At 50.6% G+C, this 70,108-nt stretch overlaps 2 protein-coding genes across 7 annotated transcripts in view; both read left to right on the top strand.

Moving 5' to 3' along the window:
- Positions 1-13,095: 13,095 nt before the first annotated feature.
- Positions 13,096-33,518, top strand: PURA (purine rich element binding protein A). Of its 5 annotated transcripts, none has more exons than XM_053990784.1 (5): positions 13,096-14,261; positions 30,307-30,372; positions 30,460-30,516; positions 31,505-31,795; positions 32,956-33,518. In XM_053990784.1, the coding sequence occupies exon 1, from the start codon at positions 13,096-13,098 to the stop codon at positions 14,044-14,046; it is 951 nt and encodes a 316-aa protein (XP_053846759.1). In that variant the 3' UTR covers positions 14,047-14,261; positions 30,307-30,372; positions 30,460-30,516; positions 31,505-31,795; positions 32,956-33,518. The 5 variants fall into 5 exon arrangements, with proteins under 5 accessions (XP_053846759.1, XP_053846757.1, XP_053846760.1 ...); XM_053990782.1 differs by having other exon boundaries at positions 30,812-31,795; XM_053990785.1 differs by lacking the exon at positions 30,460-30,516.
- Positions 33,519-57,016: 23,498 nt separating this feature from the next.
- Positions 57,017-70,108, top strand: part of CYSTM1 (cysteine rich transmembrane module containing 1) — a 23,834-nt gene continuing 10,742 nt past the window's right edge. Inside the window, exons 1-2 of one of the 2 annotated variants that reach the window (XM_053990842.1) lie at positions 57,017-57,126; positions 68,480-68,721. In XM_053990842.1, the coding sequence (XP_053846817.1) occupies positions 57,023-57,126; positions 68,480-68,721 (346 nt within the window). In that variant the 5' untranslated portion in view covers positions 57,017-57,022. The remainder of the gene's footprint in view (positions 57,127-68,479; positions 68,722-70,108) is intronic. The other variant, XM_053990843.1, reaches the window with a different exon arrangement.

Below are 70,108 nucleotides of genomic sequence, written 5' to 3'. Positions count from 1 at the left end.
GAATGAGAAACAAACCATAAACAATTCAGCCTTCCCTTTTTCCTCCCAGCCTTCCAATCAGATGTTCCAGCCCGTGCCTCAGCACCCAGATTTTGCCCGTTGATCATTCCGATCGCGTGCCTTGGCTCGCCGTGCCGCTCACACGCTCCGTTCCTTGGATACAGGCAGCTGCATCCAACACATTTGTCAGCAGCTCCAGCTCCAGGAGGGCTTCACTCAGGGTGGAGGAGACAGGGGAGCCTCTGCAGGGCACCACTGCCCGGAGCCAGAGGATTCCTCTGGTGGGACTGGCAGAGGGGGACACTGGCAGGGGGCTGATGATCAGCCAGGCAGCTCTTTGTGTCCCCCAGACGGACAGCGGTGCCCAGGCGCTGAGATGTGTCACCAGAAAGATGACAGGCTGCAAAACGGCACCAGTGGGAGCAATGCTCCCCACAGGATGGTGTGTCCCAGCCCCCAGCCCTCCAGTGGGAGACCCCTCCATCCCAGAGGTTCTCCCTGGACTGGATTTCACTGCCAGCCACTCTGATGTTTCTCTCTCTCTCTCCCTTCTCTGCACACAACCTCCTTACACCCCCCTGTGTATCAAATAACAATTGCAGCCATACCAGGGCATCAGGTATGTCTGTGCACCTCTGAATTCCCTTCATAGGCAAAGTCCCCACCCATTTTTGCCTGTTTTTGTGTATTTTTATGTAAAAATATGCTGAGTGGGTGTATGCCTTATTACATGTGTAGGAAACATGGGGATTGAGGAGTTGAGGTACCACCACAATAAAAGAGAGGCACAAGGCTCTTTGGCTGGCTTTGCCCTTGATCCCCTGTTTAAATATAATTTGCTGTTGTTGGACAAGAGACCCTCTCCAAATTACTTCTGAGATCCAGGAGACCATTTCTGCAGCAACAAGTTACTGCTTGTAGGCAGCCTGTGGCTGGAAAATGCCCTTGATATTACAGAAATGGTAACTTGCTTAATAGATCCAAATAAATAGGAAAGCCCAGGAGCTCGGGTGGCAGCATCTGAGCCCTGTACTGAGAGGTGCACAGACCTTACAGCAAGGCTAAATATAGGTCCCACAGACCAGAACAACAGAGCTTTTACTGAGAAGATAATCAAGCCCTGGAGGAAACTACACGATATAAAGCTTAGATTTAAAATAAATGTGAAATGAGTTGGTGGATTCGGGACTCGTTCCTTCTGGAAAAGTTTTCATATCAGAAAAAAAATCGTTTGGTGAAATGGGCTCTTTAATTAGCAGTTTCAGCAAGAAGCTGGAGGATTGGAGGGGTTCTGGAGCTCATCCCTCACCTTTCCATCTTGCCCTTTGCAAGGAGAGCTGGGATCAGGGGAGGGGTGGGCTGTTCCAGGCTGCTGCATGTAAGGGGCTGAAGAGGAGCCCTGTTTGCTCTCCTTGTGCTCCCCTGTTACCATGCACTTTCCCAAGAACATCCTGCACTCTCCAAAAGCAGCACCCAGGGCAGCAGGTGCTGAATCCAGGCAGGAAATCCAGAGCCCAGGCCTGGGCACAGGACACATGTCCATGGCTCCCTGCACACCAGGCTCTCATCCTGCACCCACCAGTGGCCAGGCTGCAGCCACTGGCACTGTCCACACCAGCCTTCAGGCAGCCAGATCCTGAATGCAACATCCCAGCTGTGATGCCCAGGGAGGGAGGCTGGATCCCACCCAGCAGGGCACACCATGGCACTGCCATGTCCTCACCCAGCTCTCCTTCAGCCAGCTAAAGGGATGCAAATTAAAAAATGAGACCAAGTTTTTTTGTTTTTTTTTTTCCTTTTTCTCCCTCATTCTTTCCTCGCTTCATCTCACACTGTAATCTTGTGGTTTGCAATTAAATTGTGTCTTTATGTCTCCTTTCCTCAACAAGTTAATGAAAATGACTTTTGCTCCAAGGTGGAGCATGAATGTCTCACTCTGTGCTGAGCAGGAGAGCAAGACACTGGGCCCAGGAGGAACAGAAACTCCTGCTTCCCTGGGGAGTGATGGGTTCAGTTGGGTTCCTGAGCCCCTCCAAGCATCTGAGCCTCAAGTTTCAATTTTCAGCTCCATTTTCAGCTCCTTCTCCTCCTTGCAAAGCCTGTGCAACAGCAGTGGGAGGTTACAAATAGAGCAAGGCAGCTCATCTGCTGCATCTCACTCGTGTGATCCGTGGGCACACACGTGCACGTGTCGGATCCTCCCTCCTCGGGCACTTCAAGGCTCTCCCAACACATCCAAGGCCACGCTGCTTTCCCGGTCTGCAGCTCCCTCCTCAGCCCTTTGCTGTGCACGTCCTGGCTGGAGCTGAGGACACAGGCAGCACCACATGCATCTGCACTGAGATTAACCCTGCAGAGCCAGGGAGAGCAATTTGTATTTCCTCACCCAAAATTCATCCCCTGGGAAGGATGCCAGGCTAGCTCTGACAAGACAGAGGCGTCAGTGGGAGTCTCTGCTTGCTGCAGGAGTGATGGGGCACCGACATCACCTGCCCTACCTGCCCCAGGGGGCCCCAGGGGTGCTGCTCCTGCCTCTCTCTCCTCTCCTGAAGGCTGGATCACACTCACAGACTCATTGGGGCAGGCACTAAAAGGAGGGATGATAGGAGGTGGTCTCATTTAGTCTGTCTGAGAGGAAGTTTAGGGCTTAGTTAATGGCTAAAAACTACCTGGAGGGCAGATACAAAGGCAACAGATCCAAAGTCCCCTGGGTAGGGCACGTCACACAGGGCAGTGGCTCTATAGTGCAGCTTGGGAGGCTTGAGGGTGAATATTCAGGTGATCTTTCTTTCCAGGAAGTGGTGTGTCCCTAGGAGAGCACACAGCATGGGGACAGGGGTCCTTCATTGTTTGGGGCTGATGAGGCTGAGCCCAGTGAGGCCGTGGTCACCCTGACCTAGTGCTGAGAGCAGTCATGGTGCAAGCAGGCAGCAGCCAGGAGCACCCCAGGGCTCCCATCCCACTGCCCCTTCCAGGACCCTGAGGCTCTGGGATATGTGAGCTCTAACCAGTCTGGCATGGCTGTTTCTGAACCCCCAGCTAGTGGGATAATGCTGGCTATCCATGGCACAACACACAGCACTGTTCCCTTCCAGGAGTCACTGCTTCTTCATGCAGGGAAGCAATGGGGACCTGAGTGAGCAGGGGTCTGGCACAACCTTCCTGTTTCCTCAGGCTGGGGATGGCCAGGGAGGCAGCAGGAGCCTTGGCTCTGATCTGAGGGGAGCAGTCTGTCCCTAATCCCCCAGCCACCCCTGTGCACACCCATTTCCTTGGGGACACCCCCTGGACTGAGTGGGGGAGGAGGTGGTGTGGGGTGCTCTCCAGTCTCAGTGAGAAATGCCCAACAGCAAAAGGCTTCATAAAATATCTGTTTTAACGAGGCAGAATAAAAAGAGAAATATCAAGGGCAAGTAAGCCTCATGCCCCTTCAGATGCAGAGCACCCTGCATTCGTGCAGAGTGGGATGGACCCAGGATGGATTTTCCCCAGTGCTGCACATATCCCTTCCCTGGAGAGAAGTTCTTCCTTTTTGGTTCCTCAAGCTATTATAGATCCTTCTTTTTATTCAGTCTTATCAAGGCAGCTGTTTTATGATGCCATTTGCTGTCAGGCCTTTCATACTGAGATGCAGAATTAACCCCCTCTCAGAGGTGCCAGAGCCCCTTTCCTTCCCAGCCCCCTGCACTGCTTTCCCCAGAACAAGGGTCTGTGGCTGCTGTGCTGGCTGCAGACTGTCCCACAAGTCTCCAGCAAAGCCAGTTTGCTAATGCTTCTGGGTTATAAATAGTTTTCCTCTCCAACACAAACCAGGTGCTCCACACACCACAGTCCATTACCTGCTCCATCCAGACCTTGTGGAATCCCAGCAGTGCATCTCCCCTCCTGAACCTCATGGTATTTGCTGAGCAGCTGTAAAACAATTAATTGAATTTAATTATTGAGAGGATTTTCATGTTTCCTGCACACTTACATACCATGTTATCTCAATCGCACCAGGGCTGGTCTCTAATTCTCTTTTTAATGAGTTCCCAAAATACTCCCATAAGCAATATCCTCAAACCAGCTCCTCTATCCAGACACTGTGAGAGGCTGAAACCCCCCTAATGGTCCCTGGGGAGAGAGAAGGACTTCTTGCTGTGCTGGGTGCATTGTGCAGTGGTGCCAGGTAATTCTTGCTCTCCACAGCAGCAGGATTTAGGGGAGCCAAGGCTTTCTCCTCCTCCTGGTGTGATTGCTGTGCTCCTTCAGCCTCCTGCAGGGTTATTGCACAGCCCCAGCTGGGACCTGTGGGTCTAAAAGCAGACCAAGGAATTACCTGATAAAAGTGAAGCTTTTACCCCTCTGACACCAAGCCAGAGTGGACTCTGCAGCCAATTTGCTCTGTGAGAAACCAGAGCATGGAAAAATTCAGTTATTTTACTTCATTATTTTACTCGCAGCATCTTTGAGGGAAAAGTAAAAAGATGTTGCCTCTGTGGTAAGGGTCTGGTTTATGGACTAAGAGGTTTTCAATTAAACATTTCTTCAGCAAAATTCAAAACACTGGGATGCGTTATAGGACAACTTTTTTTGAGCTGGCAGTCTCTGGATAAGCCACAGAGAGCAGGAATCCCAGGTTTTCAAATCCCACACAGGTCTTAACAGGAAAGAAAGGAATCCCACCAGAGCTACAATGATGGTCCAAAAAATGCCCCCAGAGCAGGTCTGAAAGAGATATAGGTAAATGTTAAATTGTTAAAAATAATTACTAAATAAACTTTGAGACATTCCCCAGCTACAGTACAACATTTCTTTTTGCTGCCCATGGGAAGTCACTCACAGAAAAGGAAGAGTGCCTGACTCTTCCTTGTCACAGCACCCAGGTCAGGCTCACAGGACTCTGCAGTTGTGAGCTGCACCTCTCATCACCTCAGGGCTGGTAGGAATCAACCCCATCACCTTGTGAATGACAAGTGACTCTGCTGCCTTAGATAATCCCTCAACACTGCCCTTTTCTACTTGGTAAAGCTTAAAATAAGAAGTCAAGTTGGCTTTTCTCTTCCTCGAGGTCCACAAAGCTATGGACCTTTAGAGGGAGGCATCACACCTACCTCCCCCTCACCTCTCACAGGAGAACTGCAAAGCTGGCCATACCTCCATGTATCAGCACAGCTGAGACCTTCGTCCTCCTTGAAGGACAGCTGTGACTTCCCACCAGGGAAGGCACTGGAGTGTGGTTTAAAGAACAGCTTTATCCTCCTGGATAAAGCCTCTGGGCTCTGGCAGATGCCCCTTCCCAAGTGTGGGGCAGGACACCTGGCTGGGCCACAGAAGGACAGGGCAGTGCTGCAATACTTGAAGAATGGCTTCAAACACTCATCCTTTTATCCCTCACTCCATGAAATCATACTCAGAGGTCATCTTGTATCTCCTCTAAACAGGCTTTGCCACCACAGCCAGTTGCTGTGATGAGATGAGATGCCTTGGTTGTTCCCATGTTTGCACAATGAGGAATTTAGAAGTTACAAGCTATAAATTCTTCTGGACCAAAGCTCCCACATTCTCCAGGCCAGGCTGAGAAGTATCTGTGTAAATAGCTTTGTTTACAGTCAACCAAGTGTTTTCATCCCAAGGACCCAATCAGATTCCTGTCCTGATGATGTGACTGCCAAACAGCACCAGCACCAGCTGCACCAGCATTGGGCAGAGCAGCAGGTGCCCTGCTTGGGTCTGTGCCCTGCTTGGGTCTGTGCCCACCCCACAGGGCTGTGGGATCCATGCCCCACCCAAGGGCCCAGCCTGCTGGAGAAAGATCAGCCTCATGGGACACATCACCTGTCCCAGACAGAGCAAGACCAAGCACAGGGCCACTGTGAAACTCAGAGCCACCTCCAGAACAGCTTTGAAGGGGGCAGTTCCTGTCTCCTGGATTTGCACAGCAGCTCTCACCCTCCCTAGGGAGCATGGACTTGCTCCCAGGGCAAACCCCTGCTCAGCCTCAGCACCAAGGCAGCTCTGCAAAGCACGGGGGATGAAACACTTCAAAACAAGCCTGGAGCAGGGCCATGCCTGGCCATGAGCCAGAGAGGGGCCAAGAGCACTGTGAGCAGAAAAGGTGTTTATAAACACCTCTCCAAGCCTCCTGCACAGCAAGACAAGCTGTGGAAATGCCTTTGGCTCCTTCCTGCTCTTCTCTGGCTGCGCTGCACAAGAGCTTCCAGGGCATGTTTTTGTCCATTTATCTTAGAATTGGGAGGGAGGGGAGTTGGAAGAGTTTAAATTAAGTTCCAGTGCCTCTGCTCTCCTCCAGGTAGGTATTACTCTATTCCTGGGTTTATGCAGTATCCTTGAAATTACTGCTTTAGGTATCAGCTGTGCCTGCAGGGCTGCATTCACTCACACACACACATTTGCCCCCAGGAGCCAAAAGGCAGCTCCTGAGCTTCTGCAATGAGCTTAACACTGCTAGAACAAGTCTTGAATACACCCATTAGCCTTGTGGCTGCTGCTTACCACCACAGGAAAAGGGGATTCAGAACCAAGGGGCACTAAAATCACTGGGTGGGTGCAGGGTGCAGGGGGACAATTATCTGGAAGCAGCAAGAGGTTCCACCATAGGAACATCAGCTACTTGCAATCCAGCAGTGGATCTGAGCCCTTGTCTGTACTGCACAGCTCGAGTTTGCTCTTCCTTGTGTGAGTTTTGGGAGAGTTTTCCTTTCAGAGTTCAAACCCCACAGAGGATGAGGAGCTGGAATTCCGTGTGTTGGTTATGGCTGGGGTAGAGTTAATTTTCTTCCCAGTAGCTGCTATGGGGCTGTGCTTTGAATTTGTGCTGAAAACATGGCTGATAACATAGAGATGTTTTTGTTATTGCTGAGCATGGCTTACACAGAGCCAAGGCCTTTTCTGCTTCTCATATCAGCCCACCAGTGAGCAGCTGGGGATGCACAAGGAGCTGGGAAGGGACACAGTCAGGACAGCTGACCCCCACAGACCCAAGAGACATCCCAGACCATACAGCTCTGCTGTCCTGGGGGTGCCTGAACACCTGCCTGCGATGGCAGGTGGGGAACAGATTCTTTGCTTTGCTTTGCTGGTGCATGTAGTTTTGCTTTCCCTAACTGTCTTTATCTCAGCTGCCAGTTTTTCTCACTTTCCTCCTTCTCATTCCCTCTCCCACCCCATCAGAGGGGAGTGAGTGAGTGGATTATGGTGCTGAGCTGCCATTTGGGGTCAAACTACAGCTCTGTGTCATGCTGGCAGCAGCCAGCTCGCCTGAGAGCGGAGGATTCGATGCATCCTGTCCCAGTGGCAACAGTCAGGTCAGCATCTTCAGAGAAAAACTTCTGGGGAAAAGAAAAAGTCAAAGCATCCTTTTCTTGTGTGCAACACTGGTAAACTGTGATTTGTTCTGTATCTTCCTTCTCATCCTCACAGATGTTTGGGGTTTCTTTGGCCCCACATGGAAGTAGTCAGCCCATTTCACCCCAGCTCTATGAGCAACCTTGCTCCCTGGGAACAGACTGCAAAAGATCTATTCCAACATCCTCACATACTTTTTAAGGAAAGGGGTTTTAAAGTAATCTGAGAAAGAATCACAGCCTGCAAAAAACTGCATTGGGGAGGGGCTGGAGAATTAACCTCAAAACCAGAAGTTACAAATGGCCAGAAAGCTCCCCTGGCTGGAGGAGGAGGTGTGGAGATCCGAGTCGCACTCATACCTGGGAGACTCTGGAACCAAGACTTCTCTCTGCCTTCTCCCACCCTTTTCTCCTCTGGGACCCTGCACCAGTTGGACTGCTCATGGACACATTAGGGACTCCACCTGGTGTGATCCAAGAGCTTTAGAGGCTGCAAATTAGTGGCAGGATAAAGCAGGCATTGAGGCATGGGAGGGGGATGCACCTCTATCAGGCAAAGCTGGGAACTCCAGAACGCTGCAGACAATGCCAGCCAGTGCTTTCCAAAGCACACTTCCAAAAACGTGCCTTGAGGGCATGGATTCACAGCCCACAACCCCCAGCATGTCCATAAGCCCAGAAGGAAAAGCAAGACCAGAGAGGGTGTCAGCTGCATGGCTGTGCACGTCCAGAACCAGCAGTCATGGCTGGAGGAACAACAGGACCATCTGGGCACAGCTCTGGAGACAGCAGCAAGGCAGCAGGAAAACAAGAGGAATCAAACAGCAAAAACACAGGAGGTGCTGACATCTTAATAAAAGGATGAACCAGCTGGTCACAGGAGCCAGAGCAGCTGCGCCTGTGAGCCAGCTATGCCCACCTTCCTGGACGTCCCTGTGGACACAGCACCTTCCCAGCCAATGCCACGGGCATGGGAAGAGGGAAGGGAAGGAGGAGGCCCACGCAGGCATCACACCAGTTCAACTGGAGGCAAAGAAGCCACCTGGATACTGGGAAACAGGCAGTCACATACACGGGTGACACAGCCTTTGCTAACTGCTGCACATAATGCTGGGCTCTAGTCCTTACTCCTCCTTAGGAGACAAGGAGCAGAGAGCCATGGGTTTATAAATTATTCTCACTGAAAACAGCAAGATTGGAATTTGGTGGCCATTTGTTGCTAGCTTTCAACAGAAGAGCAGCCAGCACTTCCTGGATTATGTGGGGAGCTGGAGAACCATGCTTCCCTCTTAATGTCTCTGAGAACCAAGAACTGGGGAGGCTCCTCGCCCTCTGCAGGTGACGACACCTCCATGGTCAGAAAGAACAAATGAGGGGGAAGCCAGCTGAGAAAAGGGCAGTGGGGGACTTGCAGGCCAGTCAAAGGAGAAGAGAAAGCACACTGGAGTTGGGACAAGCCATCATGAAAACAATCCCAAACTTAATTCACTTGGATAGGACATCACACAGTGCTTAGAAGAATTAGCCCTTTATCTTTGCAGACACAAAAAGCAAGAACTTGTTCTGCCATTGTGCAGTCACTGATTCCTTATTTCTTTCTTTCTTTTTTGTTTGTTTTTTGTTTCTGAAGAGTGAGCAGAAGAGGCGTCGCTACAGCTCGCCATGGAAACTGCCACTCTGGACAAGGAATGGCTGGTACGTCCTCGGGATGTCACCCTCTAGCAGGTGGCCAAAAAGACACCAACCCTGTAGCCAGGGCCAGTCTGGATCCAGCTGTGCCCCACTCTGGAACAGCTGGAAGCCATGCTCCCTGGCAGGGTTACCCCTCAGGCAGTGACCCTCCAGTACCCCCATGGAGGAATCCTTGCCTCAGTGCTCCCCCAGAACAGATCATCAAAGGAAGTGGAGCTGCTTTCTTGGAGAGAAGCGGTTCCAACTGGAGGGCTGCAGTTGTCTGTGGCCAAGCTTTCCCATTGTTATTTTACAGTCGCTTGATGTTCTGAAAGATATTTAGAAAAATGACTTTAACTGTCCTGTGCCAAACTTGGTGAGGGTGAAAAAAAAAAATGAAATTTGGCAGGGATGTTATTCATTCAGCATGTAGCTTGGATGATGTCCAGTGACTAACACAGGAGTTTTAACTGATCTGGGAGACTAAAAACCATTCACAAATAATTTGATTTAGGGTCACTGTGATTTCTTTTTATAAATAATTTTCATTGAGGAGTATTTTTTTAATTAGGATCGACAGATCCTAATAGCAACGCTATTGTGTGTGCCGCTCATCGTTCCCATCTTCCTAAATGACTTTCATATGTTGTGTGCTGGTTTCTTGTTTGCTGCACACGATGGGGCTTGTTCACAGGGTAACCAACGCCTCACGGCAGTGGACGAGCCACGCTGAACTCCTCTCTCCAAAGGCACGCTCCAAGGAGGACCCAGATGGAGATCAAAGGGAGCTTTCACCATCCTGTTACACCTTCCTGTTCAGGGGCTGGTCTGAGCCTCCACCCAGCCTCAGACATCCCCCCGTGGCTGTAAAAGCCTTCTGAGTGCTCTGCATCTGAGAGATGGCAACAGCAACCTGGTTTTGGTTGCTTCAGTGCTCCAACTCCCATCAGAGCACAGGAAGTTCTCTGAAATTGCCTTTTACCCTTTTCCATGGTGGGGGTGCTGGACAAGAACGGGACCAAGGGAAATATCTGACACAACCTGGAAAAAAGTCTAAACTCAGTCACCTCCTAACCCAGCAGATCACCCGACTCAGCCTGAGTAGGTCTGGGAAGACTGCAGGAGAATTCAGACAGCAGATGAGAGAAGAATGACTCGGCGACTCAAATGAATCTTGCTTGGCAATATCCTCCGTGTGTGACAGCCTTTTCTTTGACTTGCACAATAACAATTGCAGCCCAGCCACTTCAGCTACTAATCTTATCTCTTGTTTGAATGGCTCTTAGCTTGCCTCCCGTTGATTATAAATGTTTGAACAAGTTCTTGGAAGTCAGCGGAGTTGTTGTTTCGTAGCTGAATTACAGGCTGGGGCTCCAAACTTTGAGATGCTCACAGTAATGATCAGATACGTTCTTAAAAGCCCACTGAATTGGATTTCAAAACAAAAGGCCCATTGATCTTAAGCCTGAAATCCCAGCCACAACTCTTAAACCTTTTCCCTTGTCTTTCCAAGGAACTGAAACTGGTGTGAAAAATGACTACAACAGTCAAAGAAAGGAGGATTATCTTATGAGAGGAAGCTACCAAAATTTGGTCTCATTTAGGCTATCAGAACAGGGCTGAAGGGGGTATAATTGCTACTGAGAGACACATGGAAGGAGAGAAACTGTTAGAAAATCTTGTGAAATCTCTAAACTGAGAGCTGTGGAGCTGGAGATGAAAAGATTTCTGATTTTCAGAGCAAAGAGGTCTGGGATGGGTTTCAGCAGAAGCCACAGAGGCAGTGCAGTGTGCAGCCTGATAACCATATGGGAGCCACTGATAGGACTGCAGCAGCCAGGACGGGCAGCATGTGACCAGGAGTTCCCTGCAAGATCCCAGTCCAGGCTTTGGCCTGGACAAGACCAAAACTGGACAAAGTATGGAGAGACTCCCCTGGCTCCTGCACTTATCTATCACCCTGGTCCATCCTATTTTGCACCTTGCCTCATTCAGCAGCCATCCCAAGCTTGCCTTGGCCACATGATCTTGTTTTAGCATCGGGCAGACCAATTTAAGTTCTTGTCCCCAGGATGGGCTGCTGTGGTAAAGCTCCCATTTGAAAATATTATCTTTTGGGAAGAAAAACACTTTTTTCCCTTTGTTTCGTTTACTTCAATAAGCAAATGCCCTATTCAAGCCAAATTCAGGCACAAAATCAGAGCATTAGCTAGTGGCTGTGACTTCCAACACTGAATGGGGCTGGGCAAGCAGGATCCCACAAAACATCATCCCACCAAAGCACCGACACTGGCAGGTTGTTCCCAGCATTGTTGTGTCCACTTGGAGTGCATCCACTCCTGAAAAGGTACCTGGCCTGTGCTGGGGAGGAAAAAAAACCTCTGCTTCTGGCCAGCATCCTCAGCACCAGCAATTTTCACTGCACCCCAGTCAGAGGCAGACGGGCCACGCGCCTCCAGGGCACAAACACAACTCCTCATGCACTTCCCAGTTCTACCACATGGATAAAGCGTGGTTCATCCATAAGGACACCTGCTGGTGATAGCAACAGGCCGCAGGTTAGGTTGTTTAATGTCATTTGACTTGAGCATAAAAAGAGAAATCAAGAGAGAGGGGTTGCCAAAGCACCAGCCTGCCATGGGGGCAGCGTGGCGATGCCAACCCGGACACGCAGCTCCCACACCAGGAAACACCCAGGACAGTTCAGATAGGCTGAAAATCAAACCCAGCATCCACGGAGAGCACTGCACATCCCCAGCACTCAGGGCTTTCTGACAGCTGGCAGGCTGCAGCTCAGCCAGTGCTGAAATATTGTTTCTGTGGTAAAATGAAATGGTTTCTCTGTGTATTTTTTTTATTACCCATGGAGTTGCCATCACCACGGCTTTAACCACAGCCATGGGGCAGGCTGGCGGCTCCTCCTGGGATATCTGAGCATCCTCTAACGCAACAAGATGTCTCAGCAGTTCCCTCCCTGTCTCCTCGAGAAAGCCATTTGTGTGCCAAGCACATTCCACAGGCCACCCCAAAATTCACCTCATAGCACCACTCTTTGTGCAACACTTGCAGGGTTTTTGGGATGCTAGAGGTACATCCATGCCTTCCACAGAAGTCAGCAGTCCTGGAAGCAGCAGGCAGGGAAGCGACTTCTACCCAGAGCAATCCTACCAGTTTGCTTCCTGACCTGCAGCATCAGGAGAAAACGTCCTTACTTGGGCTGGAGCTGGCTTAAAATTGAGGGTTTGGAAACATGGACTAGAAGCTAAAGCATCTCCTCCAAAACCCACCCCCAAACCTCCAAGACCCACCCCCAAACCTCCAAAATCCACCTCCAAGCCTCCAAAATCCACCTCCAAGCCCCACCTCCAAACCCCCGCTGCGGGGGGACGCCCGATCCCCCCGGTCCCCACTGCTGCTGCGCTCCCGAGCCTCCAGGCCCGGCGCCACGCCACGGGCCCATTCATTAACTTCATCATCAACCCCGAATAAACACACATCCCACCCGGGCATCCCGGGCATCCCACCCGGGAGGAGGGCCCGCTGCTGAGCGTTCTCCCGTACGGTTCGCTGCGGGGAGCACGAACCCGGCGGCTCTCCCGGGCCCCGCCAGCTGCCCCCGGGGTGCGGAAGCGCGGGTGCGGCGGGGCCGGCGGCGGGGCCGGGCGGCCGCCGGTGCCGCCGGTGCCGCCGGAGCGGGGCTCGGACGCGGCGCCGGTGCGCGGGGGGAGCGCGCAGCTGCAGTACCCGCGGCGGCCGCTCGGCGGCGCGGCACTGCCGCCGTGCTCGCCGGGGCGGCCGGCGGCGGGGGCCGCTCTCTGCCGCCTTCCCGCGCCCTCTCCTCGCTCCGGCAGATCTCGCGAGAGCGCGGCCGGCTGGTGGCCGCGGGGGCTGTTGCAGCAGCGGCGGCGGCGGCGGCGGCGGGAGGAGGAGGCGGCGGCGGCGGCGGCGGCGGCCGGGGGCGGCCGAGGAGGCGGCGGCGGCGGCGGAGGAGGCGGCGGCGGCGCGGGGGCGGCCGCGCCGGGGCGAGCAGCGGCGGGCGAGGCCCGAGCGGCGGCGGCGGCGGAGCGGCGGCGGCATCATGGCGGACAGAGACAGCGGCAGCGAGCAGGGCGGCGGCGGCGGGGGCGCGGCGGGCGCCGGGGGGCCGGGCGCGGGCGGCGGCGGCCCGGGCGGCGGCGGCGGCGGCGGCGGGGGCCCGGGCGGCGGGCTGCAGCACGAGACGCAGGAGCTGGCCTCCAAGCGGGTGGACATCCAGAACAAGCGCTTCTACCTGGACGTGAAGCAGAACGCCAAGGGCCGCTTCCTCAAGATCGCCGAGGTGGGCGCGGGCGGCAACAAGAGCCGCCTGACCCTCTCCATGTCGGTGGCCGTCGAGTTCCGCGACTACCTGGGCGACTTCATCGAGCACTACGCGCAGCTGGGGCCCAGCCAGCCCCCCGAGCTGGCGCAGGCGGCCGACGAGCCCCGGCGGGCGCTGAAGAGCGAGTTCCTGGTGCGGGAGAACCGCAAGTACTACATGGATCTGAAGGAGAACCAGCGCGGGCGTTTCCTGCGCGTCCGCCAGACCGTGAACCGCGGCCCGGGGCTGGGCTCCACGCAGGGCCAGACCATCGCGCTGCCCGCACAGGGCCTCATCGAGTTCCGCGACGCCCTGGCCAAGCTCATCGACGACTACGGCGTGGAGGAGGAGCCGGCCGAGCTGCCCGAGGGCACCTCCTTGACTGTGGACAACAAGCGTTTCTTCTTCGACGTGGGTTCCAACAAGTACGGCGTGTTCATGCGGGTGAGCGAGGTGAAGCCCACCTACCGCAACTCCATCACCGTCCCCTACAAGGTCTGGGCCAAGTTCGGCCACACCTTCTGCAAGTACTCGGACGAGATGAAGAAGATCCAGGAGAAGCAGCGGGACAAGCGCGCCGCCGCCGCCGCCGCCCCCGCCGTGGGCGCCGAGCCGCCCCCCGAGGCCGAGGCGGCCGCCGCCGGGCCGCCCGGCGCGCTGCTGCAGGCCGAGGAGCCCGAGGAGGACTGACCGCCCGCCCCCCGGGACGCGGACTGGCCCCGCCGCCGGCGGGAGGGCGGGCGGGCGGCGGGGCGCGGGGGCGGCGGCCCGGAGCCCCCCCTCCGCCCGGAGCCCCCCCGGCCGCGCCGCCCGCCCGGCGCCCCCCCCGCCGCCCGGCAGCAGCAGCGCCTCAGACCCGCCACCCATCGCTGGATGTTCCTCCACTTTACCCACCGTATCAAACAGTAAGCAGCTGCTAAAACAAAACAAAACAAAAAAAAAACAAAACAAAAAAAAAAAAAAAACCAAAAAAAAAAAAACAAAACACAAAAAAAAAGTCAAAAAAAAAAAAAAAGTAATAACATTATATATGAACTGTGTTTCCTACTTGATTAAAAATATAAAGAACTGAGTGTTTATTTCCCTAATTAACCGAGAACTTTTGTACACGTTTAAGCTATTATTATTAAAAGTGTTTGCAAAAATGGTCAAGATTATAATATTGCTGAATTATATAAAAAAAGTCCTTTTCATGTTGAGCTAACATTTGACTTTAGCACAAAAAAAAAAAGAGATATTTTAGAACACGTAAAATAATATTTTTAGTTTTTTCTTCTCATTTTGTTACCAAATTTCAAACCTTACATGGAGGTTACTATAGTATATTTGACACCCTATATACCTGTGATTAGAGATGTGTATATATATATGAGGGCTAGGCATGCTGTGTGTCTGAGCTTTGTCTAAATGTTATGCAGAAGTTTGTAGAGTTAAAAGGTACGTAGGTTTAATTCATGCAAGGTAAACAATAAGTGCTCTCTTTTATACAATATGCATTGCATCTGGACCTTAAACATATAAAAATGGTCAGTGAAACTTCTGTGAACATGAAGAAAAATTATTAAAAAAGGCATTTAAATGAAATTTGCTAACTTGTGATTTTTACGTTTGAACCAAAGTTATTCAAATAGTAAAAAAAAAAAAAAAAGAAAAGAGGAAAAGAAAAAAAAAAAAGAGAGAGAGAGAGAAAAAAAACGAAAAGTAAAGAATTTCCTCCCATAATATTTTTTTTCTGCACCTGTTTGGTTTACAACTGAGTAGGCGTATTGTCATTATTGTGTATATGAGATGTACTTGTATTGTTCATAATATATTTTTTTTATTCTGTGTACTTAAAGTACTTAACCTGACGTGCAGCGGTTTCCAGTCCACCTGTTTTTGGACAGCAGGTAGCGAGTCTTTCCGTGTGGCCACTGGCACTAGCACTATCTCCTGAACTCGGACCGATGCTTTGCTCCCTGTTAACTTCTGTTAGGAACCAGTGCAGCGCGAGGGCAGCGTGATCCCACTGAGCCATGGGGGTCGGAGTTTGGTTGGACAGTGAAAGCCAAGCCGGTGTGTGTCCGTACTGGATTTCCATGTAGCTGTGGTGCTAGTTATTATTACTGGCTACATACCTGGCGAGCCTGGCCGTGCCCTGCCCTCCCCGTCCCAGCTCCCGCCGGGCGCGGGCTCTGCTCGAAGCCCAGGCTAGGGAAACACAGATTTGTCAGAACACTAATCTGTCCAGGTGTGTTCTCCAAATTGAAATTGTTTGTAATAATAATAAGAATAATAATAGACTTTTACAGGTTGTCTTCGTTGTTTTTCAGTTATGTTTTTCTTTTTTTCTTTTAAAAAAAAGTTGGTGTGCTTTTAATTGACTAACTTCTTGCTGCTGTATAGTAAAATATTAATATATTTTTATCATTAAACTGCTGCATGACTATCATCATTGTGAGTGAAGAGAAAATGTTATAAAAAAAAGATGCCTTAAACAGTGAAAACAAAACTTTATTTTTTGTTTTTTCTTTTCTTTTCTTTTCTTGGCTGGAATTCAGTAGAGAGCATTTCAGAGAAACTAGACTCTTGTTCCACTCGGAAGTTTTTTGGGAATGCAATCATTTTGCTGAATGGTCTTGGCTGAGTTAGGGGTCAGGTAGTCCTGAGCTGCTCCTGTGCGAGCAGGAGCTGCCAGCGCTTCTTTACCGAGGGGCAAGGATGGAGTTTCAGAAGGGTGGGGAGAAAACAAAAAAAAAGCTTGTTTTAAAGAATTTGATTTCCTGCTGTCATTTTATTCCCAGTTGAAATTATAATTCCCTTTTCCTTCTTGGGGTTTTGGGGGTTTTTTTTTGGTGTTTTTTGTTGGATTTCTTTTTTTTTTTTTTTTTTTTCGAGATGTACTGTAAGTGTCAAAACAAGCTGTTTCCATTGTACCATGCATTATTGCCCTTGAAAGAAGTTTGCTGTTAGTGTTCACAGAAAGTTAAACACAAGCCGCTGGTAGCGAGGTGTTTCTGTTTCTTTTTAAACAATCACTGGAAATGTTTAAAATTGCTATAATGTGCACTTTTCCTATTTCCCAGTAGTGAAATAAGCTTTTCAGAGTGCGTAATGTGACATTTGAAATGGTTCTCAATTGCATGTAAACATGTGTCTGATAACCTGCTTCTGATTCGGAGGCTCTGGACGGGCAGTTCCAGCGATTATTGTACTTCAACTGTGATGTGTCGGGACTGCACTCTCCATGCTGCTAGACGTAGTTAGGAATTTAATTGCTTTGGTTTTGCTACTTGATTGATTGTCTCGGTCCTGCTGTTCACTGCCCTCCCCAAAATTGTCGCGCTGCCGACGGACGCGCTCCGGCGCCCGTAGTTCCACGCCGCCGCGGTGCGTTCCCAGCAATAAGTAGCGGGAGGCGAGGAGAGCACGGCAGAGTGTCCTTCCGTCCCTCCCGGCTCCTGGGAGCATCGCTAACGAGGCAGGCTCCTCCCGTGGTCTTCCTCGCCCGCGCCGCCCGGATCCTGCCCAGGATCCGGCTGACTCGAGGAGCGCTCGGGCCGCGCGGGTCCAGTCAAACCAGTACAGCCTGGAACAGCCCGCGGGCGGTTCTGTGAACAGTGGCCGAGAACTTGTGGTCAGTTTTTGTCTCGTTTTGGGTTTCTTCTGCGTGTTTCCTTGGTTTTTTTGTTTTGGTTTGGTTTTTTCTTCTTTTAACGCACGTTCTGTATGTTCAAGGACTTGATGAATGATGATAACGAAAGACTAAAATGACTGTAAAGATTCGTGGGATTTTGCTCCTGGTTGTTTTAGTTTCCTTTGGATTTATTTTTTTTGCTTTTTTTGTTTTAATTTTTGTTTTCCCGGAGGTGCTCGGTACTTTACCAAGGCTCTAATATCTCAGTATTTAAAACAAAGTACAGAAAACCCTGTTTAATGTTAGAAGAAGAAAGGTATATTTGACCATATGTGTTGTTTTAAAAAAAGACAGTATGCTCAAATGTGCCAAGATACCTAATTCCTGAGAAGTATGCCTTATATTTTCCTTGATGATATGCTTTTAAATGTCTTGTAGAATAGGTCCAAGAGCATGATAAAAGCTACTTTATAATGACTACGTGCAAGAAAACTTGAAATTCATTGCAATACTGACATTATTTTATTTTTAAGTTAAAGGGACACTGTCAAGTAATTTACCATTGAAATACAACCACCTTTTAAGTGGTTTTATGCTAACGGGGAAATGTCCTCCGAATTCAAATTCTATTTTTTTTTTTTTTTTTTGTTAAAATGAAAACAAAAAAGTAAAATTGCTCTGTCTTTGAGAATTTAAATAAAAAAGAAAAAAAGAAACAGCACGAGCCGCTGTTGATTCATGCCTCTTCTTTGCGGTCCCGCTTACGATGCTGCGGCGGGAGGCAGCCGGCAGCTTCCCGGGAGCCGGGGGGCCTGGCCGGACCCTCCGGGGTTCCCCCCGAGCCCCGGTACCGGGAGCTCCCGGGTTGGGCCGGGCGGGATCGGCGGGAGAGCAGGAGCCCGAGCGCGGGTGCCGGGAGCGCACCGAGCTCCCCACCAGGCGCGCCCGTAGGCGGAGGGCTTTTCGTTTTTTGAAAATTCAATTGGAAAAAAAAAAAAAAAAAAAAGGAAAGAAATACTTGACAGTGTCACTTTGTGCGTATCCCTCGCAGGGGTTGAAATGCGCTGGGCGTAGCGCTGCCGGGAGAGCGGTTCCCGAGCTGTCCCGGGACTGTGGGAAGCGCAGAGGGGCTGCCCCGGGGGCAGCGGGCGGGCGCAGAGCCCACCCCGTGAGCCAGGCAGAGCTGCTGCCGGGGATTTAACCCCTGCTCAGAGCCGACCGGTAACTTCTTTTTTTTTTTTTTTTTTTTGTTCAGTGTTGGGTTGGGTTCTTTTTGGGAGCAATTACTTTGTTGCCTTTAAAAATAGCACTGTAACCACCTTTTTTTATGATTAGCTGTAGTGTAACCTTTGTCCCTTCAAACTATGCAAGCTATGAAATGTAAATTAGGGATCAGTTAAAGATAGTTGATTATATTCAATCAGATGACATTCATGCACTAACTGGAGTATATACAGATAAAGCTATTAGAGTGACTTGTATGCTAACAGCAAGATATAACATACCTACCTATTCTAAAAAAAATTACTATTAATATTGTATAACAGGACTGTGGGGGTTGGGAGGGAATGTTATCTCTTATCTTCTTAAAAGGGGATTTAAGATTTTTATAACTGTTTTTTCCATCAAACTTTAATATTTTTGTCAAATTTTTAGGTATTTAATTTGTAAAATAGATTTTACTTTGTACTGGCGTACAGAAAATAGGGGTTGATTTAAACTTTTTTGAAGCCAAGTGATCAAGTACATTTGTAATAAAAAGTCAATGGATCTATATCAGTCGTACTCACTGTTTTCATTTCTTGTACGTTCTAATGCAGTGGCGCTCTATGTCTCCCAAGGAAAAAAAAATTGGGGAGGGGGGTGGAAGGAGAAGGCAAAAATGCCAGCACTGATGCTGCCAATTGATGCAACTTTGCATGCACAAGTGGCCCCTGGTCAGTGGAGATTTGGTAGATATGCATTTTTCCTAAAACACGGTGCACTTTTTCCAGAAGGGTTTATGCAAACCTGACATTTTTGGCATGTCTTCACTTCACGCTTCCACCTTGGCGCCCGTAAACTCTAAAGTCGCCCTTTGGGAAGCGCCTTTCCCTGGCACTTCAGGAAAAGCAAAACCAACCAAAGCAAAACTCTGATTTCTTCTAAAGTAGTGAACTACAGCACATGATGTTTTTGCACCCTCACACGCTGTCTCCCTTCCTCCAAGGTCTGCCACTTGCTTTTCTCTAAGTTCAACAGGTCAAAGTATTTTTTGTTTCATTTTATTTTTTAAGTAAAATTGCCAAGTGTTTTGGATCGAAGACTTCAGCAGATCCACCGAGCTTGGATCCAAGACCTTGCAGAGCACTGACATAATTATTTTTTGGTTGCTTGTTTGCTTTAAACCCAGCCCTCCCTTTCCCTGTCCCAGGACATATACCAAATCTGATTGACTTGTCTGTGGCAGAAGCTGTGGGAGTCAGCAGGGAGAACAACGACATTAATGTACAAGAATGCTAAAACAGGTTTACATTTTAGGGGCACTCTTCAAACATGAAAACCTCAGAAGTATAACTAGAACCAACCAATTTCCTCGGTTTTGCTAGTCCTCCAGGTAGACATTGAGTCTCTCTTAGGTGAGTTGGAGAGAAGGCAGTAAAGGCAAATTCTTCCACAGCTGTGCAATTTGCTCCTTCAAAAACCTGCTGCTTCCTACTGGATTGAGTGGCTTTTGGAGAGGTAGGGCTCTGCCTGAAGCACTGTGAGTTTCTCTTTTAAAGACACTGTCAAGAATTTTTCTTTTTTAGAAACCCAGTTTGCAGCTTTTTTTTTTTTTTCCCTGGCTTTTTTTTACTTCTTTTTTCTTTTGCTTTTTGTCAGGCTTACCCAAACTTTCCCTTTATTGTCTTACTCTCCTCCTTCGTTGGCTGCCTGCTCCTTGTTAACTCAGCTTGTGCAGCTGGAGGGTCACTGTTCCTGGTGGTGTTTGGACTATCTGGAAGAGGAGCCCAGTAGTTTGAAATTCTCATGCTGGGCTTTTTTCTATTTTTTGCACACTCATTTCTCTCCCTAAAAGTTTTACTCTTCTTGGCTTTCTCCTGTAATGCGTGAAGAAAGGTGAAGGGCTCTGAATTTTTGGTGGCAGAACAGAGAAACTGGCTGCATGCAAAGCGTTGTCACAATGTTTTGACAAAACCGACAAGGTAAACAAGCGAGTTCCATTTTTATTCCTGATTCCTTCTGCTGTTGCCATCTCCTTTGCTGCTTGCAACAATGAAAGAGAGTTTCTGCCCAGAGCTTTTTTTTTTTTTTTTTTGTGGTTTCTTTTACTCTGCTCATTTGCACGTGATTTAGCTCACTGGCACCGCAAAATGTGCGTGGGTTGTGAGCGTGGCAAGGAGATACGTATATAGAGTTTAAAGCTAGTTAAGGTTAATTTAAATGGACTTCCAAAATTATAACCTTTTTTAAAAGCTCGTATTGCCCAGAGCCTGATCTTTGAGCCTGAAGTTGGTGGCATTTTTTTCTTCTCTGAAGAGGTGTGTGTTGTGTTGGGATGGCTGAGGGTGATGGCACAGGAAGGATGCTCCTCTTGTGTGGCAGCTCTCCGGAAGCTCCGCAGCTGGAGCCGGGCTGCCTGCTCTGCTCTGCTCCCAGCAGAAGCTCCCGTTCGTGCCAGATGGTCCTGGCTCCGCTCTGGGGGTTTCTCTTAGCCTGCCTATCCTCCTTTGCTTGTTGTCTTTGCAAAGCATTTCAGTTCCTGATGGGCTGTGTGTGTTAGCAGCAGTCTGGGAGAAAGGCAGCTCACATCAGGGTCCGCGACCATCTCACTTCTTGTGAATGACAAGTGGGCCAAGAGGCTTTACCGGGCTGTGTGTTGCTTGTTGTTAGTGCAGAACAGCTGCAGATAGCAGAGAGAAGTAAAGGCCAAATCATCCACTTGCAGGGGTTTCACAGTGTCACTTCTCCAATGGCATTCTGGATGCTTTACTGCAATTTGGTTGGCATAGAAGTTGCTGCTGGAGGAGTACATTGGAAGGGAAAGGATAAGCAGGTTGGTGTTGGGGCAGGCGTGGTGCTGTCACTAACAAAGGCATTTCCCGAGCCGACAGCCTCGGGCTGAGTGAAAAGTTTGTCCAGGGGAGGAGCTCCCAGCAGTCAGGGCAAAGGTGTTGTCTGTCTGGAAGGTGGGAAAAGGCTTTCAGAGCAAGGTGGGAGATGGGATGTGGCAGACATGGATGGCCAAGGTACACCTGGGCTGCCATGCATGGTGGACCAACTCTATTTTTGGAAATAAATAAGCATGGTCAGGGTTCACTTGCCATGCAAGTGCTTCAGCATCAGCACAGCTCTTAGAGAAGCCCATGAGAGCCTGATGACAGTGGCTCTTTGCCACAAGCAGCTGAGAGGTGTCAGGCAGCCGGTCCCAAGGGATCATGGAGCAGCGGACGCTGAGCTCCCCACATGGGGTAGGTCTGCTGCTCCCCATTGTTGCAGTTTGGTGGCTGAAGCCAGATGAGCATTTTGTGTTTTGGAAGAATCAAAGCATGTCACTCCCACCTCTATAAAAGTAGTAACAGGTTGTGTAGCCTGTTTGAGACAAAATACCACAGGAGAGGGAGAGTTGAAGTCATACAGCAAGAAACGAGGCGTGTTTTCACGGGAAAATGTCAGCTGGAGATTAAGTGAAAAAAGATAAAGATAGAGGACTTTTGGCCTCACTATCTGTCTTTTGAATGTTGACTGATTAAAACAAGACAGAGTGAATGGCTGGATATCCCAAAACAATGCTTCACTGTCCCACTGCAGATCGATACTGCTGGCGCTCCTTCACCCGGAGACGGGATCTGGTCCTGAGCTTTCTGCTCTGGAAGGCACTGTGGCCAGCCAAGATGGAGCCTGCTCAGGCTGGCCATAGATTTTGCCTGCATGTGGGTGTTGTCTTATTTTGGGTGACCAGACATCACCTGGGCTGTGGCTGTACCTCTGTAGCTCAAGTTGGACGTGTGGTTTGGTAGGGAAATTCTACTGTCCCTGTGTGAGGTACCTTGGAGCAGTCTAAGAGCACAAAACCTGATACAGTTTGGGTTCAACTAAGACAAGTTTTACCAAGCGGTGGGCATTAGGTTTATCAGGCCAAGCTAGAGTTTGTAGGAAAGTGAAATATCCAAAACACAGGTAACAGCTGTCAGGTCCTGAGCAGGGCCTACTTTGCTGTTGAACTTGGTGATCCTGGCCATTTCCACACCTCCTCTTGAGGCTGGAGTTCATGACATGTGGTGAATCTCTGCTCCCTTCTGGAGCAGCCATCAGCTGGGAGGGTTTTTGGTTTGAATGGGAATCTGCTGGATCTTCCCAGCAGGAATTCAGTCTTAACTCAGACAATTCCTTGGCTTTGTTGGTGATCAGTTGGTTTGCTGTCCAAACTGACGTTAGCTTTGCAAAAATACACACCTTAGCCCTTTCTGAGTCTTGGGCCATGTAGCAGACTGAAGTGCAAAGAGGATTGGCTGCAAAACTGGAAGTGGGAGTTTCTGCTGAGTCTCCCTGGCTGTGGCATGGAAGCATTTTTTTCTTGAAACACTATCTTGAAATATGCAGGAAGCAAGAAAAACCAGCTTCATTCTTTCTGTTCGAGACTGGAGAGGTGAGAGGTGTGGATTTACATCTGCAGCACAAAAGGATGTGCCCCTCTTGGCTGAGGAGACCTTGGAGGGAGGTGGCTGGTGGAGCTGATCCAGCACGCGCCTGTGGGACGGCAAGTGCATGACTTGGAGAGATTTAGACAGCTTTTTGGGAAAAACCTCTTTGTGTTGAAATGTCATCCCAGTCATGATGTTGATTTCAATGGAGAATTGCTTGTGGAAGTGGCTTGCAAGCTGTATCTGAAGCTCTGTGACCGTGCTGACCCCGGTGGGTTTGGCTGTGTTACTGAACACGGTGCAGAGACCGTGCAGCAGCCACGTGGGTGCGGCCTTGCTGCAAGAGATCGTGTCTTACTGCCACATGGCAGCAGTTTGGGCTGGGAGGTGTTACTGTCATGCTTGCAGGAAGGTCTGGGAGCTGAGCCTGGGCTCTCAGACATCATCACCACCGTGCTCTGGATTGATGCACGGGCCAGCATTGGCACAGGGTGTTTTGAGGGGCTGCAGGGGCTCTGCTGTGGGGATGTCCCCCCAGCATGGTTCGTGCCGATGTGGCTGGTGTCAAGATGAGGCTGAAGGAGGCTGTGTCCATATCATGGACCTGGATAGTTTCTGGTGCTGGCAGTTGAGAGTCAGTAAATGAGCAGTGGTCGTTTTTTCTGTTACTGGAGAACGTCTTGATGTGTGACTCAGGCTCAAATTGCTCTGCGCCCGTCGAGGTTGGGCCATTGGAGGTTCGGGGGATTTTGTTCTCACGCTGGGTAGAAAGGCAGCTGTCAGAGGGCAGGACATGGTTGTGCATCAGGCAGGACCTGTCTGTTGGGATGTCTGGGAGCAGCATTGTCATTTGAAGGGCAGCCACCTTGGTTTGGCTGTCTCTGTCCCCCAGCTTGCGCTTGCTCTAGTGTCTCCCTAGGGAATGCATTTTATTTCTCCATGCTCCATCCTGGTTGCACAATAGTGAGCACGATGTAGGCTGCTGGCTTTATTGCCCGCAGTCTCCTGAGGTTTGGAACTTGCCTGGGCTCACCTTTTGCCCAGGCATCTCATATGGGCAGGGGAGCTCAGACCAGCAGCTCCTGGGGAGTGAGTCTGCATCGGCACATCGGTGTCAGCCGGTCCAGGCTCCTCAAAACTCACCTGGGGGTCGAGAGGTGAGTGCTGGGATTTCAGGGACCAGCTCTTCTCTCTGCATCAGTCCAGCAGAAGCAGGTCCAGCTGGCTCACTTTTGGGCGAGCTGGGAAGGCTTGCCGATCTGTCAATACTTCAAGAAATGCCAGGGCTAGGAATCATGGAGAAAGGGTTTTGTGAAATCTGGTATTCAAACCTCCCACTCGAGTGATGCTGAGGAGAGCTGGCAATGTTACATTGGCTTATCAGAAGCTGTGTGGGCAGGTCAGCTTAAAAAACTATTGTATGAGCAGCACCACAGGTGAAGGAAAGAAGCTGGTGTCTTGTCAGGTACAGAGTTTAAATGGGGTGAGAATTTCTTTTTATTAAAAAGATTGTTTTATTTAAATAATAAATGACAGTATGTTCACCGTTCCCAGGGGCTGCTGAAGGGCAACCAAGCAGGTCTGAGCAAAGTAGGGACTAAAGGCTTTGAATTATTTTCTGTCATTAATAACTCTGAACTGAGCACTGCAAATCCATGTAAAAGCCATCTCTGCTTTCATGCATGTGAACGGTTTGGTTTGTGGATAGATCTGCTGTGATCAGAGGCTCATTCTATCTTAAAAAAAGAAGTTGGCTTCTGAGCTTCACCTGTCAATAAAAGTCCTGGAAAATGAGTCCTTGCAAGGCCATATGTAACTTATCTTGTCCAATGCAAGTCTCTAATTGGTGGTTTAAAGTAATTAAAAAAAAAAAGAATCTGTTAACGGTCAGTCTATTTTCAGTTTAAAGATGGACTTTATATGGTCATAAAGTAAAATTCCTAGCTTAATTATGGGAATCAAAGTACATTGGCTTAATTGCACAAAGAACTGCACACAAGAGTGCAGAGAGGACACGCTTTACAAGTGATTATCTGCTGATGAAATACTATATGGAGCAACAAGTGGGGGCATTCCAGGCTCCAGAAAGCATCCTGAGGTCAGAACTGCTGAGCTGCTGGAGGAGAGATGGCACCAAATCCTTGTCCAATCCAAGAGAATTGGACATTTCTCTTGTCCGCTGTGGACCAATTCTATTTTTGGAAATAAATAAGCATGGTCAGGGTTCATTCCCACCACAGCACTGACTGCCCTGCCTTGTGGAGACTTGAAACTGGACGGGATTGAGGGGGTGATTTATAACCAAAGCCTTGGTTGAGGAGTTGATTTGTATTCTGGAGATGCCTCCAGAAGCTGGAAAAGCAGCTGTGGGAGGTTTGAATGGCAGAGGATTTGGTGATGGGAAACACAAGCTCCCAATGATTAGGAGATCCATCAGATTATCTCCCTGTTGATTGGACACGTATTCCTTGAAAGGTATCAGAGTGCTTGGGGCAAGCCTGCATTCTTGAAGCTGAGATACCTGGGAAGCTTCCTGGTGTCCAGGAAGGAGACAGAATTTCGGACATGGCAGTGCCTCTTCCCAAAGTCTGTGTGTGTGCCTGGGAAAAGGCTGTGACAGGGAAGTGAACTGAAGAGCTGTGACTTCACAGCATTTCCACTTCAGCCCAGGCGTCCCCAGCCTGGTGGCACGGCAAGCGGGCAGGGTTTGGGGAAGACAGAGCCTGGTGGGAGGCTGAAGCTGTTGGGGCTGGAGATTGGGAGCAGAGTTGTGTGCACAGGAGGGATTGAGCTGGAGTAAGGATTGGGCACATCTGCACAACAGGGTGGAAACAGGAGACAAAAATAGTTATTGTAGACTGCTCAGTGATGAAAAAAGACCTCGGCACAGCTGCTCTGATTGAAACATGGTGGGGGTGATGGAAATCAATAAGATACTGCATTACCTACCATTGTAGCAGGTATGTTAGGTCATAAAGGAGGAACACTACAGCTAAAAGGTTGCTGTAAAATCTGAGGAAATTGGAGTACTGACAACCAAACAGCCACATTTATGTTGGGTATAAATTCTGTATTTTAATGACATGGAGGTATTAGGAAGTTTTCTATTCCAGACAAAAGGAAAGTTGAGGATTTCATGAGCCTTGGGAAAAAAAACAGGCTCACGCATCTTCATAAACCTGTTAGAAAAAGTGAGTTCTATTATGACCATGCTATCTGGCCAGATTGCTTGGGAGGGAACTGGCTAACATTTTGGTGAGCAAACATACTGATTTATTTAAAGGATCATTTCTTGAAACAGCCTGGTCTAGAGTTAGCCTTTGTTTAGGACTAAAATGTAAGACCTGATTCAAAATACAATTATTGTTGGCTTGTTAAGTAGCAGTGACCACGTGGGGGTCACTGAATTGCATGTTCAGCATTCTCAGGGGTAGAAGGTGCTGGACTAAAAGTGAGTCTTTTTTTACAAAAGATTGCGGGGAAGAAGATCAGAAAAATGAAGTCCTTAGACTTACCATAGATACCTGGGAAGGTTACTGGCATCCAGGTGAGGCAGAAATCTGTCATGAAAGAACGAACAACCCTAAAAGTGTTGTTAAAAATAGTTATAAAGGAAGGGACTTCTGGAGTTCAGGAAGATTCCACCCAAGGACAGCAGTCCAGCTCTTGAGGAACAGACTGGAAGAGCCATGTAGTAGGGCAGGTAACCATGATTGGGAAATGAAGTTTAGGAGGGGCTTTGCAGAGCTGGGGGCTTTGAGGAGCCAATGCTGTCTGAGGGACATCAGAGACAAGGCTGGGGAGAAAATCTGGCTGTGCAGAAGACTGAAGAGACTGAAAGACTGAAGGCAGAATTCATTTCCTGCACTACTTCATGCCACTGAAGTGACTCCCCCATGTTATTCTGAAGCACAGGGCACGTTTGAGAGCCTGCTGTCCTTTTGGGTGGAATAAGGAGCCTTCTTCTGAAACTCAAGTGAGGCAGAGATGCTGGAGCAAAGTAGGAAATTCAAGTGGAGGAGCAACAGATGTATCAAGGGGTTTTAAAAAAGCTTGGGACTGAAACATTTAAAGGTACTAATAAAAACAGGGCTGTCAAAAAACAGCTTAGTATTCTCCATGACTAGATAATGTCCTAATGTCAGCTTATTATTTTTTTTAATTAAAGTATTAATCGGGGCGCTGGGAATTGCAGATCAGAAACCCTGAACTCCAATTTGAGAAGGAGAATCTGAAGTGCTGTAGCTCTTCAGTGTGTGAGACGTGGAAAGCAACATATTTTCTGCAGAGAAAGGGGGTTGGACCAGGTGATCCCTTCCAACCCAATCCATTCTTTGATTCTATGATCAGTCTGGTTTGCTGGGGCGCCTACCAGAATGTCTGAACACATTGAAAAACAGCAGGACAAAAAATAGGCTTGTTATGAAAAGAGAAATACCACAGAGTGCTTCTTTGGATGGAGTTGATACTTGTCACTTGGGGAGCAAAAGGTAGACTAAAGTCTAGTTAGAGAAGGTGATTAAAGGCTTCCAAGTCTGCATCTTCCACCTTTGAGCAAACGAGTTCCATTCAATGGTTTCATTAAACCCAAAGTTGCTGGGTGGAGAAAGGTTGATTTTCATGAAACTTTTGTGGTGGACACCACTAGATCCAGGTTGCAAAGTCTGGTCTGAGGGGAGAAACAAGCCCAGAATACTGGGTAATAATGGCATCTAGATTTCTCCTGTAAAGCAACACTCCCAGTTCAAATTCCTGCCTTGAGCTGGACTTGCAGGTCTGCCAGATCCCAGAGTGTGCCTCAGCAGCTGATGTTGTGGGTATGTTCTGTTTTCTTCTTACTAAGAAAAAACTCAAAGGTCTTGACTTTTATAATGGGTAGAAAGGGAAGGAGTAGGAACAGGGGTCTGGGCAGCATCTTCCAGTGTTTGCCTAGGTCTGTCCTTGAGGGAGGATTATCGGTGTGTGCACATGCAGACCTGTGTTACCTCTCTTGCCAAGAGACCCAGAAGAACCCACAGGTAACTGGTGTCAGCCAGAGCAACCTTTTGCTGCTCTGGCTTAGTTTTAGGCTTCTTAAAATTCGAGGAGTCATGGCAAATACCCTGGCTTCCCCCACCTTCCCTGTCTCCAGTAATGATGGTACCAAAGAGTGAGTCCTTTGATAAGTCATTGGAGTTTGCAATAGAAACAGGATAACTGCAAGCACCATGAGGCTTTCAGTCAGAGTTTATGTTTAAAGACAAGGAGCAGAGTGGTTGGAGAAGTGACCCCAGCCTGGCCGTGGCTGGAAAATTGAGAAGAGCATAAGGTTTGGTGCAGTGAGCATGGGGCTGACCCTGGGACAAGTGAGGCAACAAGCAACAGGGGGAAAAAAAGAGCAATTTTTAATGCTCCATCAGTATGCCAGGCTGTAAGTGAATTGTTCATTCAGGAGGAAGAACTTCAATTCTGGTAGCAGAGCAAATGAAGGGAAGGTGTGTGCTCTGCCACAGGAATCCTGCACATTCCAGGTGTAGGTGCAGGTCTCTGAGGCTCCTCTGTACCACAGCTCCTTAGAGCCCCACAGTGTCCCTGTGCTGCTCTCCCTAGTGATCAGGGGGTTGTCACTGGCACAACCTTTGTCCCTACCCCTAGAAATCCGTTAGATTGCTCACTTCTAGTTAAATTATACCAGCTGACTTTGAAGTTACTCAATATAAAACCGTCGTGGTATGCTTGCATGATAGTTATTTGATGTAAGACAACAATTTCTTGTGCTCTCTCTTTAGGAATTTGGGCTTTGAGTTTCACTGGGGTGTGTTGTACGTACCCAACTGCACAGGATCAGGCCCATCTCTGTTTTAAAATGTATTTCACATCTGCAGTTAGAGATGTTCTAGGAAACAAATTAGAAGATCAAGTTGTCTGTCACAGGCTCAGATGATCATAGCGACTTGTGCTAAAGGCTCTGTCCTCGTAGAGACCTGCACGGCTGCTTTGTGTAACTGCTGTCAGAGCTCTGGCGTTCTGGTAATAGTGTTTTTTAATAAATGTACTGAGTATACTCGCCTTGAAATCCTGTTAGGTACCAATAATTATTGCTGGTATTCTGTACATTAGCTCTGTACTAGCATTCACATTGGACTAGGCTTAATAGCGTGAGTGTCAAAGATGACTTGAAAAAGGAAAATTAGTTTATACCCTTTTCGTGTGGTTCTACTCCATGTAGTGAGTGGTTTGTAGAAGTACCATAAGTGCTACAACTGTCTTCCCCCTTCTACTTGCTGTGATTCTCTGCAGCAGCACATATAAATTTAAGTCTGTTTTTCCATCCTTCGGAGACGCTGAGATATTATCATGGTGAGGTCCATGGAAATGCCCAGAGAGCTGGGCCCTCACACAGAGATATGGCATCTTTTCCATTTGTTTTTGGTTTGTTTTTTTTTTCTTCTGCTGTCCATCCTCCAAATTTTTGTTTGGCTTTTATTTTTTAATGTAAAAAAGTTATTCCCTCATCTGTCAGTGCAACATCCTCTAGGATATTTGTGATCTTCCAGGAAAGGTAGACAGGACTGGAATAACTAATGCCAAAAATTGCCCATGGCAAGGGAGGGAAATCCTTGTTTTCAAGGCAAACCCCATCCAGACTTTTTTCAGCACACCACAAGGGTATAAATCCCGATTTTTTTCTTTTCCAGGTGATCTTTAAGGGCAAGTAGCAGAGGGCGGTGTTTTGCCCCCCAGTGGGGTTCGGGTGCCGCGTGGCATCCGCGCTGTCTCGCAGGTCTGAGCCCCCGGCACCCCGGCATTTAGGGAGCTCCATGGGGTTGGCTTTCACCGTGTCCTCAATTTGGATCCCCAGGGCAGAAAAATTAGGACTTTCTCAGTTAAAGAAAAAACCAAAAGTGAAGCAAAATCTCTGGAGAGTTGTGTTTCCCCACAGCAATGACAGCCCCTCAGCACCCACTTCTGTTCAGCCAGGACGCCCGGGTCAGTCCTGCTGGGTTTTTTAGCCATCTTGACCTCATGTTTGCAAATATTATTGGTAATATAATGCTCTATGTACAAATGTCTGTGTGGCTCATGTGTATGTTTCTGTGGTTCAAGTCAGCCACAGACTTCTGGAATTTCATTGTACTTTGGTTAAATGTTGGACTTTTAACTCTTCTACTGTATGGCTTCTTGATTTCTCTTGTCCAATGTGGACCAACTCTATTTTTGGAAATAAATAAGCATGTAAATAAAATGAATGGGTTTATGCCACTTACAAGAAAATGCTTTATTTAAAATATACACTCAGTCTTGTATATTTTATGGTATCTCAGGGAGCAGCCGAGGCTCAGGCCCCAGCAGCCTTGTGCTGAGATACCATATGATGTACAAACTCACTTCCAAGTGCTTTTGGAAGCAGACCTCCCATCTCCTGAGCCAAACCCCCGTAGGACCAGCCTTGCGGAGGAGGGAGGGGGGAATCCAGAAACACATCGTTTAAGGGGAGTAAAGGAAACAAACATGACTTTTCTCTCAACACAAGGCTTCTGGTTTGAGGTGTCCAGGTGCCAGAGACACTACTGGGTGCAGGGATGCCATGGGTCGGTTCTCAGCTCCCACTTGGGAGCACGTGGAGATCAGGAGCACAATGACATCTCTTTTTTTTTTTTTTTTTTCTAATTCTCCATATAAACCAATATTTACCAGTAATCCTGTGTTTCTGTTTTTGTTTTTTGGCAGACTTTTACCAGTAAATATCGGTTTATTCCTGAAACCAGAAGCCCTAAACATACCTTTGTTTATAAGGTCAGTTGGCATTTTGTCTCTCTCATTCCCCACTCCCCCCCAGTACAACCCAGCAGGTGGTTGAAAGGTACCAAGTTCTCTTTCTAGTTTTCCTGCTCTGCATCTCTGGGAACTGGAGCCCGCAGGACCTAGAGCCTTCTGTTGGTAATGTAGATCCAAGTTTACAAATTATTCTTTTACCATTTTAAATCCTGCTTTAAAGGACAGAGGTGTTCCTGCCTGCCCACCACGGGAACTGGTAGAAACCCCTAAATTTCTCCTTCTCTCTGAAGCCTGCGGGTAGGTCTCTCACTAGCATCTTCAGGCTTGGGACTGAGAAAATAATTTATCCCAAAATATACACTAAAAACTGCCATTTCTGGTTTACTGTGAGCAGGACCGGGGGAGGGAAGGGCGGGAAAGGAGTTTGAAACTTACTTTTCTCCCCCTTTTTTCCTAGAAAGCAAATGTGACATGGGGAGGAGGGAGAGAATGTGAACGTGGCCCTTCTAAACTCATTGTAAACTCCTCCTCCGAGGCTGGGAAAAAGGGCAAGTGAAAGATCTGATCCTTAAAAGGACATCACTGGGTGTCTGAGACCCCAAAAGCAGCTGGCGATTTTTAAGGACTCCAATTGCTTTTGGTTTATCCCAAGACAAATTGACTTGGGAATGTTGAAGCCTCCTTTTTCCCCATAAGTATTTGCCACCCAAACACTGCACGTTTTGGTAATACCCAAGAAACAGAGAACCTGATGAGGGATAGAAAATGAGTTTACTGCATGGTCCCGGCCAAATTTTTTCTCCCAAGCAAACAAAACACAAAAAAAAACCCCCAAAAACCCAAACCAAAACTCATCCCTGTCCCTCCCCAAAAAAAAACTCCTAAAAAAGCAAGCCCAAGAGGATCTCAAATGCCCAGTCTGGTTTTGTCCTACATGGTTGACAGGGGCGTTTTTGGCATAGCTGCAGCCCAACCATGTCCCTTTAAGGAGCACCATGGCTCGTTTCCTCCTCACCAACCCCGAGCTGAGGGCTCTGCCGTTCCTGAGAGCTGATCGAAGCTCCTGCAGCCTTAGTTGGAGTCCAGAATGAGGGGAGCCCTTCCAGCTGTGCACTTTGAGCTGAAAACTACCTTTCCTCCCCTTTTGCAGCCTGGGTGGTTCTGATTGCTGGCAGTTCTGTAATACAACCTTAATCTGAGCAGTTGAGGCTGGTCCTACCTTATCTTCAGACGTCTTGCGGAGGACTCCTGTTACCAGTTTGGTACTCAAAAGCTACACCCCACCATCAGAAGTCACTTTTTGTTTTTTCCAAAGGCAGTGATAGCTCACCCTCTCTAGCTCTAATGGAAAACCTGATAATTGCAATGCAACTTTCTAATAAATTGTTCATATATTCATAATTCCGTTGCAATCCCAAATTGGAGAAGAGATCTGTTAAAGGTATATATTAGTCTAGATTTTTCTTATTGTAAATACTGTAATTTTATAATACTGTCAATATTTTATTAACTTAGAAATATTTAACAGAGTTTAATCTATGGTAGTTGATTCATTTATAGGTTTATGTTGCAGCCAATTACATTCTAATGTAAGATTAACTTTCAGCATGTAAACTTTGAGTGAATATATCTTTGGAAAGATTAAGAGCGAAAACTCTCGCTCTTAATCTGTAGTATTTATCCCAGTTGGGAATTATTTAACGAAATATTAGGAGATTTTGAGAGCTCATGAATCTGATAACTGCAGTGGGATTTGAAAACTTGAATTTTGAGATGTACCTGGCTCTTTGACCCTGTGAAAAAAGTTTGTTTCAGTACCTGACCTCTCTAGCACGGAAGTCTTTATTTTGAGCAAAGGGACACTGTCAGATCAATTTTAGTTTCTTGCTTTTGGGGGGAAAAAGAAACCACAAAATGCAGCCCTGCGGCACGCCTGTTAATTCCTTTTGGATGGCAAGGGGAACAGCTCCTCTCCCGAGGCTTTGTGTCCCTGGCCAGAGCGCCTCCATCCCCGCGGCCGGGCAGGGCAGCGCTCCGGCCGCTCCGAGGCTCTCGGCAGCGCCGCTGTTCCCGCAGCCCCGCCCGCCCCAGCCCCGGCTGCAGCCGGAGCTCGGGGACGTGGGCAACCGCGCACCGAGTCTCAAACGTGACCATTTTTGACCAAAGCGTTTGCTTTTTAAAAATTGAAATCTCTCTCTCTCTTTTCACCTGATGGTGTCCCTTTAGCATCATAAAGATGTTCATGTTCTCTGAAAACCACGAGAAGCGATTTTCTTTTCAAAGCAGGGGAGAATTGGTCTGTCATGTGTTTGCAACGCAACTTGCATAAAAAATACCAAAAATATTTTGAGGGTTTTCACAGGCGTTGGTATTTTTTGAGTGTAAAAGTTAATCTTGATTAGAGATGTGCCAATCTTTACTGCTTTCCTGTAGTGTTGTTACACTTAGGCATTTCAGTTCACTTACAAATATATACTGTAACAGTATACTTTGTACAGATTTATTTAAAATTTATTTGAAAACTGAAATAAAGTAGGCAGAAAATAAAGATATTTATTTTTCATTTGACTATGTAAGAAGGTATCGTTCTTTTGGTTTTAGTGCACTGGTGTACCAAGCCTCAGAACCACTGCTTTCTCCAGCTCATAGGATGCTTTTCCAGACTGTGGATACGTGTATGTGTACTGCTGTGTTGATAAGTAAATGCCAACGATGGAGTTCGTTGCTTTTATACATCCCAAAGAGAAGTTCTCCACCGTTCACTGTCTGTTTTCTGACCGAAAAGGCGTGTGTTTGTGAACAGTGCTCACGCCAGCTCTGCCATCCCACCCTCACATCAGCTCACACCAATGCCAGGATGGGAGGAGTTGCCTGCGTACCTTCCCCAAAACACCCCGGGCCGCAGTGGCATCGTCAGGGAGCAGTTCAAACCTGTGTCCTTTGGGCTTTGTGTAAAGCAAATGCAGAACAAGAAAAATCGAGATGTTAAATCCATTAGAAAACCAATTCCTTATTGTACAGTAGTATGGAGATCTCTAGTCAACCTGCCATTAATAATAGATTCTTATTTTTTGAATGATCTATTTAAAAGAACAGCAAGCATTGTATTTGCTAGTAAATCTGAAGTGTTTACATGGAATTACTAAATAAATTATTTGATCTAATATGGCTCTTATCAGTGCTGATTTTTAATAATGGAAATTCAGTTTGGCAGCTGCTTTTTTAGTTCGTGCTGTTCTTTAAAATCTTCCAAAGCAGGTTTTTTTTTTTTTTTTCACTGCATCCTTGTGGTCCAAATTAGGTTCTGAGGAAGAGGCAAACCACGCCTCTCCCTGCAAGGCCTGACAGGAGTGCTAGCTCACGTTTTCCAGCCCCTTCCATGAGGCTTTCCCTTCACATCCCAACCAGCTGAGATGAGCAGGATGCTCTGAGCCCAAAGCCCTGCAGCATTCACTGCTGCTCACCGGGCTGAGGCCTGGGGCCTGGAGACACAGGATGAGGTTTTTACAGCAGAAAGCTTTGGGATAGAAGTAGAACATCCTCCTGTGAGGCAATGAGTTGTCACACTCAGTTCCAGCAGTGGTCCTGTTCCTGCTGTTCCGAGGCTGCTGGAACACCCTGTGCTCCCGGCCCTGTCCCCTGCTCAGGGGCCGTGAGTCCGCGGGCAGTCGCCAGAAGCCGATGAAGGCTTTGGATCATCAGCAAAGCCAAAGGCAAATTCAGGGGCTCTCACCCCCTTCCAAGCCCCAAGGGCCGCTCTCTGCCGGGGGGGAGCCGGCTGCGAGCCCCCAGAGCTCCCCGGAGCTCCGGGGCTGGAGGATGGGGCAGGTGCTGCCCCGCCTTGGGGCTCCCGCCCAGGGTGGAGGGGCTGCAGGTGGAGAGCGGCAGGAGGGAGAGGCTGGATGCAGAAATGCCTGTACCAGGAGCAGCAGAAGAGCAGGCAGGCGTTGCAAATGCCGAATCTGGCCACACCGTGTCCCCCTCCAAGCGCCGCAGACGCCGCTTTTCTCCCGGGCGCTCAAACCTGGGGAAAATGAAACTATCAATAATGCACCTGTGCCCGCACTCCCCGCTCCGGCGCGGACGAGCGCTGAGTCACCCCATGTTTAATTCAACGCTCCCAGCGCCAGAGCCCTGGCTACAAACCCATCCAGTGCTTACATTATGCACTAGCTGAAATTCTGCTGGACGTGGATTTCACGCTGCATGTTCAAGGCAGGATTCCCGTCCCACCCCACACTCGCTCTGCTGCCTGGGGAGGGGTGAGCTCGGACCCTGCTCCATGTACATGGACACTGTCTCTCCCAGCCTTTTCCACTGCCCCTTCCCTCTCCTCTTTCCCTCGCTGGCTTGGAAAGGTTTGAGATATCCATCCCTGGGCCCTGCAGCACCACCCCAGCTCTCCCTGGGCTTTTCACTGCAGCAGCTCATCCATCAGGCCACACTATTCCCACCAGAAATTAATCTGCTCTCTCTTACTCCTCTGAATAGCATATTTACACACATCTCTATCTCCTTTGCGAGCTAGCCCGTGGTTAGGAGCAGTATATTCCTAGAAATTTGCTTTCTAGTTTGGGGGGAATAGAGCACACTGATGAAATGGCTCCATTTGTCTGAGTAACATCAGGAAACTTGCTTGGGCCAGATGCTTCTCCAAGCTGATACCCACTGGCCAATGGTAAGTGCTTGAGAAGAAGCAGGAAACAGCTGCTCTACACCTTGCCAAGCCATGAAAGGCCCTTATTTTGGAAGAAAATATTTCCTCTTTAGCTTAATTTCCCACTCCAAACCCAAGCCTCTCTTTATAGCACATGGGAACAACCCTCAGCATTGATCCTGCTGCCTCTCATGTCTCCACTGCTCATTTTAATGCTTAAAGCAAAAACCAAACTGAAATGTCAGACAAAAACTCTGGTCACAAAGTTCTGGGGTTAGTAATTGCTCAGATTTGTTTTCAGTGGATGGGGCAATGCTCCAGTAACTCAGATACAGAGCATCCTGAGCTGGCCTTGCCTCACAGGATGGCTCCCAACCAAAGCAATTCCTTCCATGCTGGTTTGGTTGGCATTGCAGAGAAGCTGTGATTTTTCTGGGAATTGGCTGAAGTAGGTTATTCAAAATAAAAAGAAATGCCCCAGGGTGGCTTTCCTGACCTAGGGAAACAGAGAAGGTATTTTTGCTGCTTCCACCACTGCTGCTCACATGGAGAAGTGACTCAAAAGCCAACTAGTAGCTGCCCAATCCTTCCCAGTCGTGCCATGCAGGTGTTTGGAATAGAGACTGCCCTGGATTTCCAGGAATGCATATTTGCAATCAAGAGGCACAGACATGAACTTGATCAATCTCCTATGAGCTTCCCTTTCAACCCAGCATGGGTTCCCAGAGCATGGGAACTGTGAAAGGAATACTTGAATTATTTTGTCCTGGATTTGTTTCTCCAAGTCTAAAATACAGAGATGCTGAAAGTGGGGAATTTTATAACATACCCAATATTCAAGTTGGCCTGGGAATCAAAAGCCAAGGCAAGGACAGAGGGTGATTTCTGCTGCCAAGCAAGGAGGAAGGCAGCGTGACTCTTGGGGAGCCATTGCTCTGCACCCCCTGGGCAAGCTGGGACCCAGATGGGGCCAGCTGCTCCAGAGCCTTTGGGGGCAGCTGCCTGTCCCCAGGCTGCCGTCAGGCAGGGACTGCTGGGGAAACTGTCTCCATGAGGCAGCCAAAGCTCGGTGCCAAGGGATGCCTGGAAGAGCTTGACCTGACAAGGATGCCCTGGGAGAGCCACAAACACGGTGGGAAAGAGGAGGGGACTGGTTTTGAGCAGCAGAACCCAGCTCAGCCCGACTGACCCTACAGCAGACATTGCTTCCCTGTGCCTCCTTTTGCTCTTCCTCCCAGAAGTGTCTCCCTGAGCCAGCCTGCATCCATCACAGCCAGAGCAAACATTGCCAGGACTGACCAGAAGGACTGAACTGTACTAAAACTGGAAGCAGGAGATGCCCAAAGTGCCTCACCCTGCTGTGTGAGACAGACAGTAACAACAGCTGTAATGTCCAGCACAGCTCGCAGCCCTCAAGGATTCCCAGCTGAGGCTGTTCCATGGATTGAACCTGCAGTGCATCTCCCAGGAATGGTCATGGAAAAGCACCTGGCCACGCTCTGCATGCTGCACTGGCTGAGGGCTGGAATGACATCCTGGCCATCACAAGGGCAGTCCAGTGTAGTGCTGGGCTCCCCTAAGCACAGGAGGAGCTGCTCCACCCCACAGCAGGCAATTCCTGCTCTTAGAGGCTCCCTGAAGCTTTTTTCAGTGAGGGAAGTCAGATCTGCCCCCACCAGCTGGTAATGCTCCCCCTCGCTTTGCCAGTCAGAGAATCTATCCCAAGATAATCCAATGCAGCTGAAAGATCCTGTTGCTCCTCAAAAAAATAACCTCTAGCAGCAACAGAGCAGTTGGGCTGCCCCACACCTGGGAGTGTTCCAGGCCAGGTTGGATGGGGCTTGGAGCAGCCTGGTCTAGAGGAAGATGTCCCTGCCCATGGCAGGGAGGAGGAGCAAGATGAGTTTAAGGTCCCTCCCAAACCCAAACAATTCCATGAACAGCAACAGCTTTCCCTCCAGTTGATGGTTCCCCCTGACCTGTGAGGGTTTGCCCTGGCTCACAGCAAACACTGAGGTCCTCACAGACTTTGTGACCAGCACAGTGCTTTGACCAGAGGCTGCAGGAAAGGAGCGGGCACCCAAAACCCCACAGCCCAGACCTGTGGTGGAGGCGCAGCACGAAGGCTGCAGGCACCTCCTCACTGTGCCGAGCACTCTGAAGTAACATCATGTGCAGGATGAGCTCGTTCCCATGTGGGGAGCAGCAGGGATGAAGGGAATCTCTGTGCCCAGCTTTGATGTCCCCTGGCCCTGCTTCTCCTTCCAATAGCCCTTGGCACTAAGTGCTCCTAATCTTGCATTTTCTGTGCTGAATTTCCCTTCATTTTCAGCCTGCAGCTCAAGGATTTCTCAGCAAGCTGCTGCTTCTCTGTGACGGAATTAGTGACAGTGGGGACAGCAACAGTAATTATTCAGTGACCTCGAAATGACCTTTTGCTTTTAAAAATCCATGGCTCTACTAAGGACTAAACATTCATGAACCTAAAGAAGCTCCTGAAACCCCAACATCTGACAATAGCAAAACACCTGGGAACAGTGATCAAGGAGGGAGAAGCCCCAGGAAGTGTCTGAGTGAGTGAAGGATCCTGTTTGGAGCCAGGACATGTACCCTTGAGCCCTGCTGGTGCCACAGCCTGTGTGCCTCCGTGGGCTCTGCTGACCCTATCCCAGTGCTGGGACACAAGGATCCCTGGCTGCAGGAGCAGCCCTTCCAAGGCTTTCTGGGAAGCAGGAGGGGTTACCCAGCTCATCCCCCAGAACAGCTGTGGGCACACGTCCACTGGGTGTGGAACTGCTGGTGGCACCACCACTGCCCCATTTGTCAGTCTTACAGCCCCCAGACCCTCCTCCCGTGTGCTGGCACAAAGCTGGCACCAGCCCTGACCCTGGGAGGAGATGCCACAAGGTACAGGCAGGAAAGAGACCTTCTCACCTCCCCTGGCCTCTTGGTCTGCTTCCAGACCACCAGCTCCCCGTGCCACTGAACTGGGCACATGCTGGGCAGGGTGTCCTGAGCTCTGCTGGCCTTCACACAGACTGACTCCCTACAACGTGGGCTTCTGCCCTCTTTTTGGCCATGATGGGTAGTGGGATGCCTGATGAGCTTCTTAGGAGGTCTCACCTGCTACCTGAGCCCCTCTGGGGAGGAGGAGATGAGCCTTGGACTAGGCAACTGGTGTCCTGTGTGTCTCCCAGCTGCTCAGCCCCTGCTGAAAGGGAAATCTCAGTCTCCCAGGGATGAGTCAGGAAGTCAGATGAAGGATAAATTTCTAGCACTCTTTTTCACTTCATACCACAAATGTGCCCATTGAGGCTTCTCGTGGGCTCCTGGGCCAGCACCCCAGCTCACCTGTAAGCCTCAGCCCAGTCCTGCCAGGAACACGTGCAGGTCAGGTCCTGCCAAGTGAGCAGAGCTCCCAAACTCCCTCGCAGGTGGTTGGAAAGGTGCAGCCTGAGCCCTGGCAATGGGCAGACACACACAGGCACTGCCTGGGAACTGGGACTGCTGGACCTGAGTGAGGCACCCAGATGAGCACTGCTGGGTGAAGCTGGATGCACCTCTCAGCCTCTCCAGAAAGTTGTGCCTGAGGAAGAGGAGGATGAGGAAGGCAGTAGACTGCTGGGCCCCTCTGGTGTAGAGCTGGGTTGGGACCCCACTTCAGCCAGCACAAAACTGGCTTTTTGGCTTTTTCACCTTCCAGTTGTGCCCCCTGAGGTCTTTCTGCCTACACAGATCCTTGACACAAAATGGGAATCAGTGATTCATAAAAATACAAACCATCTGTGGAGCAACGTCACGGCAGCGACCACTTCACACGTGTGAGCCCTCAACAGACTGCTCCCTGGGGAAAAGTGGAGTTAGCTGCAATTTTTTTAAATGACACTGCTATTTTGAAAGGAATAACTCATACAATAATAATAATAATTGCTTCCTGTGCATGCCCAGCGCGTGTGCTTTGAGCTCAAGTAGAATATTAATAGTAATTAATGACAGCCCCTCTGACAGCAGCCAGTGTCAGGAGGGAACACCCACTGGTGTCAGCTCGGGGAGCAGGCTCTGCCTCTGCCCGGTCTCTCCACACCTGTATTTCACCAGCCAAGGCTTTGCTCAGCACCTTTCCTTCACCTAAGAGGTCTCCAGGGCGATCCTGGGGCTCAGGGACCATCCCCCCACAAGGCTGCAGGAAGCAGCCCAGGGTGGAGCCAAGTCCCAGTATCTGACAAAGAAGCCTGGCTACAAAATGTTTCTCTGTCTATTCTAGAAAAGCTGATTTCCTGCTCAAAACAATTCTCACCTAATGTCCCCACAGGAACATTTGGCTTAAACAGCTTTGAACTTAGTTTAAAAGCTGGTTTTCCACTCACTTTACTAGGCAATCCTGAGCAAGCCATGTGCAAACCCAGCACTCCTGAGCTCAGCTCAGGGTGCCCCAGGAAGATGTGGAGAGGAAAGGAGAGGTTTGGGTTGGGGGGTAAGAGGAGATGGAGGCCACCTGGGGCTTTGGCTCTCCCAAAGATCAGAGACCAGCAGGTCTTGCCCTCCAACCCCTGATAACCTGCAGGGTTCCCTATCCTCACCTCCTGACCTTTGGCAGCTGGATCTGGCTCTCCTAAGGTGCCTGTGTCTTTTCTGACTCTGCCTCCTTTCAGCTTTTTTTTTAATCCTTTTCTTTTTTCTGCCTTTTAAATCTTTTTCTCCAATTTCAGCATTTCTAAAGGATGAGTGAAGCCAACTGCTGTGAGTTCTGCTGTCAAACAGCCATTTACTAAGCACCAAACCACACTGTTGTGAGTATTGAAAAAATACATATCAGAGCTTTCCAGGTCTCTAATCCAGCCAAGCACAAAGGATCTGGGGATTTCAGCAGGTCCTGGGCAGTCCTGAGCTCTTCTTCCAACCAGACATACAAAACCACGAGCACAAGGATCCACCACGGTTGTGTCCAAACCCAACAACACCCAAATAAAACCATCACCTGTGCCTGGTTTCCCAACACCTCCTGACAGGCCTTGCTTTTGTTTCCCAGCTGATTTTGGCTGGCACAGAGGTTTCTCATCAGTGCATGAAGAACACAGGTGCTGCCAAAACTTCAGCCCGCCAAAATGTCCCCAGCCCAAATGCAATGCACTTTAATTCTGCCCAGAGCTTCCACCTCTCCCTGACACATTGAATTGTTGTGAGATTAAATAAAATGCTAATTTAAAAAAATAAATCCCAGAGAAAAGTACAAATCCATTTACAAGATTTATGTTTGATTCAATTGGGCTCCAAGCCTGGGGAGGTGGAGGTGATAACACTTCCCTGTGCAGCCTATTAGATCAATCAGCTATAAAATATTGTGGGTTTAGTGGACATCTCTCTAGGGGTTGCATTGGCATTCACAAAGCCCAGGTTCTTCTCCCAGAGGGTGGTGGGCACTGAACAGGCTCCCCAGGGCAGTGGTCACAACTCCAAGCCTGACAGAGCTCCAGGAGCTCTGGGACAACGCTCTGAGGCACAGGGTGGCATTGTTGGTGTGTCCTGTGCAAGGCCAGGAGTTGGATTTGATGATCCTTGTGGGTCCCTTCCAGCTCAGCATGTTCTATGATTCTTTGATGTATTATTTTCACAATGTTTTTTACGTCCTCCCTGCCTGAGGGTTCCTCTCTGTCTCCCCTGGGCTTGCTTCCAGGGAAGCAGGCCATCTCTCCCAGGAGCACCCTGTCCCTCTCACTGCCACCCCAGCTCGCTCCTCCACAGGGTAGGACAGCTGTAAATGTTTCTGTCTGCTGAGACCTCTCTCGTACCCATTCCCAGCAGGGTTCAACACCCTGAGGACCTGCAGAGCCAGGAGCAGGGGCAGGCAGTGCCAGCCACTCTGTGCCCACCAGCCTCATGGCTTCAGCCCCCTGACAGGGCTTGGGATGGCTCTGGGGGGCTGCGAAAGGCCCAGCAGTGCCCCCACAGTCCCGTTGTGCCAACAGTGGTCAAAGACACCCCATAATATCACTCTTGATATCTGGTTCTGGGGAACAACCAAAACTGCCTGGAGCACTCCTGGAGCAAACCAGGGAGCCCCCAGGACAGCACCAGACACCTCCTAAATGAAGCCCTTATGGGCGGGTCCTCCAGGACAGCCCCACATTCGCCCTCTGACTTCCCTGCCCAGACCAGTGCCAGGAGGTGCCTCAGCAGGAAATGGGCCCAGCAGGCAGCGTGATGGGGCAGGGACAAGGCAGGGGAAAGCAGAGACAAGGCACTGTCAAAAGAGACACTAATTAGTGCTAATTGCAAATAATCAGCCAAACCTAAGAGCATGAGGGAACCCAGTCCTGGCACAGGCAGTAGCCCTGGCTGGAGTGAGGAGGGCACATGCCAGGCAGGTCGTGATGGGAGAATCCAATGGATGGGGACCCCATTGTCTCCCACACCATCACTGCTCTTCCCATACCCCACCCAGCCAGAAGTTCCCACGTGCTGCAGCACACAGGACTCCTCTAACTGCTCTCCCGTGTCCCCTGGAAGCAATTCCCAAGGACAGAGTTTTCATGTTACTCATCTTGGGAGACCCTGCTCAAAGCCCAGGATGGGCCTCTGGCTGCTCCAAAGGCAGGAGAATTAGCGGGAAGATGATCCCAGGAGATGCTGGGAGATGCCACAGCATAAAGCAAGCCTTGTCCCTGTCCTCCCACCACCCTGGGCTCACCCAGGTGGGATTCTCAGGGCACGGGGTTCCTCCTGGGAAGCCTTGGGGCCCCTTTTCTCCCTGCAGGGTTAAACCCATTTTCTCTAGGTATGTGCAGGTGTCACTAACATTACCAACACAGCACAAGCTTTCTGTCATCTGCAGCCAATTTTTCCTCCCTAGAGGCCACCCTCCTTCAGTTCTCCATCACCTACACCTGCAGCACTCCCAGCTCTCATTTGACCCAGGATCCTCATGAAGCTCTGTGCTCAGAGCAGATCTCCAAGCATGGCACCAAGATCTGCAGCTGCACCATGGCCCTGCATCAGCCCCACCTCCCACACCCTACCCTGAGCCCCAGGGTGCCTCTCTGAGACATCCTGGGTCGTGCACAGAGTGCTGTGGCTTGCTCTCAGCACCAGGATGGAAGCTGTTCTCCTCCATCCTCGTGAAGTGGTTCTCCATCTTCATTACCGGGCTGGCCTCATCCCTGCAGTCCAAGGCTGTCTTCACTCCTTCAGGCTTTATTTGGCACCCACCCAAATCCTACACGCTTCCTTCCTTACCCATTCCCTGCAAGTTTTCCCAGAAGACACATGATGTTTCCATCTCTGCCCAGCTCTGGAATACAAAGCAGGGCACAGATGCTCCAGGTGAGCAGCACAGCAGGGGCTGAGCCCAGGTGCTGCCAGGGCTGTAACTCTTGTCTCAGCACTTGCACTGAGGAGCAGACAGAGCACTCCTGCAGCGAGCAGGGGGGAGTGTGAGCAGTGTCCAGTGCCCGGTGCCAGGCCCTGCGGGTACCACACGGGTCAGGCTCTGGTGATGCACTGCTCACCTCGCTGGACCCAGCGGGGTAGAGACCCCTTGGCAGACCCCTCTGAAAGTGTCTGAAAGAAAAGTTCAATCCTCTGTGCCCTGCTAGTAAACTCCCATTCATGCATGACTTCTCAAATGCCTTTTGAGAGCTTTCCTTTGCTTTCTGTGCCAGCAATGACTCAGGCTTAGATGTGCATGGTCAGGCAATCCGGAGCTGGCGTCTAGCTAGGAAACACCATTTGTTCAGCAAGAGCAATATTTAAGTGCCCTCTGGTGGTAACTGCCCGTGCCGATGTTGGGATTTCCTCCTCTCCCTTCTGCCCGACTTCCCCCTGGGATCTTCCCTGGGCAGCTGTGCCGGTGGCAGGACAGTCCCTGCTGCGCCAGCCCCCGCTCACTCACGGCGTTTCCCATCCCGCTTCAGTGCCAGGTTCTGCGGCAGAAGCCCAGCGTGTCCCCGATTCCATCCCTGCGGCAGGCCAGGACAGCCTGGAGCTGAGCGCTTGGCCTAGTTTGCTGCCCACGTGTCAGCTCATCCTGCCCGGCCCCAGCAGCAGCACAGCTGCCTGGCTGGGGATGCTCGGGCACATCGCAGTCCCTTCCCCACCAGCGCTGGTATTTCGGCCAATCTGAGTAAAAATTTGTATGTGTGAGATCTCAGGGTGGTTCAGCTCCCCTGAGCTGCGTGAGAAGTGGTGGCCAGGCAGGAGAACGAGCCCTACAGCTGCTCCCCCAGCACGGAGAGGCTGCAGTGACAGTTCAGCCGAGGTACGAGCCCCAGAGGCGCCGCAGAAAAATGGTTTTATAACACTGCTTTTCCTGAAACTCCTTCTGCAACTCACTGCTCTATTTAATTGCTAGAAAATACCTTACAGTGCCATTATATTTTCCTTAGGAAAAAGCATCTTAGAGATTCCTGTGCAGTAGCTTCAACTGCTGGCGGGGAGAAGGGGAATATGACAGAAAATATCTGCCATGTCCACAGCTGGATCAAAATCCAGGCTGGACATTTCTTTAAGCATGAAACAGGAATTTTAATGATGAGGTCGTGCCACTCAGCTCCCCTGGCACATCTACAGTGACTCTTCCTGCTCTGCTCCACAAGAGGGGCAGAAAGAGGAAATGCAAAGCAAAAGTGAGGCTAAGGGGGAATATGCCCCTGGTCTGGGATCCTGCAGACCCTGGGCAGATGTTGGAGGTGTGCTGCTGGGATGGAGCATCCTGGGAGCTCCCTGCTGCCCCAGGGCAGAGGGGCACAGAGGGGCTGCAGCCAGGCACAGTGACCCACCAGCCTCTTCACTCACCCCCACGTGTGGCCTGCACAGTCCAAGCCCCTGTGCACATCCCTCCTGTCTCACACCCATCCCTGCGGGAAATGTTCTCACCTCCCCAGCTCAGCCACCACTCAGGAAGGTGCAGAGCTGTCACCTGTGGGTCACATGTGACTGTGGGTTGGTTTGACAGCAAAAGGAGGAGTGACCTTTCCTACCCACCTTTGCTCTGCCAGGAGCTTTCATTCTGCAGGAAGGAATTGGCTCCCTGAAAGCCTCATAAACTAGGGGCAAGGCTGACAATGCTCCATTTCTGTGCGTGCTGCTGCTGGCACTCAGATAGATGCTCACATGAAATATGTGCGTGTGTGAAGCACCAGCCCAGGACTGCGAAATAAAGTTGCCCGAAGCTGACCTCTAATTTGTCTTTCAGCCAGCTCAACAAACTCTCTGTGTCCCACAGGAGTAGCTCAGCTCGCAGCAGTTCTGAAAATTCAAAGGAGCTGTGTAGCTGTTTAAATATAGGCTAAAGCAGTTATTTAAGTACTTAGCTTTTCTTCTGGCCCATACCATAAATCAGCTTATTCTGCAAACTGTGCTGTTCTTACCTTGCTCTTCGCTGGCTGGGCTCAGTCCTGGTGTTCACTGCCCAGGTGTCAGGCAGGTGATGGAGTCAGGACACCCTTGGTGCCCACGCGGTGAATGCTCATAGTGTGACAGGAGAAATGCACATGTGTGTCCTGGCTCAACACCAAAACCAGCAAATTGAGCAGCTCTGTGACTGTGCCACCTCCAGGGACAGCTGGGAACCTCTGTAGGTTTTCTGTCCTTTCCATGGACACCCAGCAGCACCTGCTCCAGCCCACCTTGTCCCACCTGCCCCAAAGCTCACCCTGGCATTTCTGTGCCCCGAGACAGAACCACACACCCACAGACTGGGTGGGTTGGCAGGGACCCTTGTAGGCCACCTGCTCTGACCCCACTCAACCACGGGAGACCCTTGACCATGACCTTGTCCAGGTGGCTTTGAATACCTCCAAGGATGGAGACTCCGTAACTCCTGGGTACGTAGAGGGATCCTCCAGTGTTTCCATTTGTGCCATTTTCCCTTCTCCTGTCACTGGGCACCACTGATAACAGCTGGATCCTTCCTCTTTGCACCCTCCCCTCAGGTATTTATACACACAGGTAAGGTCCCCCTGAGCCTTCCCTTCTCCAAGCTGGACAGTCCCAGCTCTCTCATGAGACACGATGTAGTCCCTCCACCCACTCTGTGCCTCTCTCCACTGGACTGTCTCCAGTTTCTCCAGTCTCTCCTTGTGCTGGGAAGACCAGCACTGGACACACACTCCAGGTGTGACTTTCCACATGGGGAATCAAACAGTGATGGTTTTCTTGTTCTTCATGTGCCTGGAAACGATATCCAGGATTAGCTATTCCCATTCCAGGGATGGGGTGAGGCAGACCAGCCTGCAGTTCCCTGGATCCTCCTCCTTGCCCTTCATTAAAGACAGGAGTGACATTTGCTTTCCTGTGAGCTTTGGGTACTTCTCTACCTTATCCAATGGGATTTTTACAAGCAGACCCATGAAGAGGCTGAAGTCTGCTCTCACAAAGTTCAGGCTTGTGCTCTTGCTTTTCACTCTCCTTCCCTTCAGGATTCTGAAGTCTACAGTCCCTGTCCCACTCATGACCTTCAGGATGAGGCACCTGACACTCCAGTCTCTCAGGCAGGGTGTTTCTAGCCCAAACCTGTCCAATCAGCTGTGGACCCTCTATGTTTTCACCTCCCAAAGCCAAACATGGCAGCTGTTTCCAGAATGTCACCCCGTGCTGACCAGGGCTCAGTCTTCCCTCGTGTCAGTGAAGCTGAGGAGACCAAGCATCTCTGCCTTGCTCCCCAGGAAGCCAGGCTGCCACAAGGGATCAGGTCTTGCACTCCTGGCAGTCCTGGGACAGACAGGACTGAAAACATCTGGGACTGATTGCATGGCTGCTCAGGAGCATTGGGGCACAGGAAAATGGCACGTGGGCTCTTGGCTCCCTCTCAGTGTTGTGTCCCATGGCTTTGGGGACGGTGACAGTGCAGGACAGCAGTCACAGCGAGCAGGCAGGGTTCTGCTTCCCAACAGCAGCAGCAGTATCTGTCTGGTGTCCACCTTGGAACATCTCTGTGTTTAATTAAAAGCATTAAACACATGGCAATCCAAGCAGGTGAGGGCTGTTCAGAGCCCACAGGTGAGAGCTGGCTGATGCCTGCTGCTGGCCTGGAGGGGGTGAGGAGCAGCTCTCCTCTGCCCTGCTCCTGGGGTGGGTGGCACATCTGTGTCTGTACTGGGGTGGAGGTGATGATCAGGATCCCCAAGTCCCTGGTTTTGCAGAGTTTCTTGTGCAGCTGCTGACCTTGGAGTGGAGCCAAGCCCGATGGATGCACACGGAGTCCCTGTGCCCGAGCCAGGCCGAGCCCCTGGGAGCTGCTGGCCTTTCCTCCTGGAGCTGGGGCAGCTGGAAAAAGAGGGAACAGAAGTCAGAAGTGTTGCTGGCACCATGTGGACTGGAGGGCTGTGGCCAGCCTCTCCCCAGGACTCGCTGACACCTGATGCTGGTGCAAGGCCACTAAGATTATATCTGTGCCCATTCCCAATGGAGCTTCTTTGCTCAGTGCTTTACACTCCTGCTCACTGCAGAGCAGTCTGTACCCGTCAGACAAAAGACTAAATAAAGCTATTGAGAGACAAACAAAAGATTGACTTTTGCTTTCCAGGACTCCAGCAATCCAAGGGTGATGCATCTTCCTTGTTTGCTGCACTCTGCTGAGAGGTTCTCTCCAGCAAGGTTCTGCAAGCTGAGGAGGGGACACTTGTGGGACCCCTGTCACTCCCAGGGCCTCCTTCCCCGTGTGCCCTTTCTGCCCAGACTACTGCATCACCTTGGGCTCCATGTGGGCACAACTCCACTGTCCCACATCCCTGGGGTTTGCTGTGGTTTCCTCTGCTCACCCCACAGCCCCTCCCAAAGCACCTATGCTGTCACTGTAAAAAGTAATGCTGTTTTTCCTCCCTCCCTTCACTGTTAAACTGTTTTACATCAGCTACCACTTCCTCCAGTTCCATGTATTTTTTGATGTGGAGCAGTGTCTCATAAACCACTCTAAGGGGCCATTGTAATTCCAGAGAAATGCAATGCTCCTGGAAAGGAGCTTGTAAACCCACTGTTATTTTCTTTCCTAATTGCAATTTCAGTGACTCATCCCTGGTGCCACACTGCAGTGCACAGCCATTGTGTGGATTTTTACCCAATCTTGAGCAGTCACAATTCACTGCTCAAGTTTTCAGGCCACCCAAGCCATTAGGAAAATAAATGTAAAATAAAAACCTGCTGGTACAGTTGGCTGGCAGAGCAGCAGAGCCCCTTGGGACAGCAGCAGAAGAGAAAGGCATTCAGTGCTCTCCAAAGCTGCTGTGGCCAATGTGGCTGAGCTAGTGTGAGCTGCTGCCTGAACGTGGGCTGTCTGAACAAGAGCTGATTCTCTCCTTTCCCTTTTCCCATTCTCTTCTTCTCCCCAGCTCCATCACAGCTCCATTCCTCAGCCCTGTCTATAAGTTCTATCTCAATCCTATTCCTTGCCCTCCTCACCTCTATCCCACCCCCTTCCCCTTTTCCTCCCCATCCTGATCCCACTCCTCATCTAACCCCACCTCAGCCCCCATCCCTTTCATCTCCACCCCATTCCCATCCCACTCCACTCTTTTCACATCCTCCTCTCTATCCCCCACCCCATCCCATACCCATTCTGTTCCTATCTCATCCCCATTCCCATCCCATCCTACCCCTCTGCTCCTGTTTGTAGAGTCCCCAGAGCCTTGCCCAGCCTCCCCACAGCCACCCACTCTCAAGGGGGGAGGTTTCTGGGCACATCTCCTGGGAGGATGATAGCACTGGGCAGCTCCTGCAGGAGAGGAGGGATGGCCTGGCACATGGACCAGAGCTCAGTCCTCACATCTGTCGGAGGAGAAAAGGCTTCCCTGGGAGCTCTTGGCCCTGGCCCTGCTCAGGCTGTTGATTCCCTGTTCAGGATCACATTGGCCTGTTTGTACAAGATCCACAGCCCTGGTTTTGCCAGACTGCCCACCCTTTTTCCCTTTCTCCCAGCTGAGGTAGAAAGATGCTGACCTTGGCCACAAATTTGGCAGGAGAGCACTGGGGCTGCCCTGCTACTCCCACTGGCCAACCTCAATTCCAGGGCACCAAAGCCTTTTGTCAACCAACACAACGTCCAGGGAAGAGCTGACCGTGTTTGCCCTCCCCATGCCAAGAGAGCTGCTGCCTGCCATCGTGGCAGGCTCTGCCATCAGGTCCTGTGAGATGTTTGAGCACGGCCAAAGTGTCCTTGCAGAGCAAACTGAACTGCATTGGGCTCCCAGAGTCAGGCAGCAGGGTCCAGGTGGGGCTGGGGAGGCTGGAGAGGAGCCTCCCCTCCCTCGGGCTTCCCTGCCCTGCTGTGCTTGTCTGAAGCCCAGGCTGGACACCCAGACTGTTGGCCATGGCACGATGTCACCAAGAAGACAATTGTGCAGCTCAGGTTCTCACCAGGTTCAGCATCATTTGGGATGAAGTTGAGCTGAGGCCGCATTGTCACCTTCCAGTACTTAAGGGGGCTTATAAAAAAGGAGGAGAGCGATATTTTACACAGGCACAGAGTGATGAGACATGGGGGAGTGGTTTTAAACTAAGAGAGGAGAGATTTAGATTAGATATTGGGGGGAAATTCTCCCCTGTGAGGGTGGTGAGGCCCAGAGAAGCTGTGGTTGCCCCATCCCTGGAAGTGTTCAAGGTCACATTGGACAGGGCTTGGAGCAACCTGCTCTAGTGGAAGGTGTTCTTGCCATGGCAGGAGAGTGGAACAAGATGAGCTTTAATGCTTCTTTCAATCCAAACCATACCATGATTCTGTGATCCCATTTCAGAGACACATTCTCTGGCTTTGCCCCAGAGTGGGCTGGAAAGGAGAGATTGGAGCTTTGTGACCAAGCTGGCAAACTGTGCCAGTGTCCCTGAGGCAGCACAAGTGGGAGTAAAGGGGCTCCCTGAGCCAGCCTGGGCAGCGTGGCCGAAGCTGGGCTTGCAGGAGCCGGCCACAGGCTCACCAGCCCTGCTGTGGCAGTGCTGCAGGGGCAGTCACAGCTGCCTTTGCTGCTGGGGCTGAGGGAGGGGAACAGAGAGCTCGCTGGCAGCTCACCTGGCAGAGCAATGCACAGCCACAAACCCTCCCTGCTGCCTCCCTGAAGTTTGCACCAAACTGCAGCACCTACGGGGAGCTGAGCTGTGGATTTGGAGCAGAGCAGGTGGACAAGAGGGAGCCCTGCCCCACCAAAGGCTCCAGAGTAGCTGTGAGCACAGCTCCAGGCAGCTCCAGCACGGCAGGATGGGCTGCAGGAGCAATCCAGGTCCCCGAATATTCATAACTGTGTCATTAGAGGGTGCCAGTGCATTGCTGCAGAACTGGCCTGTCCCCTTACCTGTCCCAGCAGGGCACAGGGGGTCCCGTGGCCGTGGGATGCTGTCAGGATTGCACATCCAAATTCCTTCTTGGGAAGTTTAAACTCCAGAGCCTGCCCAGCCATGGAGGCACAGGACTGGAGCAGCAGATGCAAAGCTCAGCTGCTACTTAGAATACATCCTAGAGTGATTTCAGCCTTCACCTCCCTCCATCACCTTTCTGTGCCCGTGTCTTAGCAGCAGGAGGTTTTTCCAGAGCTGTGTGACAGCAGCAATGCTGTTCCCACCAGAAAAGGGGAATTCAAGTGCAGAAGCTGCTGAGCCAAATCCCTGCAGCACAGCCAAGGCTGAAATTACCTGGTTCCTGCTGCTGGGAGGTGGAAAGCCAGAGCTGGAAACAAACATGAACACCTACAAAGACAGAGGTGGGCTCTTCCTGTGCCCTCAAGCTGCTAAATTGCTGCTGAGGCATCTGGAAATGAGGTCAGTGTGCAGCAGTGGGGGGCTGGCTGGGAAGGGGCTGGCACAGCCCTTGATGACAAGGAGAGATGCCCACATGCTGTCCCATGGGATTTACAGCACAGGAACGGGATTCACAGGTCCAAGGGAAGGGCCCTGCCACAAGGGTCTGATTTTGGCAGGTCCCGTGGGGCAGGGCTGGCTGTGGGGCAGTGCCAGCAGAAGGGCTGTAGGCAGATCATGTGGGTGTCTCGTGGGGTTGGGGATTGCTTGAGTCCAAATCCCTTGGCTAATGTCACAGGGAACCTCCAGCAGCAGTCACAGGGCTCGAGGCAGCTCACTCATGCAGTTTAGAGCCCTTGGACAGAGGAGGATTCCTCTCCAGGTGTGGGCCATGCCTGGCTCTTCCAGGACTGGGGCCAAACCCCAGGATCAATCCAGCATAACCCTGAACAAAATTAAGGTCTGAAGAGAACTGCTGTTGAAGAGCCTCATATCCCTCCTGCAGAACTGGGGGTGTCCCAGGGAAACCCAGCTCAGGATTTGCTCTGAGCACGTTGAGCAGTAGGACTTTGGGTAATTATTACTTTCCTTTCCTTTTCCTTTCCTTTTCCCTTTCCACTGGTTCCCAGTGTGGGCCATCCCAGACAGATGAATTTGAGGAGGGAGGGAGATATTTCTGTCTTGCATGGCACTGATCTAAGGCTTAATTATTTAAAATCTTGCAAAACACTTGGCATTCCTGGGAAAAAGTGCTTTGTAGGAAGCACAAGGCACTGTTATGAAAGCATTAATGTTTTTGCCTTCTCTCCAACTCTCTTCTATCTGCTTTGTGGGAGCCAAGGGCTCCTGGCTACCACAGGACACCTGCAGCTGTCTGCTCTAAAGGGTCATAGAATCACAGAGTGGTTTGGGTTGGAAGGGGACCTTGAAGATCATCCAGCTCCAACCCCCTGCCATGGGCAGGACACCTTTCACTGTCCCAGGCAGCTCCAAGCCCCATCCAACCTGGCCTTGGGCTTCCAGGGATCCAGGGGCAGCCACAGCTTCTCTAGGTACCCTGTGTCAGGGCCTCCCCACCCTCACAGCAAAGAATATTTTCCTAATATCTAATCTAAACCTAATATCTTTGAATCTGAACCCACTCCCTCTTTTCTTGTCACTACATGCTCTTGTAAATAGCCTTGCCCCATCTTTCCCCTAAGTTCCTGTAAAGGTGGTGATTTGCCTACTGGCAGCAGGAAACTGCAAACACTAAGATACAATTCCCTCTGTCTCATCTGTCCCCCTTCCCAGCCATCATGCAGGTAAAACCTCTGCTGAAGCCTCATCCTGCACCCCTTCCCCTCCCCTGACCTGCCTGTGGAGCTCTGCGTCCACAGGGACACGTGCCATCCTCCACACACATCCCACTCTGCAGTGGCCACCCAGGCCAGCCCAGGCACTGATGGAATATCCCTGTGGTCAGTTGGGATCACCTGTCCTGCCCGTGTCTCCTCCCCAGCTCCACCACACACCCACCCTTCCTTGGCAGCAAGGCAGTGTGAGAAGCAGAAAAGGCCTTGGCTCTGTGCAAGCTCTGCTCAGCAATAACAAAAACATCTCCATGTTACCAACCCTGTGTTCAGCACAAATACAAAATACAGCACACTGGGAAGAAAATAACTCTAATCCAGCCAAACCCAGTACACTCCACCTCATATTCTATATCCTTTACACCATTCCAGGTCCCACACTATTCAGTACAACTTCAATAGCCACTACCCCTCTTCCCATTCTTTGATATAACACACAGTATCATTCCCTGAGTCTATGGATCACTCTGGGAAATGTTTATATAGCATCAACAAAATGCCTGTTAATTCATTTAGTCCATGGCTTTCAGCTCCAGCTGGCCTGGTGGTCACTCAGGACAGCAGAGGTGCTGGGTGAGGAGAGTTATTGGGCACCAAAGGCAGCTCAGCTCAGGTCACTGCTGCCTTGCCACTGCTTCTTGGGAGGCTTCTCCTGCTTTGGGTCGAATGGTGCCTGTTTTAGTAATTCCTGAAACACACAACTCAAATTGTGGCTCACAACAATTTACAGATCCATTGCAATCTCCATCCCTGGTCCTTTTGGGCCAGGTTACCTGATTTAACATTGCACTGAACTCCTGCCTTTGTCCCCAGCCTGGCTTCACCAAGGGGCTCCTGCCAGAGTCCCCATTGGTGTGGTCACATCCCAGTCCTCCACAGGCAGCAGGACACAGTGCCCCACCATGGGCTGCCCCTGCTCCAGCCTGGGGTCTGACCCACAGGAGACAGCCTTCCCTGGATTTCTCCAGCACGGGTCCTTCCCACGGGCTGCAGCTCCTCAGCAGCTGCTCCAGCTCGGATCTCCCAAGGGGTCACAGGTCCTGGAGCAAACCTGCTGCCCCACAGGGGCCATTCCCTTCAGGCAGCCCCTGCTCGGGCGTGGGCTCCTCCACGGCCTGCAGGTGGATCTGTGCTCCGTGTTGGACTCATTCACACGTCTCAGTCCCTTCAGCTCAGGTTCAGACCTGAGTTCATGTCCAGCACAGACACAGCAGCACTGCCCTGGCCACCTGCCAGCCCAGGCCCATTGCCGTGGCTGTTATCAAAGTGTTCCCAGGCGTGATCCAGTGAGGTGATAAGCACTAGAGCAGCAGTAAAAGCAAAAAGCAGCTACTAACGAGTACTAGACTCTAATATACAGTCAGGGAAGTGACCCCCCTGGCAAGCACAGGAGCCAGCTAAACAGCACTAACAGCTAGGAATTCAGTGGAGCACATCCCAATTCTACCAGCCACACTGGAGTGCAGGGAGCAGCCATGGATTTGAGGTATATCCCAAGCTTCTCTCAGCCTGGTACAGCAGGAGGAGAGTGATGGCTCTGGCTTCCCCTGCACAGGCACCTTTGTAAGGGGGTCCTTGAGCCTTGGACCTTGCCAGGTGATCTGTTCTCTTTCCATTAATGGTCAGCCTGGCTCTTGACAATGTTTTATTTTCCCATACCCAAATATAACAGCCTTCCTATCTTATCTACCAGCATAAATCTCACTTTACTGAGTGGGAGAGAGAGATAAGCATGAAGCAGGCAAAGATCAAAGGACACTGAGTGTAAGGAAGAGCAGAAACCCAAGCCTTCAGAATGACCAAAGCCCTGGGACCTTTGAGCAGAAGAGCAGATCAGCTGCAGGACCATCCTGCACAGGGTGGGGGCACAGCAAGCTGTGACAGCTTCCTGCACTGCTCCACACATGGAGCTTCCCAGCCCTGTGAAGAGGGGAGGGCAGAGGGGGAGGTGCTGCCAGTAACCCTCCAATTCACCTGCAGACAGGACAGCTGAGACCAGGGGCACCTGGAGGGTTTTACAAATCGGTGGGAGGCACAGCAGAACCCGTCCTGAGTAAGGAGGGAAGAACAACCACCACTTCTCTCTCACCAAGACAGTTTTCAGAGTGCAGGTCTTAGGTCCACCCAGATGAGCTTGGACAGATGTGAAGGGACATTGAATCTGTTCAACAGATCTGTGCCACAGATCACTGTGGATCTGAACTTTCAAACCATGAATTTTGATCGAGCAAGTCAGGAAAATTTCCCAATAGTGAAGGTGGTGGGTAAGAAAGACCTTTGACCCAGGCAGGGCTTGGGATTTCAGGACAGAGGGTGCAGATCCAGGGATTTTATCTTCCCAGGCAGTGTTTTCCTTTCGAGCTGTTACACTGATCCTGGATCTGCTCACAAGGTCCTAAACATGTTTTTGTGGAGGCACTGGCACGTAGTAGGAAGGCAGGCACAGGCTGGTGGGAGTCTGTGCATGCAGCAGGATCTCTTCAGCTGGCACTGTCACAGAGACAGGGACTGGGACATCTCCTCCCTGATCCCTCCTGCCCTGTAGACACCTCCACCAAAACCAATCACCAACAAGGCCCTGCCTGCAACCTGTAGTCTCACAGAACCCTCTTGCAAAGACAGTGGGGTGTTTCACAAGGCTTTTGCAACGGGCTTTACCACATTATTGTGTGGAAAGAGATGTGAAACCAGCAGGAATGGGGGCAAGCAGCCACTGCAGTGGCCTTGCACTCTGCTGTTCCTGCTCACCTCAGCCTGTTGTGCTGTCTAGGTCCTGCTCCTGCCCTCATCCTTGGCAAGGTCACCTCCCTCCCTCTGGCTGGTGTTGTTCAGGCAATCAGAAAGGAAAAAAGTAAACAACAAAGACAAAAGCTTTGATTATGGAGCCGCTGAGTTTGCCAGGCACGGGGAGGCTTGGGGGGAGATAAATGTTGCTAAACCAGAGTTTCCAGGCAGCACAGGCTTCCCAGTAAACAGGATTCATCCCTCCCTTCTCACATCTGCTAATAACGGTGGGTCATGTCAGAGAACAGGAGAAAGGAGGGGAAAAAATACTAGTAGAAATGCAAAGGGTGCAAAACCTGGTCTGTCCTCCAAAATCTCAGGCACCATTTTCAAACCACTCCATTGCTGTGTCTCAGGAGTTCCCTGCCCTCAGCTGCAGCCACACCACGCACCGCAGGGAAGCCTGCCTGGGAGCTCATGTGAACCCATCAGCTCAACGTGTGTAACACCTCCAGGGCTCTCCCACACCTCTCAGGTGGCTTCTGGGGATGTGCTAACACACCTGATGGAAATCGGGTGAATCTGCCTTCCACATGACCTTGCTCAGTGTCCTGCCTCTTCTTTTTCCAGAGGAGAGCTGACTTGTCTCCTCCTTGTAGGAGCTAAACCCTAAGTTGTTGTATGTCATTCCCTACCAGCCTTGTTCCCAGGGTAAAGACAGCTGCACCTAGAAATTAGTGAATAATTTCTGCTGGAGGGGTCATAAGAGCCATAAACCTGGCCTGCATTAGTATTTAAAGTATGTGCAAACTGCTCATAAGGATATGTAAGTATCAAGTGTCCTTTGAAGATTTTAATGAAGCCAAGCAATGCTTTCCAAGCTGTTTTCCCAGTTAATGTTTAACAGAACAACAGTGTGTGCCCACTGGCACTGGAGTCAAGGACCAGGACAAGTTCAGTGCTGCTCAGCAGAACAATGTATATTGCTTCTGCTGTGAGGTCCTGGCTGGGCAGCTTCACTTCCAGCTTTCATTCCCATGGAAATGACATCGTAGGGTGAGGAAACTGAGTGGGATGGAATTGTCTGCAGCTGCAGGGCAGTGGAGCAGCAGCCCCAGCTCGTGCCCACGTGTGCAGTGCCTTTCACTGGCCCCTCCATGCCAACCTTCCCTTCCTCACACCCTTCACATGGGACCCACTGGTGTGGCACAAAATGATCCAGAGGATTTGTTTTTTCAGTTGGTTGGTTGGTTGGTTGGGTTTTTTCCCACTCTGTGGAGCAAACTGCCTCCTGGGAAGCTCTGCCAGATGTCAGGGTGCTGCAACATGTCCAGAGAAGGGAGTGGAGCTGGGGAAGGGTCTGAAGCACAGGTCTGATGAGGAGCAGCTGAGGGAGCTCAGGGGGCTCAGCCTGAAGACAAGGAAGCTCAGGGGGGTCCTTCTCCCACTCTACATCTCCCTGACAGGAGACTGTAGCAAGGTGGAAGTTGGCCTCTTCTCCCTGGCAACAAGTGACAGGGTGAGAGGGGATGGTTTCAAATTGCACCAGGGGAGGTTTAGGCTGGATATTGGGGAAAATGTCTTCACCAGAAGGGCGTTCAGGCATTGGAACAGGCTGCCCACAGCAGTGGTGGGGTCTCCATCCCTGGAGGGTTTAACAGGCATGTAGGCACGGTTACTGGCAGCCTTGACAGTGCTGGAGGAATGATTGAATTCAGTGATCTCAGAGGGCTTTTCCAGCTTAAACGATTCTGTGTGAGGAGGGCAGCACGCCTTGGGCAGACGAGGCTGGGGAATGATGGTGCTTCACTGCCTGCATCCAAGGAGCTGCAGCCTCCTCTTGGGGCCCTGGGAGGGCTCTCCAATGTCTCCCACACCTCCCATCAGCCAGCAGGTTTCATTTGGGATACACTTCAGGTGCTGGCTGAGTTCTTCAGACAGAGCAGGGGTAGCTGTGTATCCTGTTTTCCTCTCACATGTCATGTAACTAATTTAAATAATTTCTTCCTGGTTGAGCCTCATTAGGGGCCCAGCATTAAGCTGGCCTGATTAGATCTCCTAATCGATGGTGGGGAAAAAGAACCTGGTTTCAGCATGTAAGCAGCACAGGAGCAGGATCACGCTGCTCCACTCCCTGGAGACCACCACGGTCCCCAGCCACATTCCCACCAGGGCCCCAAGCCCACCGCACGCCCCCTGGGCACAGCGTCCCTCCACAGGTGGCCACTGCTGTCCCCTCACCGCTGGCCACCACGGTGAGTCACGGTCATATGCCAGGGGCAGGGATGGTGACTGAACACTCCAACCTGTGTCCTTGACCTATTTTATCTGGGCAAACCCGTAATTGCTTTCCCAGGCTCTGTGCTTGGACCTTCTCCTACGCACGAGTCCCGCTATCAGCAGAAGGCGACAGCGCCCGTGCAAAGGTCCCGGTCGCCAGCCAGGTGTCCCGTCCAGCCCCCGCAGGGAAGGGAAGCGAGAGCGGCGGTGCGGGGGAGCTGTGGGGCGCAGCCCAGCCCCTGCCATGCCCGGGGGTCCCTGGTGGGGCCAAGGCTCTCCGGGTGCCACTGCTGCTGGCCCCGGTCCCGAGCAGGCTGAGGCTGCGCCCCGAGCCCCCCGAGCCCACCCTGCCCCGCCGTCCCTCCTTGGCTTAAGCCCGTCCAGCCCCGCTCCGCCGCGCTGCGGGACCGCCCCTGCCCACGGGCACGGCCGGGAGCCGCCCGGCCTCCCCAGCTCCAGGCTCCACGACCCCGCTGCCCGGCCGGGCAACAGTGACAGAGGCACGGACAGGGACAGGGACAGGAACGGGGGTAGCGGCAGCAGCTGGGTCAGGGACAGGGGCAGGAATGGAGGCACGGACAGGGATGGGGCTGGGACAGGAACAGTGGCAGTAGCTGGGACAGGGACAGGGCACGGACAGAGACAAGAACAGAGACAAGGACAGAGACAAGGGCCGTAGCTGTGACAGGGACGGGGCAGGGAGAGGTGCAGGGACAGAGACAAGGGCAGTAACGGGAACAGGGACAATGACAGGGGCAGGGACAATAGCTGGGACAGGGACAGGAGCAGTAGATAGGACAGGGGAGGGACAGGGGCAAAAGTTGGGACAGGGACAGAAACAACGACCGGGACAGGGGCGATAACAGGGACGGGGCCCGGGGCCGCCCCCCGGCCACGCCTCCATGTTGGTCACGCCCCAGGGGGCGGGGCCAATACCATGACGTGTCCGCCCCGTTCGGAGGGGCGTGGCCTGTCTCCCGTGACGTCACCGTGCCGCGGGGTGCGCAGCAGGTGCGGGCGGCGGCGCGAGACGCGCAGGGCGCAGGTACCGGCGCTCCGTGAGGGGCCGGGGGGCCCGGGCCGGGCCGGGCCGGGCCGGGCCGGGCCGGGCTGGGCTGGGCTCGGTTCGGCTCGGCTCGGCTCGGCTCGGCGCGGCGCGGCGCGGCGCGGGTGGGAGCTGCGGCGGGTGGGGGGAGCGGGGCCGGGCGCGGGGCCGCGCAGGACTGAGGAGGATGAGGAGAATGAGGAGGAAGGCTCCCGGGGCGAAGGGCCGGACCCGTCCCGTCCCTGGGAGCCCGCGGTGGGTGACCGCCCTGGGGACGGCGCTCCGGAGGGATCGGGGCAGGAGGGGCCCACTGAAGCCCCGGGGCGCGTTCCCCAGCCCGGGGGTCCCGCCCTGCCTCCGGCCCTGCCTCCGGCGCCGGCCGTGCGGATTTTGCCCGAAGGCTGCCCCCAGCAGCTCCAGGCTGGCGCGGCGGAGCGGGGCTGGGGCTCCCGGCGCTGCCCTGTCCGCGGGGAGCGCGGTGCTGCCCGGCTGAGGCTGTGCGTGAGCCCCGGGCGGGCACCCAGAGCGGGTGGGCGCGGGTGGCACTGATGCTGAGGCTAATTTAGTGTAGAGCAAGAGGTATGGCAGCACTCGGAGTAAAAATAATAGTGCTGCATCCTGTGGTTTAAAGCCATTATGGTTGTCCTGGATTTGTGTTGTCTGTTCCTATAGCTGAGGACACCTCATTTGGATAATTAAATGTCATGGTGAAATAGGAGAATGAGGGAAGGAGAGTACTTGTCTCCTGTCCCTGCCGCATGGATGTGCCAGCCCTTCTGACGGCAGTGGGCAGCCCCGCTCTGTCCAGGCTAGTGCCAAGATCTGTCCCACTCATCCCAGCTTCGGGTTTAGCTTTATCTGAAAGGAAGAAAAGAGGTGCTTTGTGTGCCTGTACTACGAGACGTGTGTGAACAACCTGATTGTAAATAGGGTAAGTCTGGGTAAGGTAGTGAGTGTGGGTGAGTTATAATGACTGTGCTGAGCAGCTGCCTTGTGCTGTGTAAATACAGTGATAGGATACAAGGTGTGGGAAGTGCTGCTGTGCTAGCAATGGGGTATTTCTCATCAGTTGCTTAAATAATAAGTGACTCTTCCTAGAAGTTTTTGATTATGATAATAATTATATTACTATATCAGGTAGATGAGGAGGAGGCTGAAAACACTAAGACTTTATAATTTTTTCTGATCGTGTTTCAGTGCTTTTTGGGGACAGTCAGGGATTAATGTGCATGTTAGATAATAATCTTCTACTGCGCAGAATAGTGGTTTTACCAAGCACAGGAACTTCTGGAGCATAATGTCTGCTACGCTCTTCCCCTTATTCACATGCTATAAAGGCCATCTTTGTTAAATACTGATTTGTCATTCCCCGAATGGTATGAGAGCTGTAACTGATAACCTGCAGAGGCTGGTGGGTGTCCTTGCAGCAGAGGTCGAAGAGGAGACTGTCCTGTAAAGGAGTGGCTCTGACAAGGGTGGGGGCTCTGTGTGTCTGAGCAGACCCTGCGAGGCGGTGCCCTGGTGTCAGCCAGAGCACACAGCTCTGCAGTTCTGCTGCCCTGTGCCCCCCCAGGTCCATGCTACATTTAAAATTGGTCGTGGTTTGCTGCTCAGAAAACCAGAGGCGTTCAGTGAGTGTAAGCAGAGATGTTCCTCTAGCATTGCCCTGGGATGACAGAGAAGTACCTGGAGGGCTTTGTGTGCCATGAACAGAGGAGCTGCCTGTTCTGGGGTACTTCTGTGCAGGATCAGATGAATATGTTACCAGTTTTGTTTTGTTGTTTGGTTTTTTTTTTCCTATGAGGGCGGAGCAAGTTTGTGTAACTCTGGACGTTCAAGAAACAGGTCTACATTTCTCCTGTCCCCTGTTTGTGATCTCTTTGTGGCACAGCTGGAAGCTTGTCAGGGTTTCCTGAAAACTTCTTGTGGGAGCTGGAGCCTTGAATGGGCAGGTTCACTCATTCTCTGCTGTCAGTATCGATATTTTCTACTCTCTGGGTTGCATATCCTGCCTTTCTCAACTTCCTGCTGCTGACCTCAAACCCAATGGCTCAATGAGTAGAAAACAGCACCGTCATTTCTGGGAATAGGGGAAGATAGGAAGGAGCCCGAGTCATTCAAGCAGACGGTCAGTACTGCCAGGCCTGGCATCCTGCCGGCAGCAGCCTGGCTTCCCGCAGGCAGCCCGGGAGCCTCCGAGCCTGCTCAGCCCGGCGTGGGAGAGGCTGCCTTCCCCAGCATTCCTGGTGAAGTGCTTGGCCTCACACCCCTGCTGAAGGCAGGCACATGGCTGCACGAGGCTACCCTCACAGCTGTATCCTGGGAGCTCTTCCCAGCTGGGATCCCCTTGTGTGGAATTGCCATCACCACCTTGTCCTGGGAGGGAGCAATGCTGTGCTCCAGTGCCTGCCCACAGCTGGTTGGGATTGCAGAAGCTTTGGGGAATGGACCTCCGTGGAAGCATCTGGTCTGTTGTATTCCTTGTGCTGAACAAAAGCTGCTGTTTCTGTCACTTAAACATCAGAGAGAGAGATTTCCACCCTAAGATTATAATGTATTCTTGAGGTATTATTTGGTCTTACCAGCTATTGAGGGCAGTCTCCTGATGTGTGGAAGTTTTTCAGCCCCTGACAGGGTAAGGCAAAGGCTTTCTTGGTTTGGTGACCACTGGGAGAATCTGGGAGCGGCTCGTGACAAGCAGACATTAAAGAGGATTTTTGCATATGCCCTACAGGCAAAGTAAAGCATCATGTTAGAGCCACATGAAAGATACGGAAAAGCAGAAAAAGTGAGAAAACATTGAGGGGGATGGAGAAATCTCAGTCTCATTCCATTTTCCAGCTTATCATGGAAATCTCTTTCTGAGTAATGAGATCTCAGCTGTAGAAAATGCCTGTATTTCTGTCTGCACACAGCAGCATAGCCGTGCCTTGGGAGCTGTGTGCTGCTACCAGTGTGCTTCTGCTTGAGGTGCTAGAAAATCATCATGCTCTGGGTGGTATCTCCCACTTAATCCACCAGTGTTTCAGAGCTGGGGAAGTTATCCTGAAAGACTGCTGCTGTTCCATGGCTGGAATGCTGCCAGAACACCATCTGAATAACATACAAATGTATTACCTCTGCTTACTTGCCAGTCAAACTCTTTGTTTCCCATTCTTTTCTCAGTTAGATCAACAAAGCTGCTTGCTTTAACTGTTATTTGCAGGTCTAGTTTTACCTGACAATGAGATATTTTCACTGAGTTTTTTGTTGTTTTGGTATTTGTTGCACCTTAAAACAGTCAGTACACCACTTTAACAGCAAACTATAGCCATGTATTCCTGGAATTATCTAAGGCAATACACTATACAAAGACTTGAACAAGAGCAGTGCATGCAAAAGCATTCAAAACCTGAAATGAAGATGTTGATGCTTCTCCCTGAAATTATTTCTGTAAAGGACTTTGCTTTTTGGTGTGTTTTGCCACAGGCACTGCTGTACATGGGCAGAGTCTCACCTGGTATGTCAGCAACAAGTACCATGGCTGACACCACCTGTGGGGCTGTGAAGTGATGCTTTCCATCTTTGTAATTGTTAGTTCCTGGTGTTAATTTCATCTAAAGGTTTTCTAAAAACTTTCATCAGATGTCTGAAAAACTGGACAATTTCCCCCCATAAAGTTGCAGTTCATGTAATAGTAGCAGGGCATTGGATTTGGATTTTTTTCCCACTAATGCTTTTATTGTAGGAACAATGTCAGCTTCATACTTTCCTTCTGCCATGCAGAACATGTAGGTAGACAGTGGGCAGGCAGGAAGTGATGGGTAGCATTTCTGTAGAGGTTTCTGTGTTGATAACAATTGATGAGACATTGAAATTTGTCTGAAGAAGGAAAATCCTGGCATGCAATCCTGTGTGGGTGTGAGGGTGGTAAGAGTTCTGTGGAGATCTGTGACTGTGAAGCTCCACAAGGGATGTTGCCTCTGAGGCAAAAATTGTCAGCATGGCAATCCTTTAGCACTGATCAAATCCTGATTTCTGAAACCAAAATCACCTGGAAATGTGCATATCCATTATGGGTTTCCCAAGAAGGCAGGGCAGACAATGGGACTGGGGAGCTTGGACAGTTTGTAGAGACACCAGCGTCAGCCTCAAACATCATTTGCGCTTTCCATTTTCACACATGGGCAGACTTCAGATCTCTAGAGGGCTTGGAGGACACCAGGAGAAGGGAATACCTGGCTCAGGAAGGTTAAATGCTTGTTCATCCAAACCACTGTTCTGTGCACAGAGCTGCCTGATCCCGTGCTTCAGCCACATGAGCAGCAGCAGTTGTTTTGTGCAGGAGATGCCTGACAGCCACTCAACTAAACACGAGGAAATGCCCTTCTTCCTAAGGACTGTGAGTGTCCTGGAGTCCAGGACACCTCCTAAGGAAATGGGCTTGAACAGAGAAGTGAGTTTCAGCTTTTCCTTTTACAGAACAAAACTGCTTTTTACTTTTGCCTAGACCTGCATTTTGGAAATTAAAGTAGTTTAGAACAGCATTTGTCAGAAAAGGTGGGGGCAGCTCTTGTTCCCCCTCACCTATTAGTCTAGGCTGATGGAGTTACCTGGTGAAGTGGGAGGGCAAACCAGGGAGGAAGCTTTTCCTGGAAGCAAACTGGGCAAGAATGGAATCTCTTACAATTTATCCTTAACATAGCTTTCATACAATCACTAAATGGAGCTGACAAATAAGCTGGTAAGAGGGAAACACGGAGCCAGTGCCATTTAAAAGCCACTTGTGCTCTTTTTCATTTGGATACTGTTCATATGAAATGTAATTTAAATGCTAGGCTGGTTGCCAGGAGCTGGATTGTTGATGTTAAATGTACTTTCCATTAGAGCTCTGTATTGGAAAACTGCTTCCTAGTGCTGCAGGCATTGGAAGGGGTGGGTTACATCAGGATGCCCCAGTTGTCCTTTTCAGGATCTGGCCTCTCACCATGCCCTCCATCTTCATCTCTGCAAAGACAGCTGAATCAATACCTGCCATACCCAAAACGTGATTCCTCCTGACCACAGCAGCACGAGGTGCAGTGCTTATTCTGCTGTCCTAAAAACAAGCAACTTCTCACCTTTAAATCCCAGGAATCTGCTAATTGCCTTTGGGTTGTGGTGGGGGATTTTCTTCTGTGTTCCAGACTGCTAATTTTCTTTGGTTGGTTTGTTTGTTTAATTTACTAATCCCCTATTTGTTTTCATAGGGCTGTTTCTTGCACTGTTCCCTATGCAAGAGAAGGTGTTTCACCCTGTTTCAGCACCCTGGTTAGACTGTCCTCTCAGCTCACATGCACAGTTCTTTATTTAATGGATTCACCTGCACTGGAGATTGCATTTGAAGGATCTGACTTGCAGGCAACCATCCATAGGGACTGGTATTTCTTTGCTGGTGGATTAGTAGCTGTGAACACCTACTGTGTACAAATGCAGATGGTTTTATGTGTGCTCTCCTCAGTTTTGCCAAGGTCACAAGGTGCCAACAGGTCGAAGCAGATTCCTACTGCTCTCCCATCATTTGGGCAATAATTATGGTGGCCATAATTAGTCTGACCTCAAGAGATGTTTGGGAGTGCCAGCTTTGTACGTGGCCTTTCGAAGGGGGAAAAGGGTGAAACTGGGTCACCTTGGCAGGCTCTGAGGGGTCTTTGTTTGGGCACCCCTTGTGCTAACAGAAAAGCGTTCTTCCAACATGCTTCCCCTTATTCTCTTCATTCTTGGTTGTTTTCATGCATCATGTTGCCTCCTGACCAGAAGTCCTCCCTGTCCAGGCCCCCAGGCTGTGCCATAGGGCTGCACTTACGGAGTGAGGTAGCCAAAAGCCATCTAAATTAGGCTTCCTGTCCTTTTTTTCCTAGTTTTAGATGTGGCTACTTGTGGATGGTGAGACTTCCCCAGGTTGAAACCGAGGCTGTTTTCAGAGACTTGTTGAAGAGACTGTGCTTTGTCACTTGGGTGAGCAGTGGGGTGAGCTGTACGTGTGCAGTGACAGGCTCTACAGGAGCTATTCCCACTTGGAAGGATCTCGCAGTTGCAATTACATACAGTGCAACTTGAGCTCTGTTTTTAGCTTGATGGATGGCAAGAGCTGCCCTGGGAGTGGGCTGGGAAAGGGGTGGGAAGCAGGAGACAGCTGTGGAACTGTGCAGAGAGAGAGTCTGCCTGCTTCCTCCTCGACAAATAGTGATGCTAAAAGGCACAGCAATGGCTGGGAAGAATAATCAAGGAATGTTGCAGGCTCTGTTGAAACACACAGTCTTCAGCTCAGAAGAGGTGTCTGAAGAAAGAATAAGATAATAAATTCATGAGTGTGCTGGAAGAGGAGGATCAGGAGCAATGACTAGTTCTGTAGCAGCTGCCTTGGTTTGCTGGCCTTGTACAAGGCAGTAAGTGTGAAGCAATCAGAAGTTTTTTCAAAGCCTAATGGTGAAATTTGTTTCTCTAAGTATTGGTTGCCAAAATAGACAAGCTAAATATATATGTGTGTGTAGTGAATGCAAAGTATTATAGTTCTGTACTTGCACATTTTGCTAAGCCTTAGCCAGAGCCAGGTTACAGCTGTAGAGGGACTGATACTCTCCCATAGGATGGTGGTTCTTGCCTGTTGGTACCCCTGTGTGTACATGCACATCTGGTGTCATGTGCATTTTCTATACAACACCATACTTCAGTGACTTCTGGTTTGCAGACCTTTCGAGCAATGGTGCAGCCTTCTGGATGGGGCATGATAAACAGCTTGTTTAAAGTGAAACCCTGCTGTTTGGGGTAGGGGAAATAATGTTTACTTAGCAGTGTGGAACAAAGGAGTTTGAATATAACTTAAGGAAACAATGATGTACCAATGAACTTGCCCCTTAGCAAAAGTACTGATGCGGTGGGGAGGAGGAATAAGAACGTGGTTTGCCATTCTCTTCAGATGGATTAACAATTTCTCTGTTGTTAAGCAGCAACAGACAGGGCAAATGCTTACTGACAGTCAAGGAAGTCTCTTTGTGAGACTGTGCAGGGACCATTGAGCTCTGTAGTGGCTCTTCCTGCTGGATCTCCTGCAGTGCCATGGAAAGCAAAGGGCTTTACTGATGGTTGTCTTCTTTCTTTTGAGCTTTGCCTCTGAGAGGTGCTGACCAGGAAAGCCACAGATACCAGTTCTGAAGCAACCTCGAAGGGGTTGGTCCTGGTTGTAGCTCACACAGAATTACTGGTCAGGGTGAGAACCCACAGCAAAGCTTGCTGATACGTTTGACTAAGAGCTCAAGTATGTCTCTGAAAACTATCTGCTTCATGATTCAAAGCCCTGCCATGCAAACACGTACCCATGTGAGTAAACAGAGCTAGGAAGTGTGTAAAGTCATGTATGAGGTCATGAGGCTGAAGGAAATCTCAGTGCTGTCACACAGCTCAAAAAGGGCAAGTAGGGATGTGTGTAGCAATCTGGCAGTGAAACTGGGGAAAAGGAAAGATTCTTTCTGAGAACTTAGGTTCCACAGCTACCACCTGGGTTTGCTGATTGCCTTGATGAATTCTTCAGGGGTTTCCTCACTCATCATAGACAAATCCCCAGTGGCTGCTGAAAATGTTCATGCTGGACACACTCTTTTATCTCTTGCCTAATCTCAATTATGTTACTTTATCCTCAGTTGTGGAATATGCTCTTCTTAATCTCCATCTTTTCCTCTGTTCTCTTGTTCTGCTGTCTCTGCCCAGGCATCTGTACAGCTGTCAGGCTGTGGCCAGTTTTCCCCTCGGTACCTCTCCCATATCAGCAGATGGAATCTCAGTTACTGCCTCCACTCCAAACCTGCCTTCTCTTCAAAAACTGTTTTGACATGGCTAACAGGGAGCTGGTTAACAAAGAGCATGACTAGTTCTTTCTTGTTCCCTATGCTGCCACTTCCCTGTTTGCTCTAGCCACTGGATTTTTAACTCCTTCTGACCATTTCACAGACATTTCTGCAGAGCTTCTGATGTGCAGGTTTTTTTGTTCACCCCCCCATGTCTGTAGGTTTTAACCAGGCTCTCTTCAGGGGTTTCTGAGCTTTACCACGTACACCTGATCCCCATCTCAGCCCTTTGTGCAGAGCTGCTTTGTTACCTGGGTGGTTCCACTGGCTCCAAAGGGATTCTGGCATGTTCCCGTGCTCAGTTCTTGCACAGAGGCCAGGCAGGCTCCCTGCTTGGCTACCAAAGGGAGTGAATGGCCAGTCCTGATGGAGAAGGGTGGCCCCCAGTGGTCCCAGCATGAGTCCCTGTGGTAGGGGAACAGTGGAATGGCTGAGTTTGTTATTTGCTGACTGAATTTGAGTTCACAGCCAGCTGAAGAATCACAGCATCTGTTAAACCTTGCTTCAGCACTAAAATAGCACTGATATTGAATGTAGATACATGAATTTATGCATATGAAGGGACAGAAGGGAAGACTGACCTTCCCTGGAAAGGGTGGGCTGAGTTCATCATCCTCTTGGGCAGAAGGACTTTGAAAAACTGAAGTGATCCAGGGGCATCTGCTGGAGCTGGACAGTGCTCATCAAAGCAAGCTAAGCCCAGGGAATTCTTAAGGTTTATGAACAAAACATGGTCTGTTGTTTGCTGCCTTTGAATGCCTTGTGTGCATGTGTATATAAAAACACATTTATTTGTACCTAGGGTGTGAAATTACACCCTTGAACAGAGAAAGGGGGCATGGATGGAGAGGTCGTCCCCTGCCCAAGGAGCAGGCAAGAGGCTGGAGCTCTTTGATCTGGAACAGGGCATTCCCACATGCCACCTCCCTGGTTTGGTGCATCCCTAAATTCAGGAGGGTGACCTCCTGCAGTCACCCTGATGGGGCAGGAGGCAGTTTTCCACAAGGCAGGCAGCAGTGCCCTGGATCCCCTTGTGCCAGGAGCAGGCAGGGCAGCTGTACATTGGGTCAGGGAGGCTGAGCAAACCAGGGCTTCACAGGGTTGGCTGGGCCACGGCTGGGCACCAAATGGTTACTCTGCAACATGCAGTGGTCTGTGGGTATACACACACACACACTCTGGCCTTGTTCTTCCCTGGAAACTTGCTTTTGGATGTTATTTTGGGACAGTTTTCTGGGTTAGATGAGCATTAGTGGCCTGGTATGTCCCAGTTCTCTAATTGATTGCATTGAAGTGAGTTGTAGAGCTTGCTGCCTGCCTTTCCCTGCCTCCCTGAAGAATTTCCTTGCTGGAGACTTGGTAGGGGCGTTGCATTGCAGTGCAGTGGTTACAGAGCCTTAAGTGTATGTTGTGCTTGTCAGTTTTAAAGTGAGCAGTTAAGTGGTCTGGCTGGCCTAGCAGTGGGGGAAAAAAAAAAAAAAAAAAAACATAAATAAAATTCCTGTAATCCCTGGCATTTGGTTAAGCAGTTAAAACTCTTGACAAAGCCATTAAAAGACATTGTCTGCAGGGTATAGCACTGCCTTAGCAGTTAGCTGGGACAACTTCTTTGTGAAGGGAAGAGGAGGAACAGACACTGATCTCTTCACTCTGTGACCAGTGACAGGACCCAGGGAACGGCTGGAGCTGTGTCAGGGCAGGGTTAGGCTGGATATCAGGAGAAGGTTCTTCCCCCAGAGGGTATGGGGGGGGCACTGAACAGGGAATGGTCACAGCCCCAAGGCTGCCAGAGCTCCAGGAGCCCTTGGACAATGCTCTCAGGCACAGGGGGGGATTGTTGGGGTGTCTGTGCAGAGCCAGGGATTGGACTGATGGCCCTTGTCCAATTCATCAAGTTTGTGATGCTGTGACTGTGCCTGGCACACCAAGAGGAGCGCTAGGATGAACTCAGGTGAGTGACAGCTGCATCCTGTGAGCCTCAAGGGCTTCTCGGTGTCCTGCAGGGCGGGCCGGCAGCCGTGTCCCCTTGGAGCAGCCCCTGGATCGCAGGCATTGCGTGGGATCAGCCGGGCTGTGTGCACGGTGCCACTTGGCACCATCGTGCTGGCGACCTCTGGGCAGGAGCAACGTGTAAACAAGCGGGAGCCTTGGGATCCTTCCTCGGGGAGGGACAGCCGGCGCTCCGAGGCCGTCAGACAGCAGGCTGTAAACAAACAGCTCCTTCCACGCTGCCAGGGACTGCGGCAGCTGAGCACAGCCCCAGCGGCTGGGCCCGCCTGGCCTCTGCCCCGCACACAGCGCTGGGCTCCGCCAGCCGTGCAGGGGTGAAATCCTTCGGGCTGCGTCCGCCCGAGCTCGCTGGATGTGCCCGTGCTTTCTGCCGCCCGTCCCCGAGAGGGGAACGCAGTGCTGAGTGCCCAGCCCGGCTTCGTGCCCATCCCAATGCCATCCAAAGGGGATCCTGCTGGCCAGCCTCTCCCACTGCAAGCCAGCAGCAGCGAGCCCGGCCGAGGCAAATTATGCTCCTGGTATTTCTCCCTGTGGCATGTGGGAGGAGGTGTGTAGCAAAGGGGAACTGGTGATCTGTCTGCACCCTGTAATAGGGGAAGGAAATAGCAGGGTACGGCTGCTTCAGGCAGGAAGGTTCCTGAATTTGTAGGATATTAACATACACTTCTGTTTCTCAGACAGGGAGAAGCTTCAGGAGCCTAATGTAAGAAATGGTTTGCTTAGTCATGCTGCTTAGAGGTTCATTAAAATTGCAGTATTGTGACAGTCTTGTCTTCTGATGGCTGTGTTATGAGTAATACATGACATGGGTTTTATGAGCATCAACTCTCCAAGGTGTCTTTAATGTTGCTTTTTGAATGAGGCTGAGCCCAAGGCCCTAAGTTTTTGTGGCTGCTTAATGATTCAGTTGTGTATGGCTGGAAGACTACACAACGTGCTGGGTACAGTGTCATCAGGAAATTATTCACATCCAGCCTTGCTCCAGAGTGGTCTGGAGGCTCTTAACAATTAGCAGAAGTGTAATGGACATTTGAGTTCACTCCTTCTCCTGTCAAAGCTATCAAATATGCCTGGAACAGGCTGCACTTTTCCATCGTTTTCCTTTCCAATATTGACAGAAACATGAAGTAGTTGCTTCTGAATCTCTCTTAAAAGCGTTTTAATCGTGAGTGGAAGCAGAGGGTTTTGCTTTGCTGCTGCAAGACTTAGGTCTTAGGGTGAATAGCTGATGCAGGACTGGAAAGCAGCATGTTACTCCTGCTCAGCTGGACTTGTGTCACTTAGAGAAATCACTTCAACTCCTTCCGTGCGCCTGTGATAGGGTTAAAATTAAATTTGCTGGTTGACTAGGTATTTTGAAGTCTTGTTTCTCACACAATGTAGGGCCTTTGGAGAGCAGTCTGAAATGGAACTCATATGGTCATGGATGAGCAGACAAAAGCAAACCAGTTGTCCTGTTTGTTTCCCTCTTTTGCAGGACAGATTCTGCATCCCACATGAGCTACGATAATCCTCCACCGTACCCCGGCCCGGGCCCGACTGCCCCGTACCCACCCTATGCACAGCAGCCAGGGGCCCCCCCCGGCCCCTACCCCGGCTATCCCCCCGGGCCCTACCAGCCAGGCCAGCCAGGCTACCAAGGATATCCCCAGTATGGATGGCAGAACGCACCTCCACCACCGCCAGGACCGGTGTACGCAGATGGGCCGAAAAACACAGGTATGGCTGGGCAGCTGCAGCACCGTGTCAGGGGCACTGGTTTGTCTCACATGACTACACGCTGACCTTGAAGTAAAGTATTCACCAGCACCTGGCCCTAATGGCCTTGGAAAAGGTGGAGACTTGTTTGAAGTGGCCATTTTGTTTACAGCTTGTTTTCATGCTTTATTTTGCTGAAGTGTCTCTCACAGTTCTCTCTCTGGTTGTTGGAGAATACTGCTGAACATCCTTAGTGCTGATTCCTCAAGGGAATCCTTATGCTGAGGTTGTTGCACCGGCTTTAGATTTGCCACAGCTCTCATTCCACCTGTCTCTTGGTTAATGAGTTTCAGCCAAAGGCTGCACAGTTAAAGCTCATAATATTCAAATGTACAATTCGTACTGACTGAATGGGCCTCGGTTTTCTGGAGCCCATCAGTATCTGTCCAAGTGATCTACTCATTCCTGGACATTTTATTTTTTTCTGAAGTTATTCTGTGGAGAAAACCCCAGATTTCTGGGGAAGGGAGGAAGGATTGTGCACCTTCCCTCTGGCAGCTGGCGGGTCCATCTGTGTGCCACATCCCCACAGAATGGCACATTGGTATGCCCTGGCACCCACAGCTCTCCTGGGGCTTGCTGCAGGCTCAGATTGCCAGAGCAGAGGCAGAGAAGATGATTAAAGGACCAGAGCTTCTCCTCCTTTCTGTGAGGGGAAGCTGAGAGAGGTGGGACTGTTCAGTGGGTTTGAACAGTCTGGTGTGGGTCTATCAGGAGGGCCTAAATTCTAGCAGTGAACAATTGGTGTGAGTGAATAAGAACCTGAATTGAGGGCAAATCATGAGTTCAACTTCCTCTGTAACAGAGTGAGAGCCCTGCCTTTGAGGAGGAGGCAGCAGCATGGTGATGCTTCCCGCCACTTCCACCACACGGACTCAAAGTGTTATCAGGGTTTTCCCTGGGGTTTTGGGGTGGCTAAGAGATGTTTCTTAATACTAGGCAGGGGACAACTCCTTGTTTCCCATGTTGAACATCTTTGGTTGGTGCCAGTGTTGCTTTTTTGCTATAGCCACACAAAGGGATGTGCTGGCAGAGGCTGAGGGGAGACAGAGGCTGTGGCTTTGGACAGTCTGGCTTTGGGACAGTTCTGCTGCCTTGGAAACTTGAAGGATCTCATATCAAACTGGATCAGGGAACTGATGACACTGAGTGCCCTCTGCTTTGCTCACAAACCTGTGGAGCAGCACAAAGAAATTGGAGGGGACGAGCAGTGAAGTGTTCGAGTATCTTTCACGGAGAGCCCAGGCTTGTTCTGCAGGAGGTTTTGATTTGGTAAGCCTAAGCTAACACAACTTCAGCTCTGCAGAAGCAGCACTCTAAGCCATAAATCAAAAACCTTCTGGTAAGT

This window comes from Vidua macroura, chromosome 15 (assembly GCF_024509145.1).
Source record: "Vidua macroura isolate BioBank_ID:100142 chromosome 15, ASM2450914v1, whole genome shotgun sequence".
NCBI classification, from domain to species: Eukaryota; Metazoa; Chordata; class Aves; order Passeriformes; family Viduidae; genus Vidua; species Vidua macroura.
The sequence above is the reverse complement of the archived record's forward strand: the minus strand, read 5'-3'. Positions and strand labels throughout refer to the sequence as shown.

What these genes read in the sequence shown, in the direction of transcription:
- PURA (XM_053990786.1), top strand. Translation starts at nt 13,096, where the DNA reads ATGGCGGACAGAGACAGCGGCAGCGAGCAGGGCGGCGGCGGCGGGGGC.